The sequence below is a fragment of the Monodelphis domestica genome, chromosome 2 (assembly GCF_027887165.1).
Source record: "Monodelphis domestica isolate mMonDom1 chromosome 2, mMonDom1.pri, whole genome shotgun sequence".
NCBI lineage: Eukaryota > Metazoa > Chordata > Mammalia > Didelphimorphia > Didelphidae > Monodelphis > Monodelphis domestica.
In genome coordinates, this window is record NC_077228.1 from 369,686,697 (window position 1) to 369,758,785 (window position 72,089).

A 72,089-nucleotide genomic window follows, 5' to 3' on the forward strand; every position below is an offset into this window, starting at 1 on the left:
AAGCAGTGGTTATCAAAACAATTTGGTACTGACTAAGAGACAGAAAGGAGGATCAGTGGGATAGACTTGTCGTAAATTATCTCAGCAAGACAGTTTATGACAAACCCAAGGACCCCAGCTTTTGGGACAAAAATCCATTATTTGATAAAAACTGCTGGGAAAATTGGAAGACAGTATGGGAGAGATTAGGTTTGGATCAACACCTCACACCCTACACCAAGATAAATTCAGAATGGGTGAATGACTTGAACATATAGAAGGAAACTATAAGTAAATTAGGTGAACACAGAATAGTATACCTGTTAGACCTTTGGGAAGGGAAAGATTTTAAAACCAAGCAAGAGTTAGAAAGAGTCACAAAATGTAAAATAAATAATTTTGACTACATCAAATTAAAAAGTTTTTGGACAAACAAAACCAATGTAACTAAAATCAGAAGGGAAGCAACAAATTGGGAAACAATCTTCATAAAAACCTCTGACAAAGGTTTAATTACTCAAATTTACAAAGAGCTAAATCAATTGTACAAAAAATCAAGCCATTCTCCAATTCATAAATGGGCAAGGGACATGAACAGGCAGTTCTCAGCCAAAGAAATCAAAACTATTAATAAGCACATGAAAAAGTGTTCTGTATCTCTTATAATCAGAGAGATGCAAATCAAAACAACTCTGAGATATCACCTCACACCTAGCAGATTGGCTAACATAACAGCTATGGAAAGTAATGAATGCTGGAGGGGATGTGGCAAAGTAGGGACACTAATTCATTGCTGGTGGAGTTGTGAATTAATCCAACCATTCTGGAGGGCAATTTGGAACTATGCCCAAAGGGCGATAAAAGACTTCCTGCTCTTTGATCCAGCCATAGCACTACTGGGCTTGTACCCCAAAGAGATAATAAGGAAAAAGACTTGTACAAGAATATTCATAGCTGCACTCTTTGTGGTGGCCAAAAATTGGAAAATGAGGGGATGCCCTTCAATTGGGGAATGGCTGAACAAATTGTGGTATATGTTGCTGATGGAATAGTATTGTGCTAAAAGGAATAATAAAGTGGAGGAATTCCATGGAGACTGGAACGACCTCCAGGAAGTGATGCAGAGTGAAAGGAGCAGAACCAGGAAAACATTGTACACAGAGACTGATACATTGTGGTACAATCAAAGGTAATGGACTTCTTCATTAGGGGCCATGCAGTGTCCTTGAACAATCTGCAGGGATCTAAAAAACACTATCCACAAGCAGGAGATAAACTGTGGGAGTAAAAATACTGATGAAAAGCAACTGCTTGACTACAGGGTTGCAGGGGATATGACTGAGGAGAGACTCTAAATGAACACTCTAATGCAAATACCAACAACATGGAAATGGGTTTGAATCAAGAACACATGTGATACCCAGTGGAATTGTGCGTGGGCTATGGGAGAGGTGGTGGAAGGAAGGGGAGTGAAGAAAAGAAAATGATCTTTGTTTCCAATGAATAATGTTTGTAAATGACCAAATAAAAATTAAAAAAAAGCCAAAACCCTAAAATAAAAATTCAAATAAATTAAATGAAAATTTGCAGTTTTTTTCTCTGGAGGTTAGATAGCATTTTTTGTTGTACTTGTATGAGAAATTGTATTACTGAGAGTAGCTAAGTGTATCACAGTTGATATTCCACAGTATTGCAGTTACTGTGTACAATGTTTTCCTGGTTCTGCTTATTTCACTCTGCATCAGTTCATGGAGGTCTTTCCAACTCTTTCTGAAATCATCCTGTTCATCATTCCTTATAGGACAATAGTATTCCATCACCAACACATATCACAAATTGTTCAGTCATTCCCCAACTGATGGACATCCCCTCAAATTCCAATTCTTTACCACCACAAGAAGAGCAGCTATAAATATTTTTGTACAAGTAGGTCCCCTTGGGATACAGACATGGCAGTGGTATTTTTGGATCAAAGGGTATACAATGTTTTATAAGCCTTTGGGCATAGTTCCAGAATGGTTGGATCAATTCACAACTCTACCAACAATGCATTAATGTCCCAATCTTGCCACATCCCCTCCAATATTTACCATTTTTCTTTACTGTCATATTGGCCAGTCTGAGAGCTGTTAGGTACTAAGTTGTTTCAGTTTGCATTTTTCTAATCAAGAGTGATTTAGAACATTTTTTCATATAATTGATAGTTTTGATTTCTTCATCTGAAAACTGCTTATTTATATCCTTCAATCATTTGTCAATTGGGAAATAGCTTTCACACTCTTGATACTCTAATTATATGACTATGTCATATGCTTATATTCATCTTCCGTTATTTACCCTTGGTTTCATTATATATAACACCACATATTTAACATCACATGTATGTATATATGCATATATTATATTCATGCTAAATATAATTACACACACATATATATACATGTGTATCTTTTAAACTGATACATTGGTTTATGAGTTCCATACATCTATCTCTTTGAAACAACTTTCCTTTTTCCTATTCATAGGAAGTTTCTCTTAATATCTTGAGAATTTTATTCCTGAGAGCTTCCTTTCTCATCCTGGACAAACTTCCCCTATATCATTGTAGGCAATGTCTTAGAATGAATTAGATTTTTGACTGGTTATTATACAGATGCATATTGAAGTTAAGGATAGGGACTGAACTTGTGATTTTATCACAGAGAACTCTCAGAAGAAGAAACTCCCTCTCCACATTGGGGGTAGGGGCAAGGGTTTTTTTTGCAACTTAGGAGAGCAGACATGCGGCATTTGTGGCCTAGGCTACTCATGGCCTACAAAATTCCTCAATGCTACTGGAAGTCTGTTAACTGGGAAATGTTTAATCAACCAAATTTAAATTTCAATAAAACAAAGAAAATGTTCTTTGGTTTTGTTTTTAATTTTCTGACAATCTTAGAAGGAAAAGGAAAGGAGAAAGAAGGTCATAGGTGGGAAAGGGAGAAGAAAAGACAGGCAAATTATTTCACATGCAAGGAGAAGATCATACAAATAAGGTAGAAAGGAGATAATTGAATTCCCCTTTCATCTGAACTGGTCAAAGGAAGGACGAACACACACACTAACACATGCAGAGTTAGGTACAAAAAAATATGTTTAGCTCAGAGAAAGAGGAGGAAAAAGAGAGAAAAAAGAGGGAGAATCAGAAGGAAGGTAAACTAAGGAAAGGATTAGTTGTAAGCAAAAGAAACTCTAACCACAGAAGTTAACAGAAGCTCACAAAGAAGTGTTTAGAGGACAGAAAGATAGGATAAGAACTTGCAATTGGGCTCTAGGTGAAGGAAGAAGAGGAACAGGGGAGCACTAGCAAATTGCTACTGAGTGATAAAGCACTATGCACATTCCCACCTCACTACACTCTTCTTCATTATAAAAGGACAGGAAACTGATCAATTCAATATCCAAACACAATTCCAGAGGATTGCTGCCTGACAGAGACCTGATAGACTCAAGGTATAGATTAAGACATGGTTTTTTGGACATGGTCAATAAGAGTTAATTTTGCTTTACTATTGACTTCATTTTTCAAAGGAGAAAAAAGGAGGAAGTTCATTAATTTTAAAAATTAATTAAATTTTCAAACAATGGTATAGGTTGAATATAGTTAAAATTAGAAAAGATTCAAGAAAATAGTAGAGAAAATTTTTACAGCAAATTTCTCTGATAAAGGTCTCCTTTCCAAGATATAAAAGGAACTCATTCAAATTGATATGAATGAGCCATTTTCCAACTGAAAAATGGTCAAATGATATAAAGTTTCAAATGAAGAATAAAAACAATCCATATCCATGTAAAATGTTTCAAAGAATTAACAAGTAGAAAAATGCAAATGAAAGAGATACATATGAAGTCATCCCTTATACCTTTCTGATTGGTAAAGTTGCTAAAAAAATGAAAAGCACAATGGTGGAGTGACTGTGGAAAGCAAACACATTAATTCACTGTTGATAGAACTATGAACTGGTATGACCATTCCAAAACGTATTTTGGAATTATATCTCCAAAGACACTAAATTATGTAGGTCCTTCCACACAGATATAGTATTATTACATACATGTTTGTGCATGTACATGCACATGTAAGAAAGAGGAAAATGTTACAAACATACCAAAATATTTATAGAAACATTTTCAGTAGTGATGTAGAACTGAAAACTAAAAATATGCCTAATACTTGAGGAATGAATGAACAAATTATTTTATGTTAATGTGATGGAATATAATTGTATCTAAGAAATAACAAAAGGGATGGTTTCCAGAAAAACCTGAAAAGACTTGCCTGAATTGATATAAGGTGAAGTGGTAAGGATCAGAAGAATAATTCCTATCATAAAAACATTGTAAAGGCAAGAAACCAAGAAATAATTAAGAATTCTGATCAATTCCAGATGACCAATGATGAAGCATGCTACCCACTTCCTGATAGAGAGTTGAGAGACTCAAGATAGAGAATAAAACATACATTGGGTCAGTTAAGTAGCTCAATGGATAGTGTCCAGTCTGGGGTGGGGAAGACTCAGGTTCAAATCTGGCCTCTGGCATTTTTTTAACTGTGTGAACCTGAGCAAGAAACTTAACCTCAATTGCCTATCTCTTACTGCTCTTCTGCCTTGGAACAAATTCTTGTGTCAATTCTAAGATAGAAGGTGAGGGTTTGTTTTTTTTTTTTTAAACCCTTACCTTCCGTCTTGGAGTCAATACTGTGTATTGGCTCCAAGGCAAAAGAGTGGTAAGGGCTAGGCAATGGGGGTCAAATGACTTGCCCAGGGTCACACAGCTAGGAAGTGTCTGAGGCCAGATTTGAACCTAGGTCAAGTGATTTGCCCAGGGTCACACAGCTAGGAAGTGTCTGAGGTCAGATTTGAACCCAAGACCTCCCGTCTCTAGGCCTGGCTCTCAATCCACTGAGCTACCCAGCTGCCCCCTGAGGGTTTTTTAAAAAAGGAATGAGACATACACTTTTACATAGTCAATATGGAAATTTGTTTTGCTTAAATATAAATATTTTTAGAATTTTTTTTGCATTTTCGTCAATGTGGGAAATTGAAAAAGAAAATAAATACGTGTGACTGTATTGGAACATAAGGAAAGCTGAGCATCACAGAATCAACACTTTCAAATTGTGGGGCTAGAAAAGACTTCTGAGAATCCCTTGTATAGCAAAGAGATCAAATCAGACAATACTTAAGGGAATTCATTCAGACTATTCACTAGAAATTCAAAAACTGAAGATGAAGCTTAAATGCTTTGGCCACACACTGAGAAGACAAGACTCATTGGAAAAGACCCTAATGTTAGAAAAGATTGAAAGCAAAAGGAGAAGGGAACAGCAGAGGATGAACTGGATAGATAGCATCATGGAAGCAGTGAACATGAGCTTGGACAAACTTTGGGAGATGGTGGATGAATGGTACAAGGATCTGACATGTTATAGGGTCCATGGAGTCATGAAGAGTTGGACACAACTGAATGACTGAACAACAAAAAAATAATTTACTGAAACATTAAATTTTTAAAAAATCTATGATGTGACCAGCTCATTGGACTCAAAATTCTCATGACATTACTGATTATCTAGCTTATCCCCCTGAAGCAACCATATAGCAAGTCACTTTCATATAGTCAGTCCCCTAGGCTCCATAGTTACTCTCCCTGTCAACATGATCTAGCTAAATAGTGCCATCTCCACTACATTGCAACCAACACTGTAAGAGTTAACTAGTGAATTCTGCCTCTGCTCATTTTTGGTTATAATGGGAACAATCACTGGTTAAGGAAGGATTAGAATGTGTTTTTCCTGGCAAAAAGGAAGTAGCTCAATACTATTACAAGAATTGCTGTCCTATATGTTTTCTAGAGTTTATATAACCCTTGGTGGTTAGACTTGATGGAAAAAAAAAACTCTAGGAAAAAGTATGCATGCTTCTTCTTGTTGTTATTCAGTTGTTTTCAGTTGTATCTGATTTTTTGTGATCCCGTTTGGGGTTTCCTTAGCAAAGATACTGGAGTGATTTGCCTTTGCTTCTCCAGCTTATTTTATAGATAAGGAAATTGAGGCAAATGGGGTTTAAGTAACTAAGGTCACACAACTAGTAAAGTGTCTATAGCCAGATTTGAATTCATGAAGATGAGTTTTGCTGACTGTAAGCTTGGTGGCTCTATCTACTGCCCAGCTAGTTGCCCAAAAGTTAATATACTAGCTTGCATACTTAAGAGTGATACTAATCCCCATATTGCCCATACCCCAACAAAGTCTAATTCTATATTCGGAGCTCTGTCTGGTGTATGGAAATCAGCAAACCCCACAAATCAGGCTTTGATTAATTTGATTTGTTTGTTGTCTAGGCTTAAGAAAGTGATGGAGAAAATGATAATAATGAAGATTAAACTTAAAAGTGTGTCATGTACATTTTTTTCAGTGCCTAGCTGTTAAATGTTATCCAGTACAGCACTGCTCTTAGAAAACTTATGAAGCATAAAAGTATAAGTTCTATTATCTCCTTCTTAGCTAAAGTGATTGGCCAGTAGTCACTCAGATAGCAAGATTTGAATCCACAACGTCCTGCTTCTGTGGTCAGCACTCTCCTATACTACATTGTTTACACTTCTGTTTGAAAATCAAACTCAGTGGATGAACATAAATTACTTACTCCCCAGACCTAGGTCTATGTATTCCACAGTTGTTGAATGAATGAAGAAAGAAACAAATTAATGAATGCATGCAGGTATACATATCCACACAACATTATTTTAGAAGTAGCAGGTCTTTATTCCTCCCATCAGCCAAAGATTTAAGGGTGCTTTATTCGTGTTCTATCTTAGTGACAGGGTTAAACTTTTTTTTTTTTTTAATGAAACCTGGTGGACTAAAAGGCGTCAGTCATCAGATGAAGTAAGTGAGCTAGAGCCGATATTGCCCAAGACCTGATGATGTGGCATCTATTTTAAACAGCAAGATTAAAGCTGGAATGAAAATTAGATTACCTTTATTACCCTTCTCTTCCAGCAGGAAGTAATTGAAAATACCTTTAAGGGTTGAAAACATTCTTCAGAGAAAATCTATAGAATATTTAAGAAATACTCATGTTGCCCCAAGTGAATTGTCCTTTACTGGAGTAGTATTAATCATTCCCTTCTTAGGTGTGCCCCTTCTAAGTATTCTAAAATATGTTGGTTTCCTTTATAAAGCTTAGTCTTAGCCTCTGTAAATTCAAAATAGTAATCCCACACAAACTCATCTAACTCTACCTTAATTGCTCTTCTCCTTCTTTCATACCTCTAGGCCAAGTCTCTCTGCTCTCTCATTTGCTGCCTATTCTTTAGTAATGTTTTGGGGGAGCCTTTTGAACCTACACTGAGATGTCTTCTCTAAGAATGACTTTCTCTTCTTATGCATTCCTACACTCATGATGAACTCACTTCATGTGATTTTTTTCCTTTTAGCTGATCATTCTACTCTTGCCCTGTGATTAAATCTAGTACCTTCAATCCTAGATGATTCAGTAGTCTCAAAGCTCTCTAAAGGAAGGGATTAGTTCCTTTTTTGGTCCTGTCTCTAGTTCTAACATATTTTTAAAATTGTTTTTATTTGGTCAATTTCAAACATTATTCCTTGGTTACAAAAATCATTTTCTATTCCTCTTCTAGTTCTAACATATTGACTGGCACATAGAAGACAATAAATGTTTGTGGATTGATTGACCCAAAGCCATACAACCCTAAAGAGCAATGAAGCAGGAAGACAAAAAATTAGTGCCATGTACAATAACTGGCTAACTGGTCAAGTTGGGAATGGGGTCATCATTCTTTTTTAAAAATTCAAAAATCAAATTTAAAAACAGCAGCAAGTTCTTGGTGGCACAATACATGCTAGGTTTTTCCTCATGTCAAATGTAATAGTCTCTAAATACCCCAAACTCTGTTTTTTGTTCTCATGATCAAAGTGTTGAGATCAACAGAAGCCCTGAAACCTCTCAAAGAGAGCGGCAGTTACCTTTCACCGATCAATGAAGACAGGCTAAACCAGATCGAGGGTACCTGTTAGGCTTCAAACCCATCGGTGAGTTAGGGGGATGTCTACCCCAAACAGGTGAAGACTTCCCCTGATGATGACAGCAATTTGTGCCAATTGGCTTTGAAGGTGGCTGAAGCAGGTACTATGGAGCAATTAGAGCTTGCTCAGACATTGAAGATGTCATCCACTTCATCCCAGGCCATCACTAGTCATACTGACTTTTCTTGTCACTGAACTTTGGTGTTGCTAGAAGAGATAGTGAGGTTGATGCCTTGACTTTATGTAACTCTGCCTCTCTTAAATCCAATTCACATGCAAATCAAAACTTCCTCATGGTGTCATTGGTCTTCTTCAAAAACAAAGGACAGACAATAACAACTAATCAAAACTATTTAAGATTCCTCAAAATGGCCTATATCAAAACACCAAGAGATAGGACATACATAGTAGGACTGAGAGGATAAGGGTGGAATAGGAGAGAAGTTTGAAGAGTGGGAATAGTTCAAAGAATGAGAAGGCAATTGAAGGAAATTTCAGAGAAAGGGAAAAGGACTTGGTGACATTTTTAGAGCCTTTATGGCTCTTCTGAGCTCCCAGTGTTTTGTGGTTACTGCTCTCATCCTGTTTGTGGTCTGGAAAGGGGCAGAACTACATCCACAGTGTCCTGCATAGTGGGGTACAGTGCATACTGAGTGGAATGGCTGTTCACTATTCTCATCTATATCTTTAGAAACTTTTGTTCATTGACTATCAGATTTGATTCAGCTTGAGAAACATCTGATTTTATGCTAACTCATTTTTTTTCCTGGATTCTTTTGGGGAGCTTCCTCACAGTTCATTGTTTTCAGTCCAATTCCAGATATTTCTGCTTTCAGAAATCATCTTCAGCCCAGTGGATGCTTAATTGTGGATGCTTAATGACAGATGCTTAATAGACTGAGAAAAAATGAAATGGTACCAAAGGCTACCCTCATCCTCATTTCCAGGGAGGGCCTTGGCTTCACCTAGTATGGTACCAGTAGCTAAATGAGGTTATTCTTAATCCATCAATTAATTAACAAGCACTTATTAATCTTCCACTGTATGTGAGGTACTATGCTAGTCATTTAGTATACAAATATAAGAATGAAACAATCCCTACTATCAATGAGCTTACATTTAAAATTTGTCCAGTGACTATTTTTGAGTATTTAGGAAGGCCTAGGTTAACTTATTTGTTCTTTATTGAAAGTCTACTCTTGGGTTTAAAATAAGCATTTGGGGATAAAAGAAAACTGATTTTGGCTCAGTTAACAAATAATTTAAATCTTGAAAGGATTGCAAAGGAAGAAAAGTCAGTTGAAAGGCAACAAACCAACTTTCAATTTTGTAAAATTGAGAAGTATAATGATGTCATACAAGAACATTGGAGGTAGAGTCAATAAAATCAAGACAACAACAAGCCTTTATTAAGCACTCAATATATAACAATCCCTGTGGTAAGTGCTGAGATAACAAAAAAAAAAGTTTAAAAAATAAAAAAGGATGGTCCCTGCTTTCAAGAAAGTCATATTCCAATGGAAGAGCAATATGTAAAAAAACCCAACTAGATCTATAGAAGTTATAGTTACAAACATATTTGGAAACTATTATTCTTGTCATCATTCATAGTTCATTTTTGTTTTTTGTTTTTTAAACCTTTACTTTCCATCTTGGAATCAATACTATGAACTGGTTCCAAGGCAGAAGAGTGGTAAGGGCTAGGCAATGGGGATCAAGCGACTTGCCCAGGGTCACACAGCTGGGAAGTGTCTGAGGCCACATTTGAACCTAGGACGTCCCATCTCTAGGCTCTCAATTCACTGAGCTACCCAGCTACCCTCCATAGCTCATTTTTGAAAAGGACCAATGACATCAAGGGGTGATGTCTTGAATTTTGAGTGAACTGGATTTAAGTGAAGCAGAGTTGCACAAAGTAATTAGCTCCACTCCCTTCCAGAGTCAACAAAGTCTAGTATCAAGACAAAAGTCAAGACAACGGGAGATGGCGTAGGATGCAGTGGATGGCCTTGGTATCTTTAATGTTTGACCAAGTTCTAAGCTCTCTATAGCACCTTGCTTCAACTGTCTTCATAGTCATTGGAACAAGTTGTTCACATCTTCCCATTCCACCAGGAGAAGTCTTCACATGTTTGGAGTAGTCATCCCCCTAATTCGCTGATGGGTCTGAGGTTTGTTGCTTAACCTCAACCTGATTTAGTCTGTCAGCCAAAAAGTTTTTATTGAGGTGTGGCCACTGAGCATGCTACAGTTTCTTGGGGCTACAGGTGAGAGCTGGGTGAAAGGCAGAGACCAAAGTGGGTGAGCAAGCAGCCCCTCACAACAGAGATGCGGGTCCTCCCTGCACAGCCCATACACCTACACACAGAAAATATATATGTGTACGTATGTGTGTGTGTGTTTGTGTGAGGACAACCAGTAGTCAGGAAATGGAACTTTACATGTGAGAAAGTAAAGTAACATGTAAAAGACAGAAAATGTTGTAAGAAGCCCACAGCAGGGTTTTAAAATGACAAAGAGAGGACTTTATATTTGAACTTGGAGATTAAGGGGAATCCCTGAAGTTTGACAACTGAACAGAGAGAGATTTGAGGGAAATTTCAGTTTTTTCGATTGCTTAACTACCTGTTTGACCTTGGACAAGGGACTTGACCACTCTAGGCTACTGCTGTCTCAGCCATGGATTAGAGATTCTCTAGGATCTCTTCCAACTCTGAATCTGTGAACCAAAACTTGAAAGCCAATCTTTAGCTTTGTTTTATTTGTGAACTCTGTATGAAAACTTAACAGTACACATTTTGAAAACCAAATTCTGTTAGAAATCTTTTTGCGTGGTCAGATTTCATGTTTAGACTGCACTGATTACTTGATGCAAATGTTTGCTTTGTCTTTGTTTTGTTTTTAAACCACATAGTGCTGAAGAAATATCTCCCAAAGGAGATGAGTCAAAGAATGTTTCCATCCAAGGGAGGGCATTCATTATCACCCACCAAATATTTACTGAAAATCCACAGAATCCATAGCACCAACTATGTCCTATGAGGAATGTGATGAAATCATTTTAGCTTTCTCTTTCTTAGTTTTCTCTTTGAGTTGTTTTTTTAAGGACATGCTGAAATACATATTTATTTATTTATATTATTATTTAAGGTTTGCAAAGTATTTTACATGTATAACCTCATTGGATCCTTAACAACAACTCTCCAAGATAGTTGTTGGTATTTCCCCCATTTTAGAGATGAGGAAACTGAAGCTCATAGAGAATAAGTGAATTACCCAATGGCCCAAAATTCTACTTGGCAAGTGTAAAACTTGAACAGAGGTTTTTCTAGTTCTAAATCCAATATTCTATACATTCTGCCATGCTGTATCTTTTAGAAAACAGTTTTTTGCAAACTTTTTTTCATTTTAAATTCCATATCAGAAAAAAATAGAAAAGTTTTGAGTTGCCAAGGAATGTATACTTTGGCCTAAAAAGTTTTTTTTTTTCAATTTGATAGAGTAAAAAGGTCTTTCAGCCCTTTTCCTTGAAGATTGATTGGGGAAAGAACTTGAAACTGCAAAAAGGAAGTCATGTCTAACTTTGAGATGCATTGTGTGATTACAGTCTCTCTCCTGATTCCTTAGTCACATAGAAAGAAAAGTATAACAACATTTAGATTATGAGAGCTGGTCAGTTGAACAATCCAAATTAAAGGTTTTCCTTAATCAAGGGAAATATTTCTGGGAGTTGAAGGTCAGTCACTGGAAAATGTTTTTGATGTCAAGGTGACCCAAGTCCTGAGGTTGTCACAGCAGGATTCTGGCTCTGTTCAAATGCCAATAGGCAATAAACACTCAATTAATGCCTACTGTGTGCCAGGGAATGTGCTGAGCAAATGTGGCTATTCAGAGGTATCTGAAATCCTTATTATCTTAGCCTCCCTCTTCCCACGTCTGTTCAAATATGAGAAAGAAACCAAAGTTACTCAAGAAATGACTAATCACAGGATGACAGGCTTAGGGCTGAAAGGGACATCAGAGGTTACCAAGTTCAAACCCTTCATTTTAAGGAAAATAAGATGTAAAGGAAGAAAGTTAATTTGTATCAAATCACACAGCTAGTAAGTGGCAGATCCATGAATCAGAGCCTGGTCCTCTGAATCCAAATGCAAAGCTATTTTCACTAAAGTATCCTGAGATTAGTGAAACATATGTTTGTGTGTGTGTGTGTGTGTGTGTGTGTACACACATATAATGTCATTGTATCTAAATGTCCATTTCTTTAAATGTCATTGCATGCATTTATACTTTTTGTTTAAAATATTATCCAAATACCTAAATTGTAATACTCTATTGTTTTATTAGTTTTTTTAAAAGGATAATTGAGTGGGAAACTGATTCTAACTTCAACTAAGAACTATTCTTATGCCTTAATCTCATATACCAGAACCACCAGAATATGTCCACAATTCAATTTCTTAACTAGTGAAAAGTTACTCCAATTTAGGAAAGATGCTTGAGGGAAAAAAAAGACTTTCTTGAGAATGGAAATTCACAAAGTTACAATAATATCCATGGGAGTTTTAAAACTTTCACCAACATCTATGACTTCATGGAGTTTATCACAAAGTAACAAAATAATATTACTGTTCCAAATCTGATATTAATGAATGAATAGGGACTGGTCTATAGGAATGTGTGTCCAGGCTAGAGAGTAAAAGGAGAAAGGCAAGGACAAAATCAATAGCATGCACAGATGAGATGTGGGAGGCATAAGTCAAGGGGACAGTGAGTTAAGATGAAAAAGAAATTAAAGACTAAAGATGGAATAAAGGAAGAAGAAAGATTACAAGGAAAATATTTACATATAAAAATAGTTATTTACAGTTGTTTAGTCATTTCAGGCGTGTCCCATTTTTTATGACTTCATTTGGGGTTTTCTTGGCAAAGATACTGGAGTGGTTTACCATTTCCTTCTCCAGCTCATTTTACAGATGAGGAAACTAAGGAAAGAAGGTTAAGTGACTTGCCCAGAGTCACATAGCTAATAAGTGTCTGAGGCCAGATTTGAATTCAGGAAGATGAATCTTCCTAAGTCCAGGTCTGGCACCTACCTGATACCAAATAGACACATAAACAAGGAAATTTGGTCAAAGTTTGTTCAGTAAAGACTAAACCATCTGACCTCAGGTGATTAACTTAGAAGAGAGAAAGTTCCATTTACTAGAATGCTCCCTGAGATGAGAGGTATATTTATTTTTGTTTTTATATGCCCAGGACCCAAGTATAAAAAGCTTAAAAATGAACTGAACAGAACTAAATTTTATTACAAGACATCAAGTGAAGGTTTACTAGAAACTGTTACAGATAAAGGTGTATGTAGCATTGCATAAAAAAAAAAGTGCTTTGGATTTTTGGAATCAGAGAACCTTGGTTCAGATCCTAATAACACTAGTAACTATCTCTGGGAGTCACTTTAGATCTCTAGGACTCAGTTCCTGTTTCTGTAAAATGAGAGCAGTGTATACCATAACTTCTAAAGTTCTTTCCAGTGCTAAATCTATGCTTCTAAAGCCTAAGGAACTGACTCCTTTCATGCTCATTATAGTTGTTTGCTCTCCCCAATTACCAGTTAATTCTATGGGGAAAAAATTGGGGGAGAAGAAAAGATAGAGTGGACATAATGTGTGAAGAAAAGGCAATAGAAGATCTGAAAAAAACTACACAATGCATCATTTGAGTGAGTTCTTTGAGATATTTCTATTTTAAGTTGCTCCCTCTTTCCTCCTGTCTCCTCTACTCCCAGCCAGTTTCTCAGTGAAATGTTTCTGTTCATTTTCTTTTATCTTCTCTTTTTTTCCCTTGGTCTCCCACTCCTAATGCTACAATCTAGTGACTAGATTTTAATTTTCCAGAGTTAGGGAGAATAAATTCACAAAAGCTCCACATATCCAGAGAGAAACCACACAGCTTACAGTCTCTTAGGATCAACAATGACTATCCCCAAGATCACCCAGTTCCTGAGCCTGCTAACCCCTTACCACTATGGGCAGGCCCAGGCAGGGGCCTCATAACATTCATATCTACCTCAGGCCTGGTAAAAAGGAGTTCATGACTGGAAGGCTCCCCATGTATCTCCTGGAAAGGATTCACCGTCCTCCATGCTCCCTGGGATGACACGATGTTATTGGCTAGGGAGAGATTGGTTTTTGACGAACTGGAAAGAGTTCAGAGGAGGATGACCAAAATAATAAGAGGCTTGGAAGCTAAACCCCATGAGAGAAGATTAAAAGACATGGGCAGGTTGAGTCTAGAAAAATGGGCTGAGCGGAAGCATAGCTATACAAACATAGAGAAGAGAGGGTCCATTATTCTCTATTAGTTAATGAAGCTAGAACAAGATGTCATGGGGTTTAGATTTGGCAGGAAACATTTAGGTGAAAATACAAACACTTTATAACCAAAGAGGGTTGGGCAATTGTATTGGATGCCTAGGAAAGCTGTTGAATTGCTGTCATTAGGGAGATTTAAGACTAGACTAGACTTTAAGATCATCTCTTGAAGTAGCCATAGAATAAGAGACAAAAGGATCATACCCAGGGTTAAAGCTAGAAGGAAACTTGTGAGACCTACTCCAACCAGTTCATTTTATAGAGAGCCTAGATGACTCCAGAAAGAATCTGTAGAAACTCTCTGTTTCATTGATGCCTTTTATTTTTTATACCACACACATACACATCCCTATCGCCTCCCCACATAGCCGCTTCTCTTGTCACAAAGAAAAACCGTTAAATAAAACCAATGACCATAGCAAATACATCCAATAGAGTATGCCATGTTCTGCACCACTGAGAAGAGGAAGTAATTTCATTGTCTTTTTTTGTTACTAGTATGTCCAATTGCCCTTAATCTAAATTTGACTACCTTTCAGTGTTGTTTACATGCATGTTATTGTAGTCATTGTGTGTATTGTCATCTTCTATTTTATTCTGTTTCAATTCATACAAGTCTTCCCATGTTTCTTTGAATTCCTCCCATTAATTTCTTACTGTGTAATAATAATATTTTATTACATTTGTGTACTGTAATTTGTTCAGCCATTCCTTAGTGCGTCAACAATGGAAAATAAAATGAAATTGAATATTTTATAGGTGTTTCTATGCATTACTCCAGGCATATGAGTACTTTCTACTATTCTTTTACAGAACAATGTTATTCAGACTGACTAACATTCAAATAATACCCTGTGTTTGGGGTAGTTTGTTAAATCTATGAGCCAAAGCTTTAAGTCCTTTTGGAAACAGAACAAGCATACTCCCTATAGAAATTGTTTTTTTTTGAGGGGGGGGGGGCAAGGTTAACTTCAGTCCCTAATAAAGAACCATTTGGGCATAGCTACTACTAGTAGTCTACATAGCTACTATATACTACATACTACTACTCTATTGCTTCTTTATAAGGGCTGTTCTTGTCATCATTTCTCCTAATCTCTGAGTTGGTGGCATTGAGCAAAGGGACAAGAACTGCTCCCTTATATGTGTTTCCTCTCTGCTGGCACTAAATTTCAACCACCACCATCACCACAACAACTAGAATAGTACATTCCTATACAAATGCAAGTCACTCATTCTAGCTAAGCACCTACAAGGTAGGGACAACCTAGGACCATGTTGGTAAAGACCATGTGTGCCAGAGGGGGGTGCTTCTTTCCCCCTCTGCACACATGCCTAAGGACATTTCTCCCATCACCCACCCCTCTGCCCAGTAGCCCAATGGAAGTGCTTCCTCTCTCCTCTGGGGAAAAGGGAAGTGGGGGAAGGGTTCACAGGCAGCATGAGGGTGGCAGTTTGGGTACTTGGTCTCTAAAAGGTTCACCATCACTGCCCTAGGATGTACAAAGAATGGCTCTGAGGACTAAGAAGGAAAGAATGAGCCTAAACTCCCATTTTTATCCCAGGATTTCTTTGGTCCTTGCATAAACTGACTGGAGTAATGATAGCTTGGACTACCTTCTCAAACTATTCCATACAGGAGTAAAAAACGTAGTCCTGGCCCATTCTGGACAAGGATCCCAAAAGATAGTATTAGAGGAAGAATAAAATGGGCCCATTTGATCCTAAAATAATTTAATGACTTTCTTAATAAAAATAACTGCATCTGCTCCTACTTTTCTGGTTGCAGTGCATGCAGAAGCCACAATAATTGAAAGCAAACACCTTCACTAGATTTCCTGGCATATCTGTCTTGAGTATACAGATTTTTTCCCTTTCTAGTTATGAGGGAATTATATTGACATTTTGTTCAAAGAAGAGTTTAAAGGGTCTGAGGAGATTCCAGGCTTTTCTTCCAAGTTTTCAAGTCAAAGGACTAAGCAAGCCCAGACATTGCCCTTTCTGCTGCAAGAATATTTGACCACGGATTGATTTATGCCATATAGCTTTGTGAGAAAGCTTAGAAGTTACCTTAATTTGCCTGTAGAAAAGCCTATGAGATTTGGTCACAAATTAGCCTTGATGTCAAGGCTACCTTTGCGGATTTATTAAAGTTGGGTTTTGCCTGACCTATAGCACTAGTCTTCTCAATAGTCTCTCTATTCATTCTCTACACATCTGCTAAATGATTTTCCTAAAGTGCAGGTCTTACTATCACACATACACGCACACATGTGTGCACACACACATACACAGACAATGCTATTGCTTCCAGGATCAATTATAAAGTCCTTTATTTTATATTTAAGGCTCTTCATAACCTAGTTCCTCCCTACTTTTACAGCTTTCTCACATTTTACATAATGCAACAGATATAATGTTAAACTTAGTAATAAGAAGATCTTATGGGATTCAAATCATGCCTCTGACAACTCCCAGCTATTTGACTTTAGGTAAGTTACTAAACCTCCTTCAGCATCAGTTTCTTAATCTATAAAATAGAGATACCTAGCACTATGGTACTAGGTTATTAAAAGGTTTTTTAAAAGATCATAATGGATGGTTTAAAGACTATAAAATAAATAATGAATTGAAAAAATTCTAGGTATTTTTTTCCTATTTCAAACAAATACAAATAAAATCTTTATGAAAAATGTTCTAAATAATTATTGTTTAGAGAAATACAAATCAAAACACATATCTGATTAGCTAAAACAATAAAGGAGCAAACTAACAAGTGTTGGAGGAGATGTGGAAAAATAGGGACACTAATACATTGTTGCTGGAACTGTAAACTGTTTCAACCATTTTGGAGAGCTATCTGCAATTATGTTTAAGGAGTGATAATACTGGATACCTTTTGACCCAGGAATATCACTTTTATGTTTATTTCCTAAGGTGATCAAGGAAAAAGGAAAAAATTATATGTTCTAAAATATTTATAGCAACTTGTTTTGTGTTGGCAAAGAACTAGAAGCTGAAAGGATGTCCATCTATTGGAGAATGGCAAGTTGTGGTATATGATTGTAATGGAATAGTATTTTGTCATAAGAGATGACAAGTTGATTATCACAAAAAATCCTGGGAAAACATATAAAGTGAATCAAAGTGAAGTGAACAAAACCAGAACTTCATACACACTAATAACAATAATGTATGATGATCAATTGTGAATGACTCAACTATTATCAACAAGGCAAAGCTCCAGGACAACTCCAGAGGATTCACAACAAAAAAGGATATCCCCATCATAAAAGGAACAGTCTGAATGCAGATTGAAACATACCATTCTTCACTTTATTTCCCCCGTGAATTTTTCTCTAGCATAAACAATATATGTCTGATTTCACAGCATGACAAACAGTGAAATATATATTATATAGATACAATCTATGTTATATTACCTGCCTTCTTGAGGAGGGGGATGTGAGGAGAAAGGCGGAAAAATGAGACAGATTTTTGGATATAGCAAACATGAAAATTTGTCTCTCTCCAATAAGTATATTTATTATAATTTATTACATATGCATAACAAATCATATGTATCATATTATTGTTATGTTACATGCTATATTATGTTACATATAAAAATAAAATAAAATTTGTAAATCATCCCAAAAAATCTATTTGAAAATCAAAAGACAATATTAGCTTTGACTAATACTCAGTTTTTCCACTATAATTTATCCTCTGCCTATCATCAGGTGACTGAAATATTATTTACATTTACATTTATGTAACATTTGCAATAATGTTATTAGCATTATAACAGGATTTTGCCTACTTCATTCTCCCGTTAACCTTCTACTCCCTATGGAGAAAATGGAAAGGAGAAGGAGAAGGAGGAGAAGAAGGAGGAAGAGGAGAAGAGGAAGAGGAGGAAGAAGAAAAAGAGGAAGAGGAGGAGGAGAAAGAGAAGGAGGAGGAGGAGATTCTGCACGTGGTGATGCCATTTATTAGTACATAATGAATGTTTGTTGATGACGGTGGTGATGAATATTAAGAATCTGATTTTGCATTTATCATTGAGTACATGTTTAATAAGTGCTTGTCAACTGGACATTAATTATATTGAATTGAGTAAATGTTCCTTTTATTTCTTATTCCCTTTTTTATTTACTGATTTGTAAGGTGGTCTGTTATGAAAAAGAAAAACAGCTTGCCAAGGTGACTTGAGAATGAGTTGCTAATTTCAGAATCAGGAAGACTTGGATTCAAGTTCTAACTTTGACAATTACCATTTGTGTGATACTGATCAAATCAATTCACATCCATTGTTTTGGACAATTCTCTAATATTCTGACATAGCAGAGGCAATGCCTTGAATTGCTAGAAGAAACTTCTTTACCTGGGATTTCCCTAGAATAATAAAATCATAGGTCCAGTCACAATCTCTTTCCCTATCATGAAAATGAAGCTTAAGAAGAAAGAACTAGGGGGCAACTAGGTAACTCAGTGTATTGAAAGCCAGGTCTAGATATCTGGGGTTCAAATCTAGTCTCAGATATTTCCTGTGTGACCCTGGGCAAGTCACTTAACCCCCATTGCCTAACCCTTACTGCCCTTCTGCCTTAGAATCAATACATAGTAATGATTCTAAGTCAGAAGGTAAGGATAGATAAGAAGTTTTTGTTTTTGTTTTTAAAGAGCAAAGAACTACCACCAAAGAATGGAAGAAAACTATCTTACCTATGAAATGATATAGACAAACCATTAAGCCAAAGCAAAGAAAATGATTGTGAGGAAGTGGGACAAAGAAGAAAACATGGGTTTTCAAGATGAGTTTAGGGACAGAAGCACGATGTGTAAGTTAATTACAATAGAATTAGGAATGTGACGATCTCAAAAAGAACTGGAAAAATAGCTATTAAAAAAAACTTTCCCACTTTTGTCTAATTGTTCTCCACTTCTAAAATATGGGAAAAAACATTCTGATCTCATGAATGATGAATTAACAATTTAAGATATGGTGCTCCTTTTTTTCTCCAGCAAAGTAATACAGCTGAAATCTTAGAACTAGAAGGGCTATCCAGAACCGTTCAATCCAAACCATAGCTAAATAAGAACTTCTACTGTAATACAGGTGACAAAGGGTCAAGCACTTGAGAATGAGTTTTTTGAAAACTTTTGGTAAGAGGGTCTCATTCCCATCTGAGGCAATTTCTTCCATTTTGGATCATCTCTAATTTTAAGAATGGGTTTTCCCTAATGTCACACTTAAATTTCCCTCTTTGCCACATCTACCTTTATTTTACAGCACAGCAATTCAGACACTTAAAGACAGCTATTCTCTTTTCCAAACTAAAAATCCACAGGTCCTTCAATTAAATCCTTATGGTATGATCTTGAAGCCCTTGATCATCTTGATTGCATTCCTGTAGACATTCTCCATATTCTCATGCCCTTCCAAAAATTCAGTTTGTTTTTTAGTTGTATCTGACTCCATGATACTTTTTCAGGTTTTCTTAGCAAAGATACTGGAGAGGTTTGTCATTTCTTTGTCCAACAAATTTTCAGATGATAAACTGAGACAAATTAAGTTAAGTGACTTGCCCAAGGTCACACAGCTAGTAAGTGACCAGCATCAAGATTTCTTTCAGATGAATTTCTGTTTAGCTATAGTTCATATATACTATACTTGTGAAGGTGATTTTTCATGGAAAGGTTTACACTTTTTCTCATAATTTTATCTGATTCAATATGGTATTCTATTATAGTCTAGCAAGATCTTTTTGGATCTTTATTCTATCATTTCATATGTTAGTTATCCATTCTAACTTTGTACACTCTAAAAACTAGATTTGCCATGTAAGTCCTTGTCTAAGCAGTGCAAGTCCAAGCACAGATCCTTGGGTCAGTCCACAGGAAACTTCATTCCAAGTCAACATCAAACAATTACTTTTTGCATCTAGACATTCTATCAGTTTCAAATGTACTTAAATACATCTAAAACTGCTCCATCTTTTCCACAGAAATAGCATCAGAGGCCATCAAATACTTTGATAAAATCTGGGTTAATTATTGCTACAACATTCCCCTGTCCTATCAATCTAATATCTCTATCAAAAAAATAAAATGAGGGGCAGCTAAATAGCACAGTGGAAAGAGAGTAAGGCCTGTAATCTGGAGGAATTCGTTCAAATCTAGCCACAAATACTTTCTAGCTATCTGACCAATTATCTAGCCCTAATTGCTCTTCTGCCTTATTGTTTCTAAGATAGAAGGCAAAGGTTTCAAAAAAGAAAAGAAAAGAAAATGAATTGATTCTCTTATGATCTATTCTTTTTCTTTTTAAACCCTTACTTTCCATCTTAGAATCAATAGTGTGTATTAATTCCAAGGCAGAACAGTGGTAAGGGCTAGGCAATAGGGTTTAAGTTAAGGCACTTACTAGCTATATGACCCCGGCCAAATTACAAAACCTCTGTTTACCTGGAGAAGAAAACAGTAAACCACCCCAGCATTTTTGCCAAGAAAACCCCACATGGGATGATGAAAGTCAAACATAATTGAACAACTGAACAATAACAACACCACCTTAGTTCTTTGTCTATAAAATGATGATACTGCACTAGAGGGTTTCTCTGCTCCTTTTCCACTCTAAATCTATGACCCAGAATCTCAATCACTTCTTACCTCTCCTAGATCACACTCACATCCAATCTCTTGTCAGACTGCTTTTATCCAAATGTTCCCTTTGTCCCTAATGAACGAACTAGGGAGTTGACTCAGATACTCCGATGGATCTATGATATTATTGATCTGAATTTTTGCTCTGGTGAAATAGATTACATCTCATTCATCTACCCATCCACAGTGATTCTTATTAATTTCTTTTCATAAATTCCCAATAGGAAGTACATCCAACATTTTTGAAGCCTTCCTCACTCTCTCCTGGCCCAAAAAGGATACTAGTGGAGTATCCTGGATATCTGGATCAGCCCTCATTAGATGGGCCCACCTTCTCTTCTTTCCATATGTTTGCCTAATGACTTCAAAGTCCTGCATTGGTTTTATATTGCAGTCTAATCTGGATCTGTTTACTGAACTCTTAAGTGATAGTCATTTTTAATTCTTCTGAGATAGTTATGTTCTGTGTCTCACTGCCTACTGATGAAATGCTGGTTTTGCAAAATGCTAATATTTCTCCATAACCCAAATTCCAAATCCCATTGGTATGGGATTTTCTTCTTATAGATGAAGCTCAGTGCTTCAAATCTGCATAAGAGGAAGGGCAGAGTTGGTAAGAATAGGAGAAAAGAAGAGTGTCAGTGTCTTCAGACTCTGTGGTCACTTCAGGTGCTTCTGCCTGATAGTTTTTTAGAAAGAAAATATATGGTAAAAGCCACACCTCCAATTGCTGAAGGGAAAATAAGACTGATGAGAGGAGCTGGCAGGATCCATCATGTCCTTTTAGCCAGATTTCTTTACTTAGAAACTTTGGGCAACTTCCCCTTGAGTGAGGTCTAGAACTCTCTCTCTTGGTTGAACTTAGTTATCTCACTCACACTGGGAAAGCTCCTTCACTCCACAGTGCATAGGATATATTATTCACTCCCAAAGAAAGAGTTCCTTCACTCAGTAGAGTCTGGTATATTCTCCCATATATAGTTTCTCTGATTTCTATTTTGCTTTTAACTTTGGATAAATGAGTTTCTTTGCTTCTTCCTAGGTATGTTCTTTGTGAAACTAATATTTGGTGGGAAAGGGGTCAAGCCTTGGATATAAATCTTGAGGTCTTGCTTCCTTCATTAATGCATAGTGATCAGAAGTTTAGCCTGAAGCTCAAAACCATATCCCCTAGATGACTGATGGTGAATCTTTTAGAGACCAAGTGCCCAAACTGCAACCCTCATGCCACATGTGAACCACCCTTACCCCGTAGAGGGGAAGGGGGAAACTCTTCCATTGGGCTGCTGGGCAGAGTGGTGAGTGAAGCGAGAAAAGTCCTCAGATGCATATAGAGAGGGGGAAAGGAGCATCCCCGCATGTGTGCCATAGGTTCACCAACATGGTCCTAGCCTAATAGTATTTAAGGGAGTAATAGATATAATTCTAGCCCTGTACTCCCTCTCTCTGAGGAAAGCAAAGTGGCCATATTTTTGGTCCCAACTTTCTATTTCCTTCCTAGAAGGAATTAAAGATTCCTATGGAGAAAAGAAGCTAGAGACAGCTTTCTGCCTCCTTTCAAGACACACAGTGACAGCCCTAGGGTACTTGTGAGAGAATAGTCTTGCTACATCTCTATTGGGATCTTAGAGCCAACTCCCCACACACCTAAGGTAGAATCAAATCCAAGGAGCTATATGGAATACATTTCCTCCTTCACACTCACATTCCAGCATTTAGCATCCTCTTTACCTATATGATAATTCATCTGTCTGTCAAAGGTGGACAGATAGATAGATAGATAGATAGATAGATAGATAGATAGATAGATAGATAGATAATAGAGATAACTATGTATATGTACCTCATTATCACATTCAATAACCACTCATAATTTATTGCAAATATACAAAAGGGATGGATCCTACCACTCTAACCAAAAACCAAGCTACTCCTTAAATAGTTTAGGAGAATAGCTTATGAGTAAGGATAGTTATCTCCCTCATTCAACTATCTGCATCTGCCTTGCTCTCATATTTTCAATCTTAAAAATGAGTATTCCAGTCATTGGAAATGCATATTTCCTGGAGTAACTTATTAAATTGGATTTTTAGTTTAGAAATAAGCCTCTTTTGAATTGTAAGAATGAATGATTTCCCTAGAGCCTCATCACTGATAAACAAAGGAATTCGAGAAACTGTGAAATTGAAGATAAGATCCTGGAATATGGATAACCCCACCAGAATACAAACATAAAATGAAATCCTAGTTTTCAACAGTCAAATACCCAATTTTTCCCTAACTAGCTCATCAGAGCAGGAGTAAACATAAGTTATAACTAAACTAAACTATATTGACAGCTAAAGTTCATTAAAGAGAAGAAAACAAAGAAATCACCATATTCTATGGAGAAAACTCCTTAATGCATGAGATATGACCTTTGTCCTTGACGCTGAAGTCCAACCTAGTTTAGGTCCAATTCTGCAGCACAGTCATAACTAGGCAAAACTGTATCTAGAAACACATGTAAAACCCAGTGGAATTGCAAGCCGACTACAGGAAGGGGTGGGAGGAGGGGAGGGAGGGAAAGAATATGGTTTTTGTAACCAAGGAATAATACTCTAAATTGACTAAATAAAATTTTCTAAAAAAAAAAACTGTCTAGAGCAAATTCAGTTGGGAGTTGGAGCTTGTAAAGGCATAGAATGTGTCCTGACAAAGGGATAAAACAAGAAATGGAAGAATTGGGGTCAGTCCCACCAGAAATAACTGTAATGTGAGACAAGAATAGTAGTAGTTGCAGGGACAGGGCATAACAGTATACCCTTCCAGGGAGTAGGTATACTCTTTCCTCTGGCAGAACCATTCCCAACACGTCAGTATTAGTACCGCATGGCAAAAACCTATTCTCCAAATTCCCCAAAGTTATGGCTCTAGTCTGAAGTAAAGAGGCTTCATTCACCTTTAATAATACCTGGAAGTCCAGTTTGGTCCTGGTCCATTCTCAGTCTTGGATGCAAGGAAGTCTGTCCATATCAAGATTAAATAATTCAAGAAAAATGAATTCTGAAATAGGCTCAGATTTAAGTAAGCCCCAAATGATCAGACTTTTGAAAGGATCATTTTAAAATAGAGATAAAATAGGTTCAAATTACTCTGTCTCTGTCTACCCAGAACTCAGAGGATGGGTTAGAGTCAGATTGCTTTCTTCAAGAAAGAGTTGAACAAAGCCTTAACTTCAGAAGAGATGAAATAGTCAAGAAAGAGGACAGGTAAAATCTCAATAACACAAACCCTTAAGGAATTTTCAAATTCCATGCTGTAGTAGAATTTTGTTATGATGATCATATTGCTAGAAAAAATGACCCAGATGTCTAAGACCAAGGGGAGTTAAAGAACTGAGTCCTAGATGATGAAAGGAGAAAGAAGTCACATTAAACGTCCCAGTTCCCCCTCTTTCCTCTTCCTAGATCTCTTTAGATATTTATCTGGGCACTGCTGAAGATAGCAGCTACTCTCCTCCTTTATATCATGTATGACTATCATGACGTCTTTTGTAAACTTCTCTAACCAATTGGCTAAGTGACATAATCCCGTCCTTTTTGAATCTCAGTGGTACTAGGGTAGTACTTAGGTTGTCTTTCATTCTTATTAAAAAACAAACCTATGCTCTACATGTAATAAATATTGATAAAGTTAAATATATAATAAAGTTATATAAAACTATGAAGTTACAATTGACCTAAACTCCTCTATTCACCTTTTATTTTATTTTATTTTATTTTATTTTATTTTATACCCTTACCTTCCATCTTGGGATCAATACTGAGTATTGGTTCCAAGGCAGAAGAGAGGCAAGGGCTAGGCAACGGGGTTAAGTGACTTACCCAGGGTCACACAGCTAGGAAGAATATGAGGCCAGATTTGAACCATGGACCATGGACTTCCCATCTCTGGGCCTGACTCTCAATCCATTGAGCCACCCAGCTGCCCAATCCATTCACCTTTTAAATCTGTTAAAGTATTCACTATTTTCTTTCTTACTTAGTGTCAATAGTTGAAAGGCACAACATATGGCTAAAGAGCCAGTCAGAGGAGCCAATTGAGTGGCTTAGTAGATTGAAAGCCAGACAAAGAAATAGGAGGTGCTGAGTTCAAATCTGACCTCAGACACTCCGTAGCTCTGTGACCCTGGGCAAGTCACTTAACCCCTTGCCTAGCCCTTACTGCTCTTCTGCCTTGGAATTAATACACAGTATTGATTCTAAAATGAAAGATAATGATTTTTTTAAGAGCCAGTCATATTTTAGTAATGGGAAAAGTATGGGCAATTTTAGCCAATGCATTAGAGAGCTTCCTTTTTCCCTTAGAAATAATTTCTGCATCATTATTACTTTTATGGTACGTCTAATCCACTAGAAGTAGAACATTTAGACCTCCCTGCTATATTGACTGGAAAAAGTGCTTTAGACACATGATAGTGATTGTATTTGAAATTAGACATTTCTTCCTTTTTGAAATAACAGGTCAGAAGAAAAGTAATCCCGGATAGAGTAGCACTATTTTTTGTCAAAGAAAATTACAGATAGCTAATGTGATTTAAAAGCTAAGTGAGGAATTTAGGTCAACTTTAAGTTTATTAATTAACAGCTACTTACAGGTTGGGACCTAAGGCTTGTCATGTAATGAAAATGAAAGATAACCCAAATATTATTTGGGCTTCTTTGAGATATTGAAAGAACCTAAAGATGTCTCCTAGACCATTGGATGGAGAAACTGACTAAAGACATGGACGACACTTGTGATCTAGTGGAAATGCAGTGGAGTATAGTGGACAGAGGATAGGGTCAGGAGTAGATAAAAGTTTAATCCTACCTCAGCTACTAACTGACCAAGGGCTCTTAGACAAGTCACTTAACCGTTCTTGACCTCCATTTGAGAGAATTGGATTAGAAGACTTAAAAGGTCTCTTTTAGCTCAGACTTCCTATGAAAATATCGAACCTCTCCAAGGTGAGTCCTTCCACTTGTGGAAAGATTTCTGGTTACCTGTAGTTGTAAAGCTCTTATCTTTGTTGGTTATCCACTAGAGGGCAACATGGCGCTATTCACTCAGAAAAAATATTTTTGAGTATTGATGAGCTCAGAACAATTTTATCTACCATTATTAATTCTCACTTATCATCTAAACAGTCTATATAGAACCTGAGCTATGAGCAAGTTAAGTCCATTGCTTAACCTTGCATAAAGAACCAGTGGTAGAGTTGTCAAAAACACCAAATGTCTGTGATTGCAAGCCAAATGTTTGAACAACTATATCATACCATGATTCTGATGCCTTCTCAAGAAGCCAAGGGATTAGATTTAGTCATCTTGTTTGCAGAGACCAAAACCAGCATCCATAGTGGATGTTGCAGAGACATTTTTAGATAGCATATAAGGAAAAACTTACTAATAATTAGAGCTATCCAAAAATGGAATTGGTCAAGAAGCTATGGGTTTCCCCTACCTTGGAGTCTTCAAAAAAGATTGGATGACTAACTGATGGTAAATCAAAGAGGGATTTCCTAATCAGATACAGAATAAATCTGAGACCTCTGAGTTTCCTTCCAATAGAGATTCTGTGACTCTCCAGCCACAATGGAAAGTGGTAAACAGAAGCTGTGGTCAAGTCTAAGGAATTATGTGAGTGAAAGGGGACTTTTTAAAAGATTCATTGCTGTGATCCTAAACTTATCACTTATTCATTCTTAGTATTCTAGACACAGATTAGTTGATTATTGCACTGTTGATTTAGAACTTTAATAGTTCAATTCATTTTTCATTGAAAGTGTAACAGAATGATTACCTAATTTGCTCTGGAGGATATATCTCCTAATTTTACCCAGCAATCCTTTTTTTTTTTCCAATCTATTCTTTCAGGAAAGATTATTGAGTAAACTAAGGAGGTGTTCATCAGTAGGGGAATGGTTGAATCAAGTATGGTTTAAAAATGGAATGGAATGCTAATGTACCATAATAAATAATGAAAGGGATGGTTGCAAGGAAACCTGGAAGGACTTAAATGAATTCTTGTAGAGACAAACAAGCAGAAATGGAATAAATTATATTTATAACAGTTTGAGGACAAATAAGTCTGAAATACTGAAGAATTCAGATCAATGCGGGAACCAATTACATCTCTAGAGTGTCAATGATGATATCTATTATTTACCTTATAACAGAGAAGCAGTGGCCCCAAGATGCAAAAAAAAAAAAGACATATTATTAGATATCGGTCAATATGGAAATTTGCTGGATTGTGTTTATTTCTTACAAAATTTTCTTTTTCCTTTTTTTGTATGGAGGTGTAGGTGGTAGAGATACAAGAAGGAAGGAAAATAAATAATGGAAATAATATTTTTTAAAAAGAGGCATTATTAAGAAAGGAACTGAAAGGAGCACCTAGATCTACTTACTATACCTTGCTATCTCATTTTATCTCAGAGGGTTCTGAGGAAACAGTTTGATTTTAAAAAATCACAATGATTTTATTGATTTATGAATGTCTGTAAGTAATTGACTTAAAGAAATGATTGTGGCTAATATTTAACTAATTCTTCGAGCAACTTGGGATATCATTTATCTAAATAGGCATTTAGTTTATCTGTCATCATTCAGGAAGGTGATTCTTGGGGTTTTATAGCAGCCAGAACTTAGACACTTTGGTCTTATTGCATCACATAACTATAGATTTTGAGATCTGGAAGGCACCTCTGAGTTTACCACTAGTTTAACTGTGTTAATTTGTAGATTGAGAAAATGACTTTTCCCCACAAAGTCCAATGCAGGGAATCTCCCTCACATCTTCTTTGCCTGCAAATTAAAAGCTTCATAATCTTCCCTGTGGGGGAGGAATTTCCATATGGTTTCATTGGTTTAAAAACTACTTTTTGGAAATTTCAGGATCTCTTGCTCATAAGATTTGTCAAGGATTTTCATCCTTTTCAGGGGCAGGTGAGTAGTGCAGTTGATCAAGCATCTGGCCTTGAATCAAGAAGACTTGCATAAAAAGATGGCCTCAAACATTAACTAACAATGATACTAGACAAGTCACTTAATCTATTTGCCTCATTCTCTCATCTATAAAATGGAAAAATAATAATAGCTCCTATATCCCAGGGTTGTTATAAGACATGAGACAATAAATGTAAAGCACTTAGCACAGTGTCCAGCACACAGTACTATATAAATGTTAGCTATTAGTATTATTTTTTCAATTAAATTGAGAAGAAACAGCAGAGAAAGAAATATGTAGTGCTTGTTGTGGTATGGTTTTTTTGTTTGTTTTGTTTTCTGACAGGTGATTCTTTCAGTATCTGGTAACCACCTAATTTTGGCAAGTAGTTGTTTTCATCAGAGTTCATTAAAGACTATCCCTCTCGTAGTTCCTTAACATTCAATATATGAGGCTCTAAGGAATAGTTTGCGTATGGTATGCTGCCAATTTCCCAACTGATAATGAGAGAGAGGTAATATTAAAAAAAATAAACCACTTTTGACAAAATACAACATCCATTCCAATTAAAGACATTAGAAAATATTAAAATAAATGAACTGTTCCTCAAAGTGAAAAATAGCATCTATCTAAAACTATCAGCAAACATCTGTAATAGTATTAGTTAGATGCTCTCCCAAACAGATCAAGAGTGAAACAAAGATGCCCATTATCACCACTACTATTCAATATTGTACTAGAAATGCTAGCTATAGAAATAAGAGAAGAAGAAATTTAAAGGAATTAGAATAGGCAGTGAGGAAATAGAACTATCACTCTTTGCAGATGATATGATGATATATCTAGAGAATCAATGAAAAATTTAATTAAAACAATTAAAACTTTAGCAAAATTGAAGGATATAAAATAAACACATAAATCATCCATATTTCTCTGTACTACCAATAAAGTCCAACAGCAAGAGATAAAGAAATTCCAGTTTAAGATAACTGTAGACAATAAAAAAAAAAATACCTGGGAGTGTCCCTGCCAAGACAAACCTAGGAACTGAAGTAATGAGGGAGGAGTTGAGGTCTCTAAGTCTTCAGTGGCTATTTACCAAATCAGAAATATCTTGGAATGTCATGGGGAGGAACTGAATGATGAGCTCACAAATGGTATATAAACCCACATTAAAAGGATGATCTCTTTTTCCACCCTGTCAGATCATGAAATCAACTAACCTGATTATAATATCTTGACCAGTCAATTAATAAATATTTTTAAAATTTAAAAATGAATCCTTCCAAATTCAGAAGGTATAGAATTTTGAAGCAAGACATTTGATTCCTTCTTGCAATATTCCCCTACATATTGAAATTTTTTCACTAACATTTCTCCCATTGTAGCATGGCTTCTCACTCAAAGACACCACATCCATGACAAATTTCCCCACTAGTAGCCATTTTTTGCCCAACTCCCACCCAGGAGTCAAAAGGAAAGGAATATATATATATATATATTTTTTTTTTCTTTACTGCCTCCTCCAAACCCTTTTTCTATCACCATCTCTCATGAGCTTTTCTCTTTTAAGTCCATGCAATCCACTTATACCCACCTGTCTCCAATCTCCCTGATATCATCTATTTGCAGGTCATTTTCTTAATGTTTTCAATAACTTTTATAACTATCTTGGTTTTCCTTTTCGTATCCTCTTTTCTCAGACTCAGATATCCCTGTTCAACAATATTCATGTAATCAACCCCTTAACTTCTTGACCACATAATTCAATCTCCTCAATTCCATTGACTTTTCCACCCTGTTTCACCCACACGATAATGAGGTCACACCTTAGACCTTAGAGTCTTCCAGAATTAATCAGTCAAGATCAGTCTTGGATCACTCCCACCATATACACCTACATAAATGCTGCTGATGATAGGTGGGGGAAATCATGTAACCGTTCTGATTGGGTCCACTACAAATTTATGTCAGATAGTTCTCATTGCTGTGGGACAATACTGCTATACCTACCTTATCAACTCACATATCCACTCTCTACAGTGACTTTTCCAAAGCTTTTCATCCCTCCTCAAATCTCCTAAGGCTTTGCCTCCCCCCAATTCCCTCAGTTGAGAATCTTGCCTCATATTTTTTAGAAAAACACCCTCTTCTTACCTCTTCCTCATTTCCTATCATTCAGGTGCCTTCTTCCCTTGTATTTCACCCCTGTCTCACATGATGAAAGTGACTTTCCTCTTTACCAAGGCTAACATATCTATATGTTCATGAGATCCCATTCTATCTAACAGATTGCTTTCTCTCATATTCCCACTCTTTCATCTCTCTTTTTTTTAACTCTTACCTTCTGTCTTAGAATTAATACTAAATAAGTATCAGTTTCAGGGCAGAATAGTGGTAAGGGCTAGGTAATTAGGGTTAAGTGACTTGCCCATGGTCACACAACTAAAAAAGTGTCTGGGGCCAGATTTAAACCCAGATCCTGCTGACTCCAGACCTGGTGCTTTATTCTTTTACTTATTTTCAATCTCTCTCTCTCTTTCTATTAGCTCTTTTCCCACTCCTTACAAATATGCCAGTGTCTTCCCTATCTTAAAAAAAAAACCCTCATTTGATCTTTCCAAACCAACTAATTCTCATTCTACCCTTCTGCTTTTGATAGCTAAATCCCTCAAAAAGGCCTACAAGAGATGCCTCTACTTCCTCTCTTCTCACTCTTCTTAACCTTTAACAATCTTGCTTTTAACTTAATCATTCCACCAAAACTGCTTTTTTCCAAAGTTATTAATAACCTCTCAGTTCCCAGTTCCCAAATTCAGTGACTTTTTCTTAATCCTCACTCTCCTTGATTTCTGTGCAGCCTTTGACACTGTTGATCACTCTCTCTTCTTTGATATTCTCTTCTTTCTAGGTTTCTGGGACACCGGTCTTTCCTGGTCCTCCTCCTACTTATCTAGCTGTTCTTTCTCAGTTTCCTTTGCTGGATCCTCCTCCAGATCACACCCTCTAACCATAAGCTGTTCCTCAGGGTTCTAGCCTCAGCCTTCTTCTTTTCTCTCTCTCTCTATTACTATGATCTCAGTAGCTTCCATGGATTTAACTATTTATATGCTGATAATTTTCAAATTTACCTTTCCTGCCCCAATCTTTCTGCTGATCTCCATTCTCTCATCTCCAACTACCTTTCAAATATCCTGAATTTGATATCCAGGAAACATCTCAAGCTCAATACAGTTAAAATAGAACTTATTACCTTTCTCCCTAAACCCTACCCCACACACACACACACACAAACTATTTTTTAGAAGTCAACACCATCCTCTCAGTCCCTCAGACTTACAATCTCAGAGTTATCCTGGATTTCTCCCTACCTCTCACTTGGCCTCCCAAATCCAAACTCTTGCCAAGACCTATCCATTTCACCTTTGTAACATCTCTCAGATGGGCCACCTTCTCTTCTCTAATACTACTACCATTCTAATACAGGCCCTCATTGCCTTACAAGTGGATTATTGCATTGCGGGTAAATCTACTTGCCAGAAGCCTCTTCCCACCTTCTATTTAGTGGCAAAAGTTAATTTCCTAAAGTGCAAGTCTGATCATGACACCCCACCCCATCCCTCAACTCTACTGGCTTCCTATTGCCTCCAGGAGCAAATACAAAATCCTCTATATGACATTCAAAGTCCTCCATAATCTAGCTCCCTCCCTCTGCAAGTCTTACACATCACTCTCTAACAAATATTCTTGCGTCCAGTGACACTGGCCTCCTGGATGATCCATGAACAGGATACTCAATCTCTTGGCTCCAAGCATTTTTTCTGGCTAGCCTCATTCCTGAAATACTCTCATTTCTCCCCCCATGGTGATCTCCCTGGTTTCCTTAATTAATAAAAATTTTTAATAATAAATATATTTTTCCAGATTACATATCAACACAATTTTTTAATATTCACTTTCTGACATGTTGCAATCCATGCTCTCTCCCTTCCACTCCTCCCCACTTCCCAAGAAGGCAGGCAATATGGCACAGGCTGTTCATATATTATGATACAATGCATATTTCCATGTTTGTCATGTTATGAAAGAAGACACACATTGCCTATACTAGAGAAAAGTTCATGGAAGAAATAAAGTATTCAGACTGTCTGTTCCTTCTATGACAATGGAGATACTTTTTCTGTCATGAGTCCCTTGGAGTTGTCCCAGAACCTTGCCTTACTGATAATAGTTGTCATTCACAGTTGATCATCATACATTATTGTTGTTACTGTGTGCAATGTTCTACTTGTTCTCCTTGCTTCACTTTGCATTACTTCATATAAGGCCAGGTTCTTTGTGATTATTTTGTTTGTCATTCCTTATAGTACACTAGTATAGCATTAGAAGTGTGTACCACAACTTGTTCAGCCATTCAGACCTCATTTAGATTTCCAGTTCTTTGCCACCACAAAAAGAGCTGCTTTTTAGAATTGGTATTGTTGGGTCAAAGTGTATGCACAGTTTTATGGCTCTCTGGGCATAGTTCCAGATTGCTCTCCAGGATGATTGTATCAGTTCACAGATCCACCAGCAATATATTAGTCTCAATTTTCCCACATCCCCTCCAACATTTTATCATTTTCCTTTTTTGTTATGTTAGCCAATCTGATGGGTATGAGATGGTACCTCCAAGTTGTTTTTATTTGCATTTCACTAATCAATAGTGATTGGGAGCTTTTTTTCTTATGACTAAAGATGGTTTTAATTTCTTCATCTGAAAATTGCCAGTTTGTATACTTGGCCATTTGTCAATTAGGAAATGTTTCTGTATTCTTATAAATTTGACTCTATTCTTGACATATTTGAGAAATGAAGCCTTTGTCAGAGACTTGCTATAAAGATTTTTCCCCAGTTTCTTGTAAGATAAATTTCTATGCCTGACTAAGTATGGATGTTTTTCTCACTTTTTGCCAGTTCCAATGAGAGTAGGGTTTAAGCACTGCCTGCCACCTCTCCATCTTCCTTTCTGTTATAATGATTCTTGCATGCCTTTTCATGTGAGATAATTTGCCCTAAACTTTCTCTCCTTTTCTCTTTTCTTGATGTATTCCTCTTTCTTATCCCTTGATCTTTTTGAATATCACACCATAATATTCAATTTACTCTCTGATTTCTGTCTATAAATGCTCTTATTCATAACCCTGATAGTGATAAAGTTAGGAATTATCTCCAACACCTTAAGTATCCTAAGTACTTCAGGTATTTTATGTACTGCAAGGTTCATAGAAGTTATCACCTTCTTACCAGTAATCAGTTTAATTCCATTGTTTCCCTTGATTACTTTAAAATATCTTAAAGTATCTCAAATATCTCTTGTATTATAATTATCTTAAGCATTCTAGTTATCACTTTCCCATTTCAAGGAATATAATCAGTTTAACTTGATTGTTTCCCTTGATTACTTTAAGTATATTAAGTTCTTTAAGTATCTCTTGTTAGTTAGTTAATTTTTTAATTAGTTGGTTACCACTTTCCCTTGTAGGGATATCATTAATTTAATTCTCCAGATTACCTTGAGCTTTTCTGTTTACCTTTTTATGCTTCTTTTGAGTATTGAATTTGGTCATCAGATTTTCTTTTTTGCTCTGGTCATTTTATTAGGAATGCCTGTAATTTCTGATTCATTAAATGTCCATTTCTTCCCATAAAATATTATTCTCAAATGCCCTAGGTAAATTATTTTTGGTAGTAGAACTAGATCCTTTGCTTTGCAGAATATTATATTTCATGCCTTCTAGTCTTTTAATAAAGAAACTGCTAGGTCCTCTGTAATCTTAACTGTGGTTACACAACCACAGTTAAGATTACAAAGGATCTAAAAAAAAGCCAATTCAAAAATTGGCTTTTTCTCTAGCTATGACATGTATATTTTCTCATTGACTTGGGAGTTCTAGAATTTGTTTATAATAGTGCTGAGATTTTTAAATAGGGGATTTCTTTAAGTAGGTGATCAATGGATTCTTTCAGTTTATATTTTCCCCACTTGTTCAAAAACATCAAGGCACTTTTCCCTGATAATTTCTTTCAATATAATGTCAAAGGGTTTTTTGCTTTTGTTGTTTTTGTTGTTAATGATGGCTTTCAAACAACCCACTGATTCTAAGATTCTCTCTCGTGGATCTATTTTTCAGGTCAATTGTTTTTCCAGGGAGAGATTTCACATTCTCTTCTATTTTTCATTATTTTGAATTTTTATTTTCTTTCCTGCTATCTCATGAAGTCATTAGTTTCCTTTTGTCCAATTCTCATGTTCAGGGAGCAACTTTATTCTTTGAAGCTTTGTACTTCTTTTCTTAGGGAGCTATTTTCCTGTTTGAAGTATTATATTTCCATTTTAGGTTACTGTTTTCTTCATAAGTTTTTGTTCTAAGCAATTGTTTTTTTCTATCATTTTCTTTTCTAATTTTTCTACTAGGTTTCTTATTATTTATTTTTCCGTTCTTCTTTGGAACTTTCCAGTGGTTCATTTTGGGCTTGATAGTCTTTTACATTTTCCTTTAAGGTTTCACATGTTTTCATTTTATGTTCTATTCTGAACTTTTATTTTGGTCATCTCTTTTTTAAAGATATTTTTCTGGTGTCAGGAATTTTCATTGTCTTTTGCCCATTAGGAGGTTATTTTTTCTCTTGATTTTGTCTATTTTGTCTATCATCTCAAGTTTACCTCTGTTCCTTGTGGGCATACTAGTCTGTTTTTGTAATGTGCCCAGGGTCAACTAAGTTGTCTTGGTTTCAGATTGAGCACTCTCCAGATGTGGTCTGGTTGGCTCACTGTGTAGGAATTTGTAGCTGTTCAGTTAAACTGGTTGGAGTTGAATTCTACCCAATCCCACCAAGGCTGGACCTTATTGGGCTGAGTTCCTCCCACTGTTGCCAGTGCTAGGTAATACTTGGTTCCAGGAGGTTGCCACTGGTGGAAGCGGCGGCGGCGGCAGCCCAGGATCGGGAGCAGGCGGTGGAGGTGGCGGCGGCCCCAGTTCTGGACCGGGCCCTGGCAGTAGCGGTGAGAAAGGCCCCATCGAGTCATCGCCAGGCCCGCCTGAGGAAGTCGTAGTGTGGAGTCCTGAGGTGGAAGTGTGCCTCTTCCATGCCATGCTGGGGCACAAGCCTGTCGGTGTGAATCGGCACTTCCACATGATCTGCATCAGGGACAAGTTCAGTCAGAACATAGGGAGGCAGATCTCCTCCAAAGTCATCTGGGACCATTTAAGTACTATGTACGATATGCAAGCATTGCATGAGTCTGAGATTCTTCCATTCCCTAATTCAGAGAAGAACTTCATCCTTCCTGAAGAAATTATTCAAGAGGTCAAAGAAGAAAAGGTGATGATTGAAGATGAGGTGAAGGAAGAAATAAAAGAAGAAATGGATTCACACACTGTTTTTACATCTTCAGGAAATTTGGGTAAAGGAGCTGAAAAGTCCAGTGGCAAAGAAAAAGAAAAGAGCTCATTAGATTCTGGGTCTAAAGAAGGTAGAGACAAGAGGAAACACAACTGTGTCACAGAAAAGGTCTTAAATGCAAACAGCAACCCCTCTAGCCCAAGTGCAGCCAAACGTCGGAGAACATAGACAGGCCATTATTAATAACTTAGAGAAAATAAGAAGGAAACAAAAAATGATGATGTTTACTTTAGTGGAAGGAATTTTTTTAAAGTTTTTATTAAATTACCCCAATTGTTCAGATGGTACATATTGTCATTTTTGATAATCATTGGAAAGGGAGCATGAAAAGATTAGCATGAGGGAAGAGGCTGAGAAATGTATCCTATACTTCCTAGGAATATGGGTGGCATTAGGATATTTGTGAGTTCTCAGATTTCCCAAGGTAAACTGGTAGTTTTGCAAGTGTGTACTTAAGGAATTTTGTGATGATATATATAGAGAAAGATTATTTATGTATTCTTTGTGTTTTTGAAGTCAAAACTCATTTCTTAGAGATGTGCTGATCCTTTAGATTCTTATCAGTTTTCCTTGATTTGATATCTGCAGCTAGTTGTAGGGTCAGAGTGTTTTTTACCATAGTAAATCAAATGCCAGAGTAAACTAGGAGACAATTCAAAGGAGACCTCTTTCAAATGGGCAAATCACTATATAACTAAGCAAAGTGTTACTCTCAAATACATAGCTCTGAGCTAGGAACAGTAAACCTATAAGCCTGATCAGGGAAAAAAATACCCTTTTTCATTTTCTACCCATTGAAGTAAACAAAAGATCTCTCCTTAGAGACTTCAGTCAAACCTGTCCCTTAAAGGTCAAGTGTGAAGCTATAAACATTTACTCACTGTTTCATGAGTCGGGGGTCTTGACTAAATTGTTTTCTAGTGCCATAAAATGTGATGGATTTTCTCTTTTTGCCACCAGAGAGACCAAGAACTGGATGTTTTGCCTCATTTGTGTGTACTGTATATAATTGTTTTGGTATTTCATTATTTAATTTTTAAGAAAAATATTTTACTAGTGTATGGAAAGAATATTGCAGAAGTTTAATCTTGTGTTGTATTTTTCTGAGAAATTTGTCTTAAGGTCATGACTATTTTGAGATTCTTGTTGCTCAGTTTTATATGCTGGACTATTGAACATTTGTAGCAGTTCTATTTATTACTCAGACCGTTGCAGACAGACCAAAAAAAATGACAATTTTGTGGGAGAGAATATTAGTTTGTTGAACTGGTGTTGGGTATGGCACAAAATGCTTATTTGAAATACATCCTCGTTTGACTGCTGAATAAAAAGTACAAAAACTCCTTTAAAAAAAATACTTGGTTCCAGTGGGATTATGCAGGGCCACTTTTCTCCCACATCTGCTTATTCTGCATTGCACTGGATTCAGCTCTTACCCTGCTGAGGCTACTTCCCTTTCTGGCTGTTCTCTTTCTTCTGCCACTTGTGTTATAACACATCCAACTTCTGCTAAGGCTTGTTTAGTCCCTGCTCCTTATATTCCAGTGTGGTGAGTCCTCCTTGCTATCTATCCATGTAGTTCTATGCTATAGCACTGCTTCACTCTTTCTTTCATTGATTCTGCCATTCCAGTATTCATTTTGAGGCATTTTTGTTCTTCTGTGGCCATTTGAATAGTGTTGGTAGGCTTCAAGTACTTCTTACTTTGCCCTCTTGGCCTAATCTCTTCAGTATTCCCCAACTCAGTCTCTGGGGGCCATGGCCTCTACAACTAACTACTCCCTCCAATCCCCCTACCACCATCACTACCACCAACAAGAAAATTCCTGGTTTCCTTTAAGTTCCAGCTAAAATTCTACATTCTACAGGAAGCCTTCCCTGACCTCTTTTAATTATAGTGCTTTCCTTCTAATTATTTCCTATTTTTTCTTATATATAGCTTGCTTTGTATATATTTGTTCAAATGTTTTTCCCCATAAATCGTAATCTCCTTGAAGGAAGGGATTTGCTTTGACTCTTTTTGTGCCTCTAGCACTTTCAATGGGGTCTGGCACATAGTAGATGCTTGTAGCAAATATTCATTGATTAATAACTAAGATCTGGATTTTTGAAATTATAGTTTATGACTACAACTTTGTGTACTCCTCTCCCTTCAGTTCTCTGATTCTCAGTAAACCTATTCTCTGTACTTATTATGACCTTCATTCCCCTGACACACCTATGTTTCCCCTCTAATCCTCTTGTTCTTCCATACCCATCATTGACCATATTCATAGTCTGATCCTTTAATTTTTAATTTTTTGTTCTCTTAAAGTCCCTGACTCTCCTGATCTGCTTCCCCTCCCAATATGTACATAGTTCTTTTTAGGTATTACTCACATGGCTCTTCCATTCTGCCCAAGATGTCACCATTCACTCAATCTGCCAAATTTAGAGCTTTGCAATTATCTTTAACTCTTCCCATTTCCTCAGAGCTAATGGCACTTGGTTACCAAATTTTGTCAATCTCACCTTGACACCATTTCTTGGATCTGTCCCATCCTACTTCCTTTTGCCATTACCCTCATTACGGCTGATCTCTGTAATGAAGAGATGAAATAACTGAGGATACAATGTTTTGATACTCTGAGCATATCAATTTATTAATCAATGCATACCAAATGCCCAATAAACTTGGGCCAGGGTTCTTTCTCAGCTTAGGGCTGATTCCAAATACAGGAAGAGACAGACTTTTATACATTAAAAATCATTAATTGAGTAATGCCAATTAATTAAAAGGAAGGAGAACTACATTAGATAATCGGATTACTAATTTGATGGAAGATTAAGGACTTTCCAAATTGGGAGGGGAGAGAGTGAATAGATGCATTTCCCTGAATTCAGGAAAAAATGTGTTCCACTCCTCCCCAAGTATCTGTAAACAATCAAAATTATAAATTTTATGAATGCTTAAAAACTTACAAATCTGTAAACAAACAAATCAAAGAAATATGGAAACAATAACTGAATAATCAGCATTGGGGCCAGTTTTCAGATAAGACTTACAGTTCGAGATGTACAATTATGAGAAAACTTCTTGTATCAGTCTTAGGATCTGACTGCATTTCTGATCAACATAACCTAGGTCCTTGGTTAAAGGTTTCTAAATAGCAGGTATAAGTGATCCATTTTCCCAACCATGAAGAGCTAGTTTCAAACAATGCAATAAGGTTTTCTCCCAACTGCCACAATTGAATGAACTTTTCTAATTGGGCAGAATTTGGACTAGGTCCATAATTGAATAGAAAAGGAACTAAACTAGCTCCAGAACTGAGTCACAAGATGGAGTCAATGTGGTCCACTCAGTTGCCTCAATTCCTACTACCACTTGCATTTTCTTCTTCCCATAAGTCTATTCTTTATACCATTGCCAAAATAAGCTTCCTTTCTTTTCTTTCTCCCTCCCTCTCTTCCTGCTTTTTTTCTTTCTCTCTACCTTTCTTTCTTTCTTTTCTTCCTTCCTTCCTTTCTTCCCTCCTCCTAAATCCTTACCTCCATATTAGAATAAATACTAAGTAAAGTAGAAGAGAAATAAGGGCTAGGTAGTTGGGTTTAAATGACTAACCCAGGGTCACACAGCTAGGAATTATCTAAAGCCAGATTTGAATCCAGGATCTTTCATATCCAGATCTGGACCACTATCTACCAAGCCACCTAATTGCCCCTCAAAATAAACCATTCTATGCCTTTGCTAAAAAGCCAGCAATGCCTTATTACTATAGTTCAAAGGCAAGACCTCTCTCCCAGATATTCAAGATTCTCTACCATCTATCTATACCTACTTCTCTTGTCTCTCTATGCTCCCCTAAAGTTATTTTCTTGTTATTGTTATTATTCAGCAATTTTTTAGTCATGTCTAACTCTTTGTGATCCCATTTGAGGTTTTCTTAGCAAAGAAGTAATTTGCCATTTCTTTCTCTAACATGTTACAGATGAGGAAATTGAGGCAAACAGAATTAAATGATTTACTTAGGATCACACAGCATCTGAGACCAAATTTGAACTCAGGAATCTGAGTCTTCCTAACTCTAGGTTCAGCTCTCTATCCACACTGTACACCCAGTTATTCTATGCTTCAGCCAAATTGAAATCCTCTCCACCACAAATATTTGCATTCAACTCTCATTACTCAATGCTTTTGCTTGGGCAAAATTTTGTTTTCCTGTGCTTGGATTGCCTTTCTCTCCACCTGCCTCTCCTTCTCTGTTGAATACATTCCCATTCCTTCAAATCCAACTCAAAAGCTACCATCTCTGGGAAGCATTTTCTGATCACTTGATTGATGATGACTTCTATTTCTCCCTACTAAGACTCATGTAGTACTTTGTTTTTGTACCTTCTTAATGCATTTTTAAAATATATTTATTTATTTTTACATCAAAATACCCAATTAACTCCCTCACTCCATTAGAGAAGGCATCATCTGACAAAAAGATATATGATGTAATATTGTGCATTCTAGTTATCTGTACTGGTTTCTTATAACCCTACTAGACAGTATGCTTCTTAGATTCACTGTCTTATTTATTGTTTAAATCCCTATTATCATCTAACATGCTGCTTTGCCCAAGTGGATACTTAATAAATCTATATTTTACTCCTCTGATTTGGAATTGTATTATGCTACATGTTGGCATGCACAATGTGACATTATCACAGCATAAGTAACCAGTTTAAGTTTACCCCCTTAGACTGTACTTCGGTATTCCGAGATTTCACTTGGTTTAAGCAACAGCTACAAGCAAAATGGATCATTTTGTGATTCCATCTCTATACTAAAGTGTTATTGGCCAATTCAGTTTGAGGAAATCATTGAAATATTCTAAAGGGACATCTGTAGCTGTTAACTCTCCCTTGGCTTCCTCACACATGTCATTGGGGAATTATGTAGTCTTTTTGTTTTTTAATCATTACATTGCAAGGCTAACAGGGATAAAGAACCTAATGCTTTTTGGCAGGTACCTGATACTTCCTAGAAACACCTGGTTTGAATATAGACTTCAAATAAATTTTCCAAAAAACAGATTTTACTGGGATTTTTACAAATCTATTTGACCTCTTTTTTCTTTTATTCCTACCCATTACAGAGTCAGCATACTCTTTATTATTTCACCTAACCTATTTTAAAGGGTTTTTTTCTTTTATATCAGAAAGACAAAGACTTAGTTGTATCTTTTCCCATTTTGTTCGTTTTCTTCCATCTTCTGGCCCCACATTCTTTCAGGCAATTGGATACAATGGTTAACCTTACATATGTCACAGAAAGACAGAAGACAAAAAGAAGCATAGACAGAGAAAGAAAACTTAGATAGAAACATGGAGTCAGAGAGATAAAAGACAGAAAAAGAGATGGTGACAAAGATAGAGACAGACCCTTGAAATGAACCAAATTCATAGAACCACAGAGCTTTGGAATATGATGGGAGTTTACCAGCCATCAAAGCCAACCCATATGCCCAAAAGAATTCCTGCTGCAATATAGTTGATAAGAAGTTATTCAGCCTTTTCTTGAGTATCTCTTACCAGGAGGTACGAACTACCTCCCAAGGCAATCTATCCCACTTGGGAAATTGCTCGTTGGAGTTCTTCAAAATGAGACTGGCTAATCATTTGCCAGGCAAGTGGGGATTCTTGGATGGAACTCAATGGACACTGAGTTCTCTCAAAAGTTATATCTGTAATTGGAAGGAAACTTTTCTTTACATCAAACCCAAATGTGGTCTGGAGATTTTTTTAAGTATATGATCTGTAGTGAATAACAACAATAACCAGCAACCAAGACCACCATGATGTTGACAGTGGTGATGATAGCTTATATTAAAAAATCATAGTGCACAATTACTTCACACTTATCATCTCATTTGTTCCTACAAACAACACTAGGAAATGTTCCCATTTTTCAGTAGAGAAAACTAATTCTCAAAGAGGTAAAACTATTTTTCCCAGGTAATTTACCCAGGTAGTGACAAAGCTGGAATTCAACCCAGGTCTCTATGGTGCTTTCTCCACTATGTTATACAGACAAGAACTTAAATCTGGTGTCATCTACATTTGGTAAAAACCTGGACCATCAGGTTTAGGCTGTTCATAGAGAGTACACTTTCTTCTTGCATGTCCTACTGACACCATAAACTCAACATAACCCAAAATGAGTTTATCATCTTCTCCACCCCATCAAACTTGCCTATCCTCCTTATTTTCTTATCTCTATTAGTGACTCCATTATTTCCCAGTTACCCAGGCCTAAAACCTAGAGAGTCTTCCATCTCCTTTAGTTCCCACATCCAATCAGTTACCAATTCCTGTTTAGTCTGATCCCTTAATCTTTTGCATCCAGGAAATGCATCTTCTAGTTTTCTTATTGCTGCCACCACTCTCATTCAAGCCTTCACTGTATCTCACATATGGTAGCTTAGAAGGTGCAATGGAAAAAGCACTTGTCCCAAGTCAGAAAGACCTGAGTTTAAATTTGGCTTCAAACATTTACTAGCTATGTTGCCCTTGGCAAATCACTGGAATACGGCCTCAATTTCCTCAAGTGTAAAATGAGAAAAATAATAGCATCTACCTCCCCAGGTTGCTGTGAAGATCAAATCAGATGGTAATTGTAAAGCCCTTTGTCCAATGCCTGGTATATAGCAAGTGCTATATAAAAATAAGCTATTACTATTATCTAGACTCACTGTAATAGCTCACTATCTAGTCTCTATTTTCCTAATATCCTTTTTCCTCCAATTTATCCTTCTTACAGCTACTAAAGAATTCTCCTATCTTTCTGCTTCACTGCTAAAAGACCTTCAGTATGACCTACCAAATAAAAAGCAAACTCCTTATCCTGACATTCAAGGCCCTTTACCTCTTAACTCCAACCTACCTTCCCAACTATTTTTTCAAACCAATCCCTGTTTAATATTTAATCAATTTTCTTTTTAATTATTATATTTTTATTTTATTTATTTAATCTCAATTAATTTTAAATTTTAATATCATGATCAACAGAAATACTATTGTCCAACACTATCTTTCCTTTTCCCAAATTCATATTGTGCTTTTACATAACCATCTCCAAATAGCTGGAAGAAAATTTCTTCACATTTTTATCTGTTAAATTCTTACTTTACTTCCAAGCCAACCCAGATATCACCTTATTCCAGATGCTGTCTTAACAAGAAGTGAACTTTCCCTCCCTAAATTTGTCATCTCTTTCATTTGACTTCTCTTACTCACTTATCACATTCTAACTTTGTATTATAATGATTTATGTATTCTGTAGATGGGTGTGAGCAAACTGTAACACATTACAACCATGGCATTATGAAGGAGAAGTAAGGTCAAGAATGTCATACAAGAAATGTATAAATGAAAAAGAAGTTGAGCTGATCCCACATCAAGGGCAAGGTATAACCAATGGAGAGATCATGTGTTCCACTGATATCCTCAATATGCCAAGAGAAAAAGAGAAAGCCCTCTATTACAATGAGTGGGCTCTCTTTAGTAAAATTTGCAGAAGGACATGCACAAGAATAACATGGTACAGATGGCGGGCATAAATGGATTGCTAAGTTATTGGAGAGAAACCCAAATCCCTAAGATCCCAGATCCATTTTAATATCTGCCTATAAAATTATAAATTCCATGAGATAAGAGCTGTTTTTAGTGTCATTTTTCATTCTTTGTATATCTTCAGTGACTATCACATTATACTTTGTAACAGACACAATAAACATTTACTGACTTGTGATGAGTTGAATATATTGAATTTTTAAGTCAACCAGACAAAGCAATACTGGTTGCTCTTGCATATCATAATGCTCAAAATTTTACTCATGGGCATCAGCTAATGCATTACCCAGAATTCATAATATTCAATCAGAAACAATTCAATAGATTCATAGATTCACATAAGATCCAGAAGAATCCTTAGAGTTCATCTTGCCTAGTCCTCTAATTTTCCAGATGAAGAAAATTAGTGCAGGGAAGTTAGGCAATTTGCCCCGAATGATACATCCAGTGAATTACCAAGCCAAAATTAGAACTTAATTCCCTTGACTCCCAGTCCAGTTCAAAAATTTCAACATTACACCATATAGTTACAACTTTCTGTTTAAGCAAATGAAACATTGTCTAAATGGATGATTCCTAAGTGAATTAGCCATTATCTTTTGCTTGTCATTAAAAAAAAATCTTCTTGGATTTGAATTGAATTCTTTGGTTGAATACCATTCATTGAGTAGAATCAGGAAGACATCAGGTACGGAAATAAGGATGGAACCTCAAGGAAACCAAACAAGTATCTTGTCCCTTAAGTTCATGCCTGGGGCAAGCTGTTTTAACTGTGCCATATAAAACTTCTCTTTCTTTTCCCTAATAGGCTTCTTATGCTGGTGGAGATGGAAGTGGGACACTGCTAAAATTAAAGACAGTTTTGCCTTTCAACATTACCAGACTAGGAGCTGACTCATTCTGGGCACCCTAACCAGTGTCTCATGTATCTGATGAAAACCTTGCTTTCAACTAGATCCTCCAGGAGGAGAAGTGATCTCTCAGTGTCTCACACTCCATCTCAACATGGCCAAAGGTCCTAAGTCAGTCTGGCTATTCTGGCTTCACAAGCACTTTGTTACCTGGTGAGTAGAGATAGGAAAGGTGACCGTAGCATCTCTTCATATGACTCAATGAATAACTGAAGGAGTAAAAGCACTTTCAGTGGCTCCAGTAACACTGTGGGCTGGCCTTTTTAAGATTCAACAATGCCCCCATGGGAAATCTGGAAACTGAATGTTGCCCAGACTCTTGATGTTTCCTGATCTCTCATGGCACTACCCAGAAACCAGTCCTTTACTTCTTAGTGCATGCAACACCATTTGGTGAGCATTTTACCCACACAGACATCAGATGGTAACAATTTTCAGTCACTACCAACATGAGCTGGTTTTGAACTTTAATATGCAACCTAATTATGACTGCAAACACTTGGTTAAGCAAACAAACTTCAAAACCTTTTAAAAAAAAAAAAGGAAAAAGCCATTCCCTGGTCATTTGGTCTTGTAAAAAAGCTTTAAAAATAAAACTATAAGATGAATGAGAGAATCCAGTAATGAAAAAACTATCTCCAACTAAGTGACCCATAATGAAATCAGCACTTGAATCGTAAGTTTCAATGTTATACTTTAAAAGGAGAATTAAAAAAAAAAACTCTGGAGATTAAAGTATTTTCATGCCTTATTTCAGTCTTTAAACTGCCTCACTATTTGCTTCACCAAAATCCCATCTTGGATTATGCTTGTGACTCTAAAGATATTTGGACTGAGTATGGATTTAATATTTGTTAACTCCTAAATTTCCCATTTACTTACTCACCTCCTTCCTTTGTCTATAGCACCCAGTAGTCTAAAATTTCTTTCTTTACCACTCATCACTCATTTCCTATCCACTTTCCCATATTTTATATATATATATATATATATATATATATATATATATATATATATATTAACCCTACCTTCTATCTTAGTATCAATTCTAAGGCAAAAGAGTGGCAAGGACTAGGAAGTCAGAGTTAAATGACTTGCCCAGGATTATATAACTAGGAAGTGTCTGAGACCACATTTGAACCCAAGGTCCTTCAGACTTCAGGACTCGTGTTCTATCTACTGTGCTACCTAGCTCTCCACCACATATATCTTTTAGACATTTCTACAATTGTTTCCATTTTTCCCCTTTCTTGGTCAATCTCCAACATTTAATATTATTACACAAAAGATGGTGATCAGTCACTGTCTTTCCTTGAGGTCAAAACAAAAAGAAATTTGATGTAGCTGCAGCCTTAGGATTTAGATCAGGAACTAACTAGACCTTCTGACAATAAGGAATGTTTGACTTTGGAACAAGTCATTCAGGAGGGTCACAGGATCTTCTCCAAATCCTTTCTTTTCTGTCTATGCTTGTAAATATAATCTAGCAAGTTGTGGTTTATGATTGTAATGGAATACTATTGTGACATAAGAAATGATGAACAAGGTGATCACAAAAAAATCTAGGAAGATTTACATGAAGTGATATAAAGTGAAGTGAGCAGAACCAGGAGAATATTGTGTCCCAATAAAGTAGGATAACCAACTGTGAATGATTTTATTATCAGAAATGCAAAGATCCAGGACAATTCCAATGAATTCATGTTGGAAAAGATTATCCATTGTCATAGAAGAAACCGATGGTCAAAAATGAAGATTGAAGTATATCATTCTTTCATTTTATTTCCTCCATAAATTTCTGTCTATTAATAAGTGATATGTGTCTTCTTTTGCAAAATGATAAACATGGAAATATGTAATAACATATGTACAACCTCTATCATTTTACCTGCCATCTTGGGGAAGGGAGAAGAGTGGGAGGGAGAGAACATGAATCACAAAATATCAGAAACTGTACCAACAGGTAATTTGGAAAAAATAAGGTATAAATATTATTGTATAATAATAAATGCACACATACCATACAGTCTAACCTATAACCTGGAACATAACCTGATCAACTAGCAAAGGTATACGCACAGAAAAAATAAAATTAAGGTGGAGATTTTCCCCCTTATATGTGCTTCTTTTGAGATGTTCATTCATTCAACAAGCATTTAAAAGTGCCAATTTATGGCAGGGACTGAGTTTGGCACTAGTTATACAGAGACAAAAACAAAACAGCCCTTGACTTCCCTACTATTGGGATGTGAGGGGGTGCAGGAGGGGCAAGGAGCATAAATGGAATTAAGTCAATACAATCTACAATATAGACACAAAGCATTTATTTAGTTGAGGGTGGAGGGGTGATTATTAATCAGTAAGTATTTATGAAGTATCTACTCTGGAGGCACAGGAAAAAAACCAATGACAGAAAGGAAACAGCCTCTGCCCTCAATGAGCTCCACTGGGAAAATACAGAAAATCTTCCCATAGGAGTTAGCATTTAAGTTGAGTTTTAAAAGAAGCTAGAGCCTCTCAGGCCCAGAAATGAAGAAGGAGTACATTGGGCACAGTTTATACAAAAACAGGGATTGAATGCCATGGATGAGAAATAGCAAAAAGATCTGCATGTTTAAGTAGGTGAAAGGAGGCAATATGTAAAAAGCCTGGAAAGTTAATATTTCCTACCAACTTTAAATAAAAATGGTCCTAAAAAGAGATAGTCTTTCCCCAAAGAGTCCCTCTTTCAAAGAAGTAGTTATTAAGAACAAAAACTTTGAAATAAGACCTACCTCTGCTCTTTTTAAGGCTCATTTAAGTACAAAAGCTAGGTTTTAAGATGTATATTTCCTATAAAATGTATTAGATTCTATTTTCTACCAAAAAAAAGTTAACAGATTCATACATCATTCAAACTAGAAAAGATCTAATTTAATTCACCAATTTTTCTGATGAGAAAACTGGATCTAGAGAGAGAAAATTACTTGTCAAAAGTAGTATAGCTAGCTCGAGGCAGAGCCGAGTCTTGATTTCCCACAGTGGTAACAGATATTCTCAGAAGTAGGATAGAGGGAAGCTCTGAGAGCAAACAGAAGGCCTCGATCTAGGTAGATAGCTCTCTTCTTAGAGGTCTGATATCAGCAAGTGGGGAACACGCTGTAGGATATGGAGTTCAAGGGTGGGAATCTGGCCTCTGGAATCACAAGCCAAGATCCCAGGCCCAGAAGAAATATGGCACCAGTCAGGGAATTATGGCAAGATATTGGGGTTCAAGAGGACAAAATAATCTCTGATATTAAAATTAGTTTAAGAACCAGGTGCTTGATCAAAATAAGCCAGGTGAGAGCCCAATTTGTGAAATGGGGACAAAAATCAGAGGACAAAACCAGAAATCAGGCTAATTTGGTACTGACACTGACCAAAATTCCTTAAATTACCATGGATCAAGGACAAGGTTGGTCTCAGAGTCTGAAATGATGCTAGGTCTACAGGTTTCATTGTTGTTAAATTATGTCTGACTCTTTCTGACCTGATTGGGGATTTTCTTAGCAAAGATACTGATGTAGTAATTTACTATTTTCTTCTCTGGCTTATTTTAAGGATGGAGAAATTGGGGCAAACAGGGTGAAGTGACTTGCCCAGAATCACACAACAAGTGTCTGAGTCCAGATTTAAACTCAAGTCCTCCTGATTCCAGAGCCAACATTCTATCCACTATGCTACCTACCTACCCCTAAGCCTAGAGAGGGAAGGTTACATAGCCCCCATCAAAAGGTTATCAGGATATGAGAACAGGGAGCTATATAAAACATTATATGTGAACTATCCATTCTAAACACCAAATGACTAAACTCAATCCCCACTTTAGCCCTCCTATGATGCTGCAATCCAGAGGCATCAATTCTGCCATCCAGTGGTCCTTTTCTTCTTCATTCTGTCCATTCCACAATAACTGAAAAGAAATAGACTCACTGACATTAATGAGAAAATAAGCATTTCTTTATCTGTTACTGAAACACTAACAATATTTCAACTCAATCTCATTTTCAATTACATCCTCTCATCTATCTCTTCTAACAGCCATTGGAGGATTAGAATTTAGATATCCAAGATGTTTTACCAGTGGATGAAGAGATCTAATGGTTTTACATCAAAGAGATGAGTTTCATTTAGAAAACAAACAAGTTAGTGAGTTTACAGTCCTTAGGGTCTTGTAGAAGGGGATACAGAAGTCCCAGCAACACTTATTTAGAGGAGGTCTCAGGTTGGTGTTTAAAACTTCAGAAAATAGTCATTCAGGAGTAAACCTCAATCAACTTTAAAACCTGAATAAAGAGTAAGCTCCAAGATCTAGGTGGCCTTTGCCAAGAGGCAATGACAACAATAAGAATAGTTAATCATAATAATAACAATAATAGTAATACCTTCCACTTTCAGATTACTTTAAATATACTCTGTATATCTCTTCTATATAGCTAGTAATTTATATGTTGTCCCCACTATTCGAATATAAACTTCTTTAAAACAGGGACTGGCTTTTGTTCCCTTCCTTTGGGACCTCAGAGTTTAGCACAGTGCCTGGCACATAGCAAACCATAATGTTTGTTGACTCCTGATTGGCTGACTGACCAATCAGGTTCATATTCAACTAGTCCTTCAATGTTAGCAAGATGCTTTACAAATTTAGCCCAACCTCATAAGGTATAACTATCCCAGAATGCATAGAAATTGATATTCTGAAACAGATTTCCAAAAGACAGTATATGAAGGTAGTTGAGATCAACTCATGACTTTCTCTTCCTTCTCACAGTGCCTCTGTCTTAGAACTCTCTAGGAATCAATATTTTGGTTCTTGACCTTTTTAATATACCATTTTGGTAACTATATTTTGATTTAATCCATTTCCTTTGTAAACCCATGATTTTGTTTTATGCGTTTAACAGAATTCTGAGGAGTACATAGCCTTCACCAGACAGTCAAAAGGGTTGTCACAAAAAAAACCTTAAGAATCCTTTCTGTAAATGATCTAAGAATTCCCTCTAAAGTAATGAAACTTATTGGTGAAGTAGGATGGGGAGTGAATATCTGACAAGAAGTCATGAGAAATATCAAACAAGAGAAAATTTTAGGGAAAAGAGTCATTCTTTTCATTTTGATGCAAACTATCAAATATTCTGATCCCTGGGAAAAGAGAATAACTCCCATTTCCTGAAGGCTGAGGAGAAGAGCATATAGTATAGGTTGGAGGAAGAACAAAGAAAAGCAAAATGGGATCATCATTAACAGCAGAAAACCATCTTCTGCTGGGATCTCAAGAGAAGAATGGAAGGTCTGGTTTCTCAGTAGAGTAATGGGAAAATGGCCCAAACCATCCTAAATCTGAGAAAAGACCAGCAACATCTCCTCAGAGCAACAGGACATCTGCTGGGACCTGAAGAGAAGAATGGAAGGTCTGGTTTCTCATAAGAGTGATTGAGAATGGCCAAATGGATCCTAAATCTGAGAGAGAACCAGCAACATCTCCTTAGAGCAGCAGAAAGGAGGGAGCTAAAGGATAAAACAGGGAGATGTAGAGATCCAGAGGAGCCAGGGAGGAAAATATCAGTGAAGGAACAACCTTGGAGCCTCCTTTGCTATCCCTATCCAGGGAAGTTCAGGAAATGACTGAGAGTATACACATTGACCTCTGCCTTGTTGGCGCTTAATGTTTTCTATAGGCTCTATCTCAGCTGAGTTTTACTTGCTTCCCCTAACTTGTAAATAAACTTGTTTATACTTTGAGCTTTAATACCTTAATGCATAAGGTGATATAAGGACTAGAGTGAAGAACTTGAAATCAGGAAGACCTGAATTCAATCCCTGCCTCAGACATTTCCTGACTGTGTGACCAAACTGAGACCTCCTCTAAATAAGTGTTATGGGGACTTCTGTATCCCCTTCTACAAGATCCCAAGGACTGTATACTTACTAACTTGTTTTCTTTTTCAAATGAAACTCATCTCTTAGATGTAAAACCATTAGATCTCCTTCTCTTCACTCAAATGCTTTGTGCCTCAGTTTTATCCTCTGTAAAGTGGTGATAATAACAGTATGTACCTCACCGGACTAGTGTGAGGACCAAATGAGTTATTGTATATAATGCTTTGAAAACCTTAAGACACTACATAAATTCCAGCTATTACTGGAAATGTATACAGGATATTAGTGAATTCATCCCTGAGTAGGTCATGGGAAGAGGAGATCTAAGAAGATGCCATACTATCTAGGTCAGAACAGTGAGCAAAGGAGCCAGAAGTTTCTTAAAGTTTCTTCATGTCCAGAAAGAGCCTCTAACACAAGGCTTACATGAATGTGAGTTGCTAATGATTTATTCTTAACCTGTTCCTCAGATTAGAAGGGTATACCAAGACATGGACACTCACTTAGAATAGGGGTTAAGGAGGAGATGGATTTGGGGAGTCTGCTATGAAATGATTTCCTAATTCCTATTAGCAAAAAGATTCTTAAATTTGCTTCTGTCTATCCTTTGGTTCAAAAATGATGACCAAAAAGGCTTTAATGTGAAGGAAAGAAAATGAGCATTTAAGTGTCCCTTTTGTATCCAGGACTGTGCTTAGTTCTTTACAAATACCATCCTCTTTGATATTTCCAATAACCCTGGGAGGTAGGCGCTATGATCTCCATTTTACAATTGAGGAAACTGAGGTAGTCAAAAGTTTAGGGACTTGCCTAGAATTACATAACTAGTTAGTGTCTGAGGTTAGATTCAAGCTGAGGTCTTCTGAACTCTAAGACCAGTACTCTATCCTTTATATACCCTACCTGCCTTTTTATAGCCATTAACTACTAAGAAAACATCCAGACATGAGCGTAGGTGTGGATGAATTCAATACCTTGACAAACAACCAGGTTTTTTGAGCTCTATCCAGAAAAATAATTAGTTAGGCATCAACCAATGCTAGCTAATGTGGCCCTTGTGGACTTAATATAAATCATCATGTCTGGAAAGTCATTGTCAGCCATATGATTCACCATCCTTGGGAATTCCCAAAAGGTGTGGATGAAATAGCATTTGGGGAATACTATGTTAATTTTTAACAAAATACATTATATCCTAAATGAATACGTAGAACACAAAGAGTTTGTGGGAGGCATAAGTGTTTGATAAGCCTGCAAGCAGAATTAGACAGAGAAAAAAGCAAAGAACAGAGATTCACAGTTTCGTGTATGACTCTTTCTGTTCAATATTGTATATGGAAATGCTACTATTTTAATTGTTTTTAATACTTTACTCAATGCTTGCTAAATTCAGAATATTTCTTTTATTGAAGAAAGATAGCTTGAGGAACAGCTAGGTGGTTAAGTGGATAGAGCAATAGGATGAGAGGTGGAAGGTTCTGGGTTCAAATGTGACCTCAAATGCTTCCTAGCTATTTGACTATGGGCAAGTTGTTTGGCCCTGATTACATAGCTTGATATAGTGAGTTCCATAAATATGTCCTAAAACTTGAATGGGTAAGAGTGTGGAAAAGGATCATCTTTACCAAGTTTATTTACTGGTCTCCACCCAATTGATCTCTGCTTCCTCTGTTCCTAACTGTGACTACATTGATTTAGAATATGCTTATGAAGGCAAAGGAGTTTTCTCTTTGATGTAGAGGTGCTCCAAAGAAATATTACCATTTCTGGAGACTCTGACCAATGACTTGTCATCATGGAAAATTGCCTACTCTTAATGGGGAACTTATCATTTCCTATGGCTACCATATGTAATGATTCCATTATTCTTGCCCCTTCCATTTTATTTTTTAATCTTTGCTCTTTCTCCAGAAATCCTCTCCTTTCCATACATTGTTCTTATTAGGGCTTCCCCTCTCATGTAGTCATTTTATCTGATGACTTGAGGGATATGGTGGCACTTCAGGGATGGATTCAATCCAGTTCTAAAACAGCCTCTGCAAATGAATTCATTTAAAAAAAAAAAGAGCAACATTGCCCAACTGGAAAATATGTTTTCCATTCAGGAACAACAACAACCACCAAAAAAAATGTGTTGTTCTTTGTCTTTTTCAAGTTTCAATGCAGAGATTTTCCTTTTTAAAGACTGTGGCTCTAACTAACCAAATGAAACAAGCTGATGCACTGGCCTAGAGTCTCTGGGGATCTGCGGCCCGGGGGTTCATTCATGGAAATGGCAGTTTGGTCATAAAAATAATGAAAACCAAATTCAATAAATAAAATTCTGGCAGCAAAATTGCAGGGTGTGCATGGCCAAATTTGTTTTGTTGCAATATTATCCAAAATAACTCCTTCATATATAGGAAAATATTTTTTAGGTCAAATAAACTCAAAAAAGTTTAAATGATCTCGACAAACAAAATTGCCAGGCAAATTAGCACATGTCTATGGGGCCAGGGGCTAAAATAAATCAAGCAGCAAAATCACAAAGAAATTTATCCAGTTCTGCTTGCCTTTTTTCTTTTTTTTAAATATATTTTGTTCTTTGCTTTTCCTGACGTGTGTTAAATGAATGAATGTTTTAACACAGTTGAAAAAATTGGTTGTGTTCTCTGAGGCCAAAGAAGTTCAGTATGATGAACAACTAATATTTCTATAGTTCTAAAGTTGGCAGAGCTCATTTGGGTCTCACAGTAAACCTGTGAAGTAGGTGCCTCATATATTAGTAAACATATTTTACACATGAGGAAATTCAGGCTCAGCCAGTAGGGATGTTAAAGTTTGATCACAGATTTTCCTAATTCCAAATCTAGCTTTCTCTCCTATGTATGTATTTATGTGTGTATGCCATGCTGCCAGTCTCAATATATGTGAGGATTTCAAATCTAAGTGGTATTAACTACCCACAAAACCCCCATTAAAAACTCAGAAATGCACTCTGGGAGACACATTTCTGCTCATTCAACTTTCCAGCTCCAGGGCTGTCCCTGACACAAGTAAAAAGTGCAGGAACTATAGCAACACACTGAGTAACTAATTGTGTACTCAAAATTTCATGCTTGCAAATTTTAAAAACCAAGTTGTTGCTCTCAAGAAGGCTGAGGTTGATGGGTCACAAAAGCTCAGGAATTTTGAGATTTAATGGACTTTACCATAAGGTGCCTGGGATAAATTGGGGGACAATGTGTTGACCCCCCCCCTCCCAGGACTGGAAAATGTGAGTTGGAGATGAGGCAGCAAATATCTCAGGTCAAAAACAGACCAAGATAAAGCTCCTTTCCAATCCATATTGTGATGGGGCTCTTCCATTCCAGGTGAAATGGAGAAGATTCTTTTAAAAACAAACAAAAGTGAGTAAGAATTCATCGTAAGGTTTATTCAGGTTTTGTTCATGTTGCCTCATGGGAAATAAAATCAAGGGATAATAGTTCAAAGAAAAGCACTCTAAACTTTGAGACAGAAGTCCTGCATTTGAACATGGGATCTTCAGCTTTCTATGTGTGTGGTCTAAGAAGTGTACTAGCTGTATAACTCTGAACAAGTCACTTAAACTTGTTTGCCTCAGTTTCTTCCTCCGTAAAATGGACTAGAGAAGAAAATGGCACACCACTCTGGTATGTTTGCTAAGAAAAAACCTCAAATGGGATCATGGAGAGTCAGAAACAACTGAACAATGGCACATCTGTGTGATCCTTGGGAAGAGAGAAGAGGACAATTACCCCCTCTGAGCTTGTTTACTCAACTCAAAAACAGAGACAATAATACCATGCTACCTATTTATGGTGTTTTTATGAGTATCCGAGGAAATTCTACATGGGAACCATTTTGCAAGTAATAAAGCATCATACATAGCTATAAGGTATTATTTCCTAGTCTACTTTGGGATTGACAAAAGTATTAAACAAGGAAGACAATCTAGATCAGGAGTTCTTAACTTTGTGTCCATTAACTCTACAGACCCCTGTGGAAAAATTTCAGGGGGTCTATAAAATTAGAAATGTATAATATGTAATATAATATAATATCCCATGTATATGTGCATATATATATTTATTTTAATATAATTTATTTCTTTTTTAATACCATGTATTTTATTTTATGAACTTAAGAACTTTCTGAATTTTAAAAAAATATTTTGATAATTATATCTCAGCATCTTTGGTTTCCTTTGTCATCCTGTGAATTTTACTTTCTGAATTTAAAAATGTTATTCTGAGAGGAGGTCAATAAGCTCTATAAAACTTCCAAAGGGGTCCATGACATACACAAAAATGAACCCCTGATCTAGATTGAGTTCTTCTAAAAAAAAGTTACTAAGTCCATTGTCCTCCTTTCTCTCCAAGAATCCCACTGCTTACTTCCATAAGAGATTCATTCTAGTTTTTTTTTACTGAATAAAAATTTTGGACCAACTTTTGTCTATTTGCTTTACAACCATACAAAGAGAGTTTTTAAAAATTCACTTTTAATCAGGTCAGCTAAGTAATTCTGCTCTGACTTCTGTGGTAAATAAGAAAATTTATTAAATACTAGCTTATTGGCAACCATATATGCAGATGAGTATAGATCCAAAGCTTAAACCAAGAATCAGCCCTTGACCAAAGGAAATCAATTAGAAAACAATCTTTTCTTTAAAAGCAAGCTAATAATAGTACTTCCCTCTCAGGACTACTGGTACTCACTCTTGGACTTTAATCAGACTTGGTCATGAATATGTATCAAAAAAGCAAGATGCTTCAAGCCCCTTAGCACTGCAGTGAAGTGGTGAACAAAATGAGGCATAAAATACACAACAAGGTACAAAATAAAGGGATGAGGTATAAAATAAGGTATGCATAATGAATTTATTTCATTTCTTTAATTATATTTATTTTTTGTGATCGGATTCTATAAGGAATAGAAATGGAGCATTTAGAAAATGTTATTGTTGGAGGGAAATCAATAAAAGGTTTTTTTAAAGAAAAATTCTCTTGACTTTTTTGGGCTTTAATTTTGTTTCTTTTTTTCCCCTTCATACTCAAATATGAAATATGGAACTTCAATGAATGCCCAGTGTGAGCCAGTCCAATTGCCCCATTTTATGGTTGCAGAAACTGAAGACTAGAGAGATTTCAAGATCCCTAGCTGCTACTTCAGTGCCCTTTCCACACACCCACTGCTTGACAAGGCAGAAGAGATTCATCATTTCAGCTCTATCTCAAGTCATGATGCCACAAAAGAAAAAGGCAATAAAATATTCTCAACTCTCTGCCGTTGTTAAAAGTGAGATGAGGTTTGTCCTGGCCTTACTCTCTCATGTATGACAATGGAGCATAACTTAATTCATTTCTAGATTACACTCTCATGTAACAGAACTATACGCAAACCCTTTTTACAAAACTAAGAGGGATGCGGCTTCTTCCAGCGACTGTTTTAGGCTATTGAGCAGCAGTAAATCTCAAAAAGATATCACTTCTATCACAGAGATTTGGAAGTCTCATTAGGACTCAAGTAAGCTATGATAAAGCATCTTGCTCAGTAACCACAGCCTTTGTGAACTATAAACATATATATAAAATCTCTTTTCTCTATTGAGTACTTTCAGGATAAAGAATCCCCTTCCAAAGCATTTCCTACCCATAAGATTCAGTGTCTTAAAACAAATAGAATTGCAGACTTTCTAGATGGCTCCCTTACTTTTGAAATCAGTATCCTAAGAGGTTCACTATATTTTCCTAATAAACATTCCTTATTAAGTCAATCCAATCCAGTAAGACTGTGTGCCAGCAGCCATGTTTGGCTTTATGAATACAATGACAAAATAATAATAATAATAATAATAATAATAATAATAATAATAATAATAAAGGTCCTGTCCATAAGAGGTTTATGTTCTACTGAAGACCTTGGATTCTCTTGCCTGATGATGATGGGCCCCTCCTCAATCTGGAAGTGGGCTCTCTCTAGCTACACATATTAACAATGTGTCACATTTATTTTGCTCAAGTGTGCTTTTTGTAACAAGGCCAGGTATTATTGAGGGTGGGTGGCAATGGGAAATGACAATGATGTAAAAACATACAAGCACAATAAAACATTTTAAAAGCATTTTAAATCATTCAGTGGTGCCATGATTAGACAAAGAAAAAGGACTACCAGACCATGGGTTTGACCCATTATAGCATCTCTTGTGATTTTTTTTTCCCACACAAGAGTGCTTTGTAGTAATGTCCTCTTGGTCCACACCTTAAACCATTATGAGGCTTGAGGTCCTTATATATCATCAGAGGGTCACGGCTAAGATTAGAGATGACTGAGAAAGTCGACTGCACCTGAAAGCCCGCTCCAGCTTTCTGCTCGTTTGGAAGTCTCCTTCCTCCACAGGGAATCCCCAAACTCAAAAGTTTGTGGCTAACGTGGTCTCTCCTCTCTTTTCAAGGTCAACTAAGCCTGAACCTAATACCTGATACCACAATGGCATGCTGTACTCTTGATGAGGGGAGATAATGAATAGAGTCCTAGACTCGGTTTCAGGAAAACCTCAGTTTTCCTAGCTACTTGACCCTAGATATTTCACTTAAGAGCTTTCAGCCTCAGTTTCCTCATCTGTAAAGTGTGGGGTATTAAAAGCACTTTCTTAATAGGGTGGTTTTTAGGATCAAATGAGGTAAGATGTACAACACTACGTAAATGTTAGCTAAAACTATCCAGGCTTTTGTTTCAGGATTGAATATATTTAGTTTATATTCTACAGCCTACATCCTGCATTCCTATGCCCATGGTGAGTAGTGTTTGAATGTGGGATGCATCATGAGGGTGGGCACCTCTCCCGCCTTCTGCTTCCCTTCTCCTCGGAATTCAGGAACTCCTCTTGGCAAAGGCAGGAAGGGGTAGGGGTGGAGCTAAGGAGAATCATGAAAGATCTTTGTCTATGACAAATTCTGCAAAATCTTTACATGATTCCTGATAAAGAACTGCCCCACCTCTTCCCTTGTGGAGGAAGTAAATGCCCAATGCTTTGTGGGGAGGTTCATTTCATAATGATGATCAGTCTCCAGCAGAGAATTATGAACAGCCTCTTGAAGACAGAAACTCTTGTCCCTGCCCAGAGAAGATAAATGGGACGGATGACCCAGGCTCACAAACATTCCTGATGAAAGTGGGATTCCTTATAATAGGCAAATCTTTAGATTAATTTTATTTTTGTTGAAGCCTGTTATTAATACATGACCATTACTTCCCAATAAGCCAATCACCCCTCAATTGAGCCTTTTCTGTAACAATGGAAAACTATTAAGCAAAACCCATACTCACAACAACCAAGTCTGACAGCATCTGCAATGTTCCACATGCATACTCTTCCTCCCCAAATGTACACACACATATACACAGAGAGAAGAGGGAAGCATATTTTGTCATACTTTCTTATGAACCAATAGTGGTCCACTACAATTAATAAAAATATAACTGCTTTTCAGTGTTGCTTTCATTTAGGGGAAAAATTTGAACCCCTGTCCTTTAACTCCAGAGCCAGTGCTCTTTCCCCATGGTATTAAACATAATAAAAGCTTTTCAAATTATTTATCAATTAATAAGCATTTATTTCCTCTCACCCCCTCATTTAAACAAAAAACAAAATCCTTTAAACAAAAATGCATAGCAATTTCAACAAATTTCCACATCATCTCTTTCAGTAATCTTAAATATGTCACCTCTCAGGCAGGAGATGAAAAGTATAATCATTGATCCTCTTGAATCATGGTTGGTCTTTGCATTAAGTGGAATTCTTTAGCCTTTCACAGTTATTTGTCTTTATCATATTTTTGTCATTATACATATGTAAAAATATGTATTGTTCTCCTGTTTCTGTTCATTTTACTCTACATCAGATCATTAAAGTCTTCCCAGACTTCTCTGAAGCCTGCCCTTTCACTATTTCTTAAGTCGCTATAGTATTCTGTTCCATGATTGATTGACTAATTAAGGAGTCCTCCTCCTAGCTTTCTACAGGATTAGGTACTGAGGGAACCTCATTTGGGTTCTTGTTCATACACTCCGGACCAGTTCTACAAAGACTAAGAAAACTGAGGTGGCAGCAGGCAGCTCTAGAGCTCTGGGACGGACTTCACATTACAAATGATAGGAAGCAGCTAAGGAAAAATTCATTTCTTCTCATATCAGTTAAAGTTGGAATCAGTAACTCCCTGAAGCCTGATAAAGTGGGGAATTGTACTCATTTTTCACTTCATGGTAAGCTCAATAAAATTTGGATGGCAGCTGATGGCACACCATATATAGAATACAGGGTCTGGAGTCAAGAAGACCTTTCTTTGGAGGAGCCTCCGGTCTAGCTTTATTGGCCATAAGGCACTTGAGAACGGGATGAAGCTGCAATGGCAGAGAAAGGGGACTGGAGAAGGATTAAATGGGGCCAACTCTTAAGAGGGAAAGGAGCAGGCATTCTCTTCAGGGGTAAGGGAGGGGAAGAGAGGAAAAGGGAAAAAGAGAAAGGAATGGAGGTGGGATGGGGCCAGAACTCAAAAGGAAGTCAGAGGTATAAGGCAGAAAGCTGGCAGGAGAGTTGGAATCTAATCTCAGATACTTACTATCTGTTCAACTCTGAGCAAACACTTAATCTCTGCCTCAGTTTCTCTAACTTTAAAGTGGGGGTAACAATAGCACCTATCTCTTAAACTTGTTGTGAGGATCAAATCAGATATTTGTAAAATTACTTAGCACAATGCCTAGCACGTAGTAGATACTATATTTTTATTTTTATTTTTTTTTATTTATTTATTTATATTTATATTTATATTTTATTTTATTATTATTACTTTCCCCTCCCCCATAAACACAAACCTTCACATTAATTCTCCAAGTTCTTTTATAATTGAGTATAAACACAAGCTATTATTCAGTTGTTTTTCAATTATGTCCAACTCTTCATGACTTTATTTGGGGTTTCTTTGGCAGATATTGGGAATAGTTTGCCATATCCATTTTTTTAAAGCCTTTCCTTTCCTTTTTAGAATCAATATTATGTATTGGTTCTAAGGCAAAAGACTGGTAAGGTTTAGGCAATGGGAGTTAAGTGACTTGCCCAAGGTCACACAGATAGAATACATCAGAGTTAAGATTTCTATCCTTCCTGATGTAAGAGACATCTCTCTATCCAGCATATCATACTACATGTAATGAGAACAGCTCATATTAACAGAATATTTTAGGGTTATAAACATATATATAATATATAAAAATATCTGTGTATATATGTATAATTTATATATAAATTAATATTTATATTTACTATATATTTTATATATACATTATAATCTATATAATTTATGTATATAAACATTTATATATAATTTGACCCTTGCAACAACTCTGTGAAGAAAATAGGATAGGTATTATTATCCCCATTTTACCAATGAGAAAATTGAGACCCTGAGGAGTTTAGTGACATACCCCAAAACATACAGAAGGTAAATGGAAAAGTCAGGCTCTCGATCTTTGTATTTCAAAGAGCAAACGCTCTCTCCCTGAAATAGTCTCTTCATCCTGTTTTTGTCACTTGATATTTTCTTTCTGAAACTGCAATGGATTAACTAGCAAAAAAAGCATGCACACATGAAAATAATTCCATTGCTTACTGATAGGGGATATATAATTTCCAGCCTTGAAATCTTAAAGAACAACAGAAAATACTTGGGGGTTTGGTGGTGAAAATGCAAGAGCAGTGTTATGGTTTTGAAATTATCTCTAATGAGAGAGTAATAAAACACTCCAAGATGTGGTAAGAATCTGAGCTATCACCCACCACACCTTGGGTGGGTGAAGCTGCTTGGCGTCGGGCCCACTGTCTGGCCACATCCCTGAGGTGTGGCGGTATCTTTGAGTATCACCACACCCCAGCAAGTATGAAGACTCAATGAAAACCAAACACTTGCTTGTAGAGTGAAAAGAGAAAGACTTCAGTTAAGTGGGACACCAAGGAGCACCATGGTGTTCACAGAGATCTGACCCAAAGAAAGGAAGGGGAAGGATGAGGGACTAGAATCACAATAGGAGGGTAGAAGGAAGGAAAGGGCTTATGCAACAACCTAGCCCATCTGCCATATTCTAAAGATAAGGGAACAGACCCAGGGTATTCAGGGATTCACCCAAGATGACACCAAGAATAAGAAGCAAAACTATAGAGAAGTTAGCCAGGGCTCCAGATATACTCCCTAGCAGATCTTGGATTTAAATCTTGATGTTCTGACTCAAAATCTACAACCCTTCCCACTGCCCCCCACTGCCTTCTTTGGGATGATCCCTTTGTCCCCCAAGAGCAAATATATTGTCAGTTAAAGTCTTCCATCTACTCTCTGGACAACACTAGTGACATTTCTCCTCTTGCTTGCTCCTTAGAACTCACAAGAGTTGGAAGATTGAGCTGAAAATTTAATTAGCATTATGCAAACTGTGGGCTTCTGGTGTTCCTAGTCAGTTCACTGAGCTGGCAGGAAACTCTGCCAAGTTTCCTTGTGCCTGGAAAGGACTGAAATGGCTTATCCAATAATGCAACAAAAGCACCTAGTAATTTGCTTACAGCTAGAAAGGAAATGCTTTCAGAGGAGGGAGGTGGACTTCCTGTTGGGAGGGAACTATGAGACCCAAAGGGACATCAGATTTTTTTTTTTAAGTTCAATATTGGACCAGCAGCTTTTTAGGGCTCTGGGTGTGTAGGGCTATAGAGGCATTAGATTTGAGAGGTTACTGTTCTACTCATGTAGGCATGAATTACCAACATGGCAGCCTACAGACCCTTTGGACCAGACTAGAGTGTCTGATGATAATACAATAGCCTTCCATAGTTCAATTAATTTGGTATTTTGCTCTTGGTTTTTTGGAGATGACATAAAAGGTCCTTAGTTTTCACAAAGGTTCAAAACTCAGAGCCTTTTTTAAAAAATCTAAGTTTAGGGGCAGCTGGGTAGCTCAGAGGATTGAGAGCCAAGCCTTGAGACAAGAGGTCCTAGGTTCAAATCTGGCCTCAGATACTTCCTACCTGTGTGACCCTGGGCAAGTCACTTAACCCCCATTGCCTAGCCCTTACCAGGCTTCTGCCTTGGAACCAATACAGAGTATTGATTCCAAGACAGAAGATAAGGGTTTTAAAAAATAAAATAAAATCTAAAGTTTGTGTTAATGAAATTCATTTCAATGTCTAAAGAGAAGATTCACTGTTGAGAAATGTATAATTATAATTTGCTCCCCAGGACTCTCCCAGTTTCCCATGTTCCTTCTCATTTTACATGCTAACGTGGGGAGGCTATATTTGGAGTGTAGCTCTGCCCTTTTGCTCTTTTCCCCTAACTGCAATTTGTGAAGGTGGGGTAAGTGTCAGTCAAGAGAATTTTTCTCACGTGGCTTTAATCAGGCTTTTACTTTTGTTCTTTATTTCTTCTATTTCAAGTGATTATTAATAAATCGTATAAAATATGATCCTTGGAGTAATTGGATATTAATTTTACTCTTACAGAACTCAATCCTCTGAGCTACCCAGCTGCCCCTAAAGTCATGTATAGTAAAGTAATTCATTTCTGTTTCAATTCATTGACAAACAGGGTCTAGGTTGTTTTTTTTTCCTTTGGGTCACCAGCATCTAGAGCAGTACTTGGCACATGATCACTTAAAAATCACTTAATAAAAACAGATTGATTGATTAAGCATCCCCTAGACCCTACTTATAATGAAGATACAATGACAATGAAGCCATTTTGGTTTTCAAGGATCCTACCTTCAACTAGAGTGGCAACATGTACACAGATAAATAAAGAAAACTCAAAAACAACCAAAGACAAGGCAACAAGAATTTATTAACAAAGCTACAACATTTTATCAAGTATTCACTCTATCCAAGGACCTGCTAAACAGTTGTAATACAAATATAAGTAAAAAGATAATCTCTATACTCAAAGAGCTTACTTACATTCTAATAAAGGGAAGATGATAAACAAAGGGGAATTTAAAATGGGGAAAGTACTCAATGGGAAAATAATGAAGCATTACCCACTTAGTTGTTATTGTTGTTCAGTCCTTACAGTTGTGTCCAAGGCTTCATGACTCCATTGGGTTTTTCTTGGCAAAGAGATAGAAGATAGAGATAGAAGGTCCTACTCAAATCTGATACTCAGTACTAATTCTAAGACAAAAGGTAAGGTTTTTAAAATATATATACATATGTGTATATGTGTATATGTATATATATATATATAGGAGTGGTTTGCCATTTCCTTCTCCAGCTCATTTGACAAATGAGAAATTGAGACAAAGTTAAATGACTCACCCAAAGTCATACAACTAGAAAGTGTCTGAGGCTAGGTTTGAACTAAGGAAGATGAATCTTCCTGACTTTCAGGCTTAACATTCTATTCTCTGGGTCACCAAGTTCCCCTGATCCCACCTGAGCACCTTCCCAGAATGGAGAAACTCACTAATGAGAATGGGAGCCAAAAAGGTATAGGAGGATTTCAGCTTGAGGATGATTTAGGAGGGAAGTTCCAAGAAGAGAGAACAGCTGAGGTTTGGTAGCAAAATAGTAAATAAGAAGCAGAACTAGTAGGAAAATGCAACAAAAATCATCATTTCCTGGGCCACTGGTTAATCTTCCCTTGAAAAATTTAGAATGAGAATAAGTATAAGTAGAACTCCTAGGAATAACTTCAGCTTATGGATATGAAATACTTAACTAGAGCCTTCAAATTAAGTCAATATATAATGTGATATTTTAAGACCCCCATGCAAAGGTGGACATATAGATAGCAAAATAATGTATTGTGAAATGTGATTTTAGATTAAGAAATCTTAATCTAAACCACTTAAAAGTGGGATGATGACTATCCAGAAGCTTCATGCCCATAGATCATGCAAATCATGAATACTTTCTTCAAAAAAGGAATCAGAAAGCACTGGACATGATGAGGACCAAACAGCACAAAAAATAAAATTGTTCTGTCTCAACACACAGCAAACAACTAGTTCCCAATCTCTGAATCAATTGCTTGTGTGCAGTCACTTCATCTACTAATTAGAGGAAAGGTCAAAATCAATACCAAACTAGAAGCAAGAATAAAGATAAGAAGGTATACTGGCATGCAATTACAGCAGTTCCAGATGGACCTATTTACCCAAGCTTTCAACTCAGAAAAATGGAAAATGGGCAAAAGTAAAGGCTTTGTGCCTATCACTGTTTCTTATAAAATTTTAACCAATGCAAAACAATCACTACAAGGAAGAGGATGAAAAAACCCAGAAACTATCTCACTTGATCTCCTTGCCAAACCCAGAGATATGACAGCCAAGGACAACACTGGTTTAGACTACAGTCTCATTTGCAAAACATTATGGAGGAGGATGACGGAAGATTACTAGAAGTAACACCTCACAAAACAGTGAAAACCAGTTGAGAGGAAAACAAGCCTGCAGAGAACTTGGTATAAAACCCAGCTGAACCAGATAACACCAAGAGTATTTATAGATAGAACTGGATGAAGAACAACAAATAGAGATGAAATGGAATAAATCTTGCACTGTTACCATAGTGACCTAGTCTCATCAGCAACAATAATGGTTGCTAACCCATTCAGACTCTACCACATCAGGACCTGATATATCAGACAAGGAAATAGTAATAACACTTGAAATGATTTATTTAGAAAAAATGTCCCAAATGACCACATAAATAAGGATGATTATCGGTCCTAAGAGTAACAATTTTAAAGGCATTTGGGGATCAAGTGACAAGATATCTCAAAGAGCAGAATGGAAAGTCAGTAAAACAACAAATATTTATTAAGCTCCTAACATATACCAGCAACTGAATTAGGTGGTACATATAGAGAGACGATCCTTACTCTCAAGGAACTTAAATTCTTTAGGAGGAAACAACTATCTATTTATCTATCTATCTATCTCTATATAAAGAATAGAGAATAAATACCAGATAGCCAAATATACAATAGCAAGAAAGGGAGGCCACTTGAAACTATGAGTATCAGGAATGGTTTGAGTTGTGCCTTAAAGGAGGAATTTTGTGAGCTAGAAGTGAGGATGGACCATGCCCCTAGCCTTCTCAATAAATGCATACATTTCAGATATGTGAAACAGTAAGTCAGTGCAGAGGCATGAAAAAGGAAGGAAGGAAGGAAGGAAGGAAGGAAGGAAGGAAGGAAGGAAGGAAGGAAGGAAGGAAGGAAGGAAGGAAGGAAGGAAGGAAGGAAGGAAGGAAGGAAGGAAGGAAGGAAGGAAGGAAGGAAGGAAGGAAGGAAGGAAGGAAGGAAGGAAGGAAGGAAGGAAGGAAGGAAGGAAGGAAGGAAGGAAGGAAGGAGGGAGGGAGGGAGGAAGGATGAAAGGAAGGAAACACTAATTTATTTAGCAACTAATATATGCTAGGCACCATACTAAGTGTTTTTCAAATATTACCTCATTTGATTCCCCACCACAACCTGGGAGGTAAATTCTCTTTATTATCTCTATTTTTTAATTGAGGACACTGAGGCAGATAACATTTATGTAAGTGTATGAGGCTGAATTTTAACTCAGGTCTTCCTGACTCTAGGTCTAGAGTTCTGGAATATTGAGGGATGTTTTGCTGGACTATAGTGTGGGAAGGGGAATAAGGTGTAACAAAGCCAGTAAGATGTGTTGGGGCTTGGTTGTGAAAGGCCTTAAACAACAAGATGGATCATTTATCCTAGAGGCAATAGGGAGGGAGCCCCTGAAGTTTATTGAGAAGGCTAGGGGCATGGTCCAAACTGTGTTTAAGGAAAATCTCTTAGGCAGCAGTGTGTAGGATGCACAGGAGTGGGGAGGGCCTTGAGGCGGGGAGTTTTATTTGGAAGCTGTTGCAATAGTCTAGGTGAGAGGTGATAAGGGCTTGAACTAAGAGGTAGCTGTGGGAATAGAATAAAGGGGTCAGACATGAGTGATGCTGTAGAGGTGGAAATGGCAAGTTTTGGCAACTGATTAGATATGCAAGGTGAGACAGAGCAGTCAAGGATACTGCTGAGTTAGGGAGCTGAGAAACTAGAAAAATTGTGGCATCTGACAGAAATAGTAAAATTTGTCAGAAGGGTCTCCCCACCTTCCACCACCACCCCTTTCTTAGCCTTTTTTGTACCTTGTTCTCCACATACTGTGCCATCCAGGAATACTGACTTCCTTGCTATTCCTTGCCTGAGAAACTCTATCTGCCAACTGAGCATTTTGACAGGCTCTCTGAAACTCTTCCTCTTCATCTCCGTCTCCTGGCTTCCTTCAAGTAACAGCTACAGTCCCAGCTTTCCTAAAAAGTCTTCCCCAGATCCTCCCTTTCTCCCCCTTCCCAACTCCCCCTCCCCCTGCACCAGTGTTCCCAGAAATAATGCACTACAAAGTCAATGCATGGAGTAGACAGAGCCAACTCCTTTTCCACCTTCCTGTTCCAAAAATCCATTTAATATGTTGTCCTCAGAGGACGTATCTGATATTAAACTGATAAGAACAGATACTACACTTGATCTTAGCCAAAAGGCCAAGAAACAATTCACGAGGCCCTTCTTAATCATCATATCTTCCCTGGAGACTATCTGCAATTTTATCTTGTAGATATCTCATTTGTACATAATTGTCTGAATGCTGCCTGCCCCATTAGAATGTGAGCTCCTCCAGAGAAGGGACTGTCTTTTTTTAACTTTCACTTGTATCCCTAGAGTTTAGCACAGTACCTACCACACTGTACAGTTGAGGAAACTGGGGCAGATGGCAATTTAAAAACTTGTCAATGGTCACAAAATGTGTCTGTGGCTGAATTTTAACTCAAGTCTTCCTTACTCCAGGGCCAGAGTTCTGAAATACCATGTATAGAGAAACCAAGAGAAGAGTTTTACTGAACTATAGTGTGGAAAGGAGTAAACTGTGTAATGTAGGTTAAATAGCATTAAAAATGCTATTTGACTGCCTGACTAAGGAATGGGCTGAAAAAAAAAAAAGATAATACATCCTATTTTGGACATGTTGAATTTAAAATAGCTCCAGAACATCTAGCCCGAAATGTCCAAAAGAAAAGTTGGGTGATGTGGGATTAGAGCTAAGGAGAGAGAATAGGCTGAAGATAAAGATCTCCGAATTGTTGACAGAGATGACAATTAAACCAAAGGGGATAGAAAGAAGAAAAGTGCTCAGGAGTAGACCACAGTTAGATGAATGAGATGGAGGCTGATCCAGCAAAAGGAAGCTTAGAAGGAGTACTTCTAGGTAGGAAGAAAACTAGGAGAGAAGAGTGCCTCAAAAACTCAGAGGAGAAAGTATCCAGGAAAAGAGAATGGTTAACAAGGTCAAACAGTGAAGAGATCAAGTAGGATGCAGAACAAGAAAAGATGATCAAATTGGGCTAACAGTCATCAGTAATATTACCAAAGAGTAAGAAACCAAGAGCACAGCAGTAATTATTGCCCCATATGTCTGTTTTTTCATCTCAATAAATACAAGAAGGGAACAGGCAAGCTTTCACAATCACTTTTCTAAAATAACCCACATATACCTTCATAGTCACACAGTTGACTAAAAAAGTATAGGGATTACAATGCCCTATTTTGTCATTCTTTCATTCAATGCTTCCATGACTCATTAAGCAGCTACTATGTGGCCAGGCTTTGGAGTAAGTGCTAAGATTCCAAAAACAAAATTTAACACTCCCTGTTTTCAAGGAGCTTATAGCTCCTTGTGTGTGTGTGTGTGTGTGTGTGTGTGTGTGTGTGTGTGTGTGTGTGTGTGCATGTGAGTGAGACATACGGACAGACAGATGGATAGATAATCAGATGGATGGCGATGGAGATAGAGAGACAAAAAGAGAGACAGAGAATGTGTGTGTCACAAAAAATCCTTGACACAATTCAAGGAATTGGAGGTTTAAGAAAAGTTCTCTCTTCTAAGCACAGTAAAATCATAGGAGATTCCATGCCAAATCTGATCCCAGGGGTAATTTTATTTAATCATCCTCTGAGTAGTAATACTGAGCAAGTCATCAAACAAGGAAATGTGCTCATCTACGCTGAAAAAAAGTGTTCACCTATGTTGAGGAAAATGTTTGGCTCAGAATTCAAAGGCATAATGAGTTCCTCATCAATGGAGAGTGTTTACAAATAATCTTGACTGCAAATCCCATTGTCAATATTGCATTGAGCCTCAAGACATTATAGGGTCTCCTTAATCATCCAAACCCAGCCCAGGCATACACATGAAAATACAAAATGGATTAAGAATGCATGTTGATCCAATTTTTACATGTAGATTGACAAGGAAACCATTGAGTACATCAATATTTAGCAGATACTCCAAGTGGATGTGATGACCCAGCCTCACACTTGAGGATTTGGCAAATTGTACAGAAATTTCAAGTGAACCCAGGCTATTTTCTCCTTCAAAAATCATCTTTTATAGATCACTATTCTCTCTTTAATGCAACATGGCTGTGAATCACTAAATACTACAATCTCAGAAGAGCCACAATTGTGGATGCTTCGAAGGACAATGGAAAGATGAGCAAAAATGGGTAACTATTTTCAACAGTGACTTGCGCAGGATTAACCTATGAGATAGTATCAAGGACATAGGAAACTACAAAAGGAGATAGGTTGGCCCAACAATAAAAGGCACTTACCCATCTGTGAGAGGGTGTCATCTTGACTAGCTACTAGCTGACCAGAACAAAAACTTCACTGGCACTTTAATGCCTCGAAGGTTTGTAACTGTACCAGAATAGGCTCACCCTCCACCAATACAGATAGCACTCCCTTTCAACTTAATAGATAGTCTTTGAGAGCTAAAGCTAAAAAAACAACAGCCGGACACAGACCCTGGAGATGATCCTTTTCAAACTTAGGTTTGTCCTCAGATAGCAAACACTGTTCCTGAGCATAACTGAAACTTTCTTAGCCTTTAAGGACAGGTTCTCATCATCCCATGCTTGCAATATTGCAATAGCCTGAGGGTTGGTTTCCTTACTTCTTTTATTATGATATGTCCTCCACTTTGCTGCCAAAATTATCCTTTTAAAAAAAAACCCTCTTAGGATCTTAGAATTCCATCTTGGAATCAATACTGTGTATTGGTTCCAAGGAAGAAGAGTGGTAAGGGCTGGGCAATGGGGGTTAAGTGACTTGCCCAGGGACACACAGGAAGTGTCTGAGGTTACATTTGAACCCAGGACTTCTTTCTCTAGGTCTGGCACTCTATCCACTGAGTTACCTAAGGGCTCCCTAGTAGTTCTTACCATATCACTCCTCTGCTCAATAAGCTCCAGTGACTCCCTTTTAACCTCCAGGATCAAATATAAAATTCTTTATTTGGTTTTTAAGACCCTTTACAAACTGTTCCCTTCCTACATTTAAATTTTTCTTACAGATTACTTCCCTACAGATGCCTTTTGATCTATCAAAACTAGCTTTCTGGCTATTCCTCAAATACAGCACTACAATTTCATTCTATCCACATCTACCATCTAATGGAAATTCTGGTGTCTGTTGTCTCAACTTCTGGGATACTTTCCTTTTTTCCCCAATGAGTTCAGTGCTTCACAGTCTTTCTCTCCTCCTTAATTCCTGCCCTTGTATTAGTAGGCTTCAACATCTATATCTATATACTTAATTCTCCTTATTTCCCATGACCTCCTCCTCTAGCACACCAAGGCTATACTCTGAGATGTTTATACCCTTGATCTTTCCACTGTCTACAAATGCACTGTTTCCATGTTCATGATTTCAGAAGTTGTCTTCTTCTTATTGTTTTTAGTCTTGTCCAACAAGTCATAACCCCATGGGGGGTAGTTTTGGGGTTTTCTGGGAAAAAGAGCTTTAGAGCACTTTGCCTCTTCCTTCTCCAGCTCAATTGACAGATGAGGAAACTGAGGCAAACAGTCAAGTCACTTACCCAGGGTCACACAGCAAGTAAATATCTAAGAACAGATTTGAACACAGTTCTTCCTGACTTCAAGCCCAGTGCTCTAATCACTATACCACCTATTTTGCATAATCTGATCATAATCTCTTATCAAGTCCCATCTCCTCTGTATTGCAACCCAAATCCTACCCTTCATCCACAACATGATCTCCAGTCCTTGAACTCCTCCATTTTTTTTCAGTTCTCATCATCCTTACACTGAATGCATTCTTCTTTTCTCCATCTTGACCCTTTTGTGCACCAGTTCAACTCTACACTTACCCAAGCCCCTTTCCCCCCTCCCTTAGTTCATCATCAATTTTACCCTACCAAGGTTCAGCCTTACATTATTAACCCTGTCCATTGCCTTTGCTCCTTCTCATGGGTTGTTGAACAAAACATGAAAAAAAATCACAAAACTGTGCTGATAGATCCACAACAAATGGGTGTAATTATGCCAATACAAATTATAGTAAACAATCTCAACTGGGCCCTCACTTCAGCAAGGCAAGTCATGTCTCTAATTGACTTTCTATTCCACTCAGTAGAATGACATTTTCAAACATTTTCATCTCTCTTCAAACTTCTACAAGAAGTTTTTTCTAGTTCTCCTTAATGCTTCTTTCTTCCTTTTATTTTCTCCAATTTATCTTGTACAAATAATTTATACAAAGTTCTCTGAATGTTGTCTCCTACATTAGATGGTGAGCTTCTTAAGAGCAAACTAGTTGTTGGGGTTTTTTTTGCTTTTCTTTGTATCCCTAGTACTTAGCCTGTCACATAGTAGGTACTTAATAAATTTTTGGCTTCCAAAGCTATTATTTTACAAAAATGTCTTTCTTCAAAGTCACCAGTGATCTCTTAATTGACAAATCTAATGGCATTTTCTCAATCCTCATTCTTCTTGATCTCTCTGCAGCCGTTGACACTGTCCATCACCTTCTTCTTGTTGACAGTCTCTTCTCTCTAGGTTTTTGCCCATCACCTTCTTCTTGTTGACAGACTTTTCTCTCTAGGTTTTCATGACACTATTTGCTCCTGGATTTCTTCCTACTTGTCTGACTTTTTCTTCTCAGTCTCTCTTGCTGAATCTGTCCAGGTAATAATAATTAATGATGAGCATCCCACAGTACTCTGTCCTGGATTTTCTCTTCTCCTGCTATAGTATTTAATTGGTTATCTCATCAGCTCCAGAGGATTCAATTATCCTCTTTATCCTGATGATTCTCAAATAAACTACCCAGCCTTAACTTCTTTCCTGATCTCCATACTCATATGTCTAACTATATTTTAGACTTGAACTGGATGTGGTGTAGACATACAAAAAGTCCCAAATTGTGTCAAGGAAACTCATCCCCTCCCCATTCCTGGGTAACTTTACCTATCAAACATTCCTGGCATACCACAATTGTGCCAGGGTTGCTTTGGTGTACATTCTTTATGTCAATAAAAGTTAAGGTTTGGGGCAGAATTGGGGAAGACCAATGAGAGGACCATGGAGGGAACCATGAGGAGAAAAGACAGTGCAGAAGGTGAGGAGGAATGAGGAAGAAACTGGCAGACTAGGCTCCACGCGGTCAGGTTACTTAGGAATGATTGTCTACCCTTCCTAATAAACTTTATAAAATATATATCTCTGGGTAGAAGGGATATTATTGATTTTAATTATTACAAAATTCAACCCTTTCCCTCCCACTGCCACTCTTCTGCCCTGGAACCAATGCACAGTATTGATTCTAAAATGGAAGGTAAAGGTTTTTTTTTTTTTTAAGAGGGACATTAAATAGAATTTGGGGGGTATTCTGTGGAAGGTTCAGATGACATGCAAAGGTTAGCAACAACACAGAAAAAGTTTAGAAACTCAGAAATGCATAAAATATATGTATATGGTGTTGTATAATACCAACATATTTTATTTTTAATACCATACATATACCCAATTTCTTTTTTGAAGTTAAAGTAAGTAAAAAGCTAAAGCTTGTAAAAAGAATGTGAAAGTCAACAGATGACACACAAAGAGTAGAAATGTAAAGATATCTTTTAAAAGATGAGTAACTCATTAATGCATATAAGGTATTGTAAATACCCTGTAAAAGAAGGAAAACGTTCAAATTTCTTCTCTGGCATGAAGGGAGAGCCAAAAATTTTACAAGGATTTTCTAAATTGTGGGGCTACCTTGTTCCTCATCCCTGAGATGTGGATGTGTAAGGGATGCTTATACTTATCTGGGGATGGGTGGATAACATAATCAGAGCTTCCTAAAAGATGTATTTTAGGAGGATGACAGCTAAGTAGAGGATGTACTAAGCTAAGGGAGAGAGTTAAGGCAGTGAGACTAAAGAATGGCTTTTGCTGTAGTCCAGGCCTAAGGCAATGAGAATGCACATAAAGGTGATGGCAATGTCAGAGGAGAAAAGGAGGCAAACACAAAAGATGCTATTAAAGTCAAAAGGCCTTAGTAATAGATTGGCTGTGAGAGGTAAGAGAAGTCAAAGATGACATCCAGGTTGTGAACCTGTGAACTGAAGGGATAATGATATCCTTTATAGTAATAGGGAAGACCCTAGTTTTTAGGATAAGAACTCAATATTTATCAAAAACTGCTGGGAATATTGGAAAACAATGTGGCAGAAACCAGGTATAGACCAATATCTCAGGCCCTATACCAAGATAAGGTTGAAATAGGTATGTGGCTTGGATATAAAGTGATACCATAACTAAATCAAGGGAACAAAGAATAAAATACCTGGCAGATCTATAGAGAAGGGAAAATTTTATGACTAAAGATAGAGAGCATTATAAAAATGTAAGATGAATAATTTTGATATTAAATTTGAAAGCTTTTATACAAGCAAAACCAATTAACCAAGATTAGAGGGGAAATAACAAACTGAGGGAAAAAAATCTTTCATATAAAATTTCTCTGATAAAGGTCTAATTTCTCAAATATAGAGAAAACTAACTAAAGTTTACAAGAATACAAGTTATTCCCCAATTGACAAGTAGTGAAAGGATATGAACAAGCAATTTTAAGATGAAGAAATCAAAGCTATCAATAATCATCTGAAAAAAAGTTCTAAATCATTCTTGATTAGATGAATGCAAATTTAAAAAAACTCTGAGGTACCACCTCATAATTGGCCAATATGACAGTAAAG

The 72,089-nt window shown here is 36.9% G+C and overlaps 1 protein-coding gene and 1 non-coding gene across 2 annotated transcripts; one reads left to right on the plus strand and one right to left on the minus strand.

The window, feature by feature from the left end:
• The first annotated feature begins 7,951 nt into the window (after positions 1–7,951).
• LOC100032035 (MRG/MORF4L-binding protein-like) lies at positions 7,952–35,877 on the plus strand. The gene is made up of 2 exons (XM_056814735.1): positions 7,952–8,051; positions 35,009–35,877. Exons 1-2 carry the CDS (start codon positions 7,952–7,954, stop codon positions 35,701–35,703), a joined length of 795 nt encoding a protein of 264 aa, XP_056670713.1. The 3' UTR covers positions 35,704–35,877.
• A 29,471-nt stretch (positions 35,878–65,348) lies between these two features.
• Positions 65,349–65,538, minus strand: LOC130457611 (U2 spliceosomal RNA). The gene has a single exon (XR_008916916.1). It is a non-coding gene; the product is annotated as a U2 spliceosomal RNA (small nuclear RNA).
• Positions 65,539–72,089: the final 6,551 nt, after the last annotated feature.

What these genes read in the sequence shown, in the direction of transcription:
- LOC100032035 (XM_056814735.1), top strand. Translation starts at nt 7,952, where the DNA reads ATGATCAAAGTGTTGAGATCAACAGAAGCCCTGAAACCTCTCAAAGAG. An exon ending in CAGGCTAAACCAGATCGAGG is followed by an intron (nt 8,052 to 35,008) that starts GTACCTGTTAGG and finishes CACTGTTGCCAG; the next exon opens with TGCTAGGTAATACTTGGTTC.